General features: G+C 45.5%; 2 protein-coding genes across 2 annotated transcripts; both read left to right on the plus strand.

The window, feature by feature from the left end:
* Positions 1-27790: 27790 nt before the first annotated feature.
* On the plus strand, positions 27791-60103 carry LOC115476793 (sialic acid-binding Ig-like lectin 5). Its single transcript, XM_030213371.1, has 5 exons — positions 27791-27930; positions 28598-28975; positions 38328-38633; positions 59006-59569; positions 59904-60103. Exons 1-5 carry the CDS (start codon positions 27888-27890, stop codon positions 60101-60103), a joined length of 1491 nt encoding a protein of 496 aa, XP_030069231.1. The 5' UTR covers positions 27791-27887.
* LOC115475895 (ribosome biogenesis protein BRX1 homolog) lies at positions 39211-40173 on the plus strand. Its single transcript, XM_030211961.1, is given in 2 exon segments — positions 39211-39239; positions 39531-40173. Coding segments are annotated over 2 exon segments (672 nt in total).
* Positions 60104-72089: the final 11986 nt, after the last annotated feature.

The raw sequence follows: 72089 nt of genomic DNA on the forward strand, positions 1-72089 counted from the left end.
TATAAAGCACTAAAATGATTCTTTAATCTTTGTTTACAGTGACCTCAGTGGTGCCTCTTGTCTATGAAACTTCTTTAACAAGATAGGTGGTACACACCTCCTCATCGGTTCACCCAATTAGACCAACTTATATTTAATCCTTATTGCAATTTAAAGTGAAAATATTTATTCAATACTCATCTTAAACTATGTCGGACTGGGGACACTGCGTCTGATATGCATGTTTCATCTCCCTGGGCTGTATCAAGGACCATCCCCCAAAGCCGTCTCTTGCGCCAGCTCAGCATATATTTCTAGGAAAATCCCTCCTTATCATGAACAGGTCATTGCTTCTCTCCCAGATAAGACTGAGAAACTATAACACCAGCTGTAGCCTGGAAGCTGGGCTTATGTGAAGGTGTTCCAGGGAATGAACTGCCTTGAACCAAAGTTGAGAGAGCCCTATCCATCGCACCTGACCATACAGCAATCAAGTGTGAAGGCATACCTTCCTGATCCCACATCTTCACTGTCAGAGAAAAGAAAAACTCCACCATTACCACTGCTGTGAACAAAAACATCTGTGGAATATTTAAGAAGTCCCATCTACCTAGAGGTCAACTTTAAGAGATGGATGAAAAATTTGGTGTAGACACAAAGATCTGCAGACAGGTGCAGGACTAAATCCTGATGGACTCTTGTTACAAAGGAATGAAAGGAACCAATTTCCTCCTGAAACTTATATTAACAGTAGGAGGTATTGCCTTACTTTGGTTTTGTGCTATACTACCTAATTATTCATTGGTAGATTGACAGCCAGATTTCCCACTGGCAGAACTTAATTTCATGCTTAACCACTTGTCTTAGTTTTTCTATCTGTACTTTGGGCTGTAGACAAAGGTAGGAATTTCTATTCAGCTTATTTTCAAAAGAGAAGGCCATCCATCTTCCGACAGAGGATGGGACGACTTCCCTGTGAGAAAAGGCTAAAGTGACTAGGGCTCTTCAGCTTGGAGAAAAGGCGGCTGAGGGAAGATATGATAGAGGTCTATAAAATAATGAGTGGAGTTGAATGGGTAGATCTGAAGCGTCTGTTCACGTTTTCCAAAAATACTAGGACTAGGGAGCATGCGATGAAGCTACAATGTAGTAAATTTAAAACGAATCGGAGAAAATTTTTCTTCACTCAACGTGTAATTAAACTCTGGAATTCGTTGCCAGAGAATATGGTAAAGGCAGTTAGCTTAGTGGAGTTTTAAAAAGATTTGGACAGCTTCCTAAAGGAAAAGTCCATAGACCGTTATTAAATGGACTTGGGGAAAATCCACTATTTCTGGGGATAAGCAGTATAAAATGTTTTGTACATTTTGGGGATCTTGCCAGGTATTTGTGACCTGGATTGGCCACTGTTGGAAACAGGATGCTGGGCTCAAAGGACCTTTGGTCTTTCCCAGTATGGCAATACTTATGTACTTATGTATGTACTTATGACACAAATCGGGAGATGGCCGGCCATCTCTCAAGGCTGGCGACATCGGCATAATCAAAAGCCGATTTTGGCTGGCCTCAACTGCAGTCTGTTGCGGAACCGGCCAAACTTCAAGGGGGCGTGTCAGCAGGGTACAGAAGGCGAGATGGGGGCGTGGTACGAGATGGCCAGCTTCGCCCGATAATGGAACAAAGAAAGCTGGCCCTGACGAGCATTTGGCCGACTTTACTTGGTCCCTTGTTTTTCAGGTCCAAGTCCCAAAAACGTGCCCACACTGACCAGATAACCACCGAAGGGAATCAGGAATCACCTCCCCTGACTCCCCCAGTGGTCACTAACCCCCTCCCACCCTCAAAAAAACAACTTTAAAAACTTTTTTTGCCAGCCTCAAAGGTCATACCCAGCTCCCTGACAGCAGTATGCAGGTCCCTGGAGCAGTTTTTAGTGGGTACAGTGCACTTCAGGCAGGTGGACCCAGGCCCATCCCCCCCTAGCTGTTACACTTGTGGTGCTAAATGGGAGCCCTCCAACCCCCCCCAAACCCACTGTATCCACATATAGGTGCCCCCCCTTCACCCATAAGGGCTATGGTAATGGTGTAGAGTTGTGGGGAGTGGGTTTTGGGGGGGATTTGGGGGGCTCAGCACCCAAGGTAAGGGGGCTATGCACCTGGGAGCTATTTTAATTTTTTTTTTTTTAATTTTTAGAAGTGCCCCCTAGGGTGCCCGGTTGGTGTCCTGGCATTTCAGGGGGACCAGTGCACTACAAATGCTGGCTCCTCCCACGACCAAATGCCTTGGATTTGGCCGGGTTTGAGATGGCTGGCCTCGGTTTCCATTATCGGCAAAAACCGAGGCCGGCCATCTCAAACCCGGCCATCTCTGACATTTGGCCGGCCCCAACCATATTATCGAGACGAAAGATGGCCGGCCATCTTGTTAGAAAATACGGTTGGCCCAGCCCCTTTGCGGTGCCGTCCTCGGAGATGGGCGCCCTTAGAGATGGCCGGCCCTGTTCGAAAATGCCCCTCTATGTATGTTAAACTGAATTTTTCATTGCTAGCAATAGCAGAAAAAATTTGCTCTGCTTCTGTTGTTAAGTGAAAGGAAGATATTTGTCCGGTAGGTTTAATGGGTCAAATTATTGGATTTATGGTTTGGATTCTACTTCATAAGAGTTGTGTGCCATTTAACTAGGTAAATGAGATATCTGAGAAAATTGTCCTCCAGTAACCTATTGCATTGCCTTGACTGGAACTGCTCTATGCTGCTCCAGAAAGTGCCACCCTAGGCAAGCATCTGGTCAAGTCTAACTTTGCTTGTGTGATTTGCTTTTTACCATATATGAGATAAGATTTATAGATCTCTCATGCTAGGACCATTGCCTGATTGATAAGCTTCTTTTTAAGAGACATCACTACTCTTGTTTGAAAAGTTGAACATCTTATCCCAAGTCAATTGAATTTAACAATGCTCCCCCATGAGACCTATGTTGCATAAATAGGGAATTATACACAAAAATGATTACCCCCCCCAAGCCCCATACTAATTCTTGCTATGCAGGCATATCTTTATGAATACACATTTCTTGTATGTTAGGATTAAAAAGGAAGTAAAGCTTCAGAACATCAGTAAGTTTAGGTTACTAGAATTTTCTTCTTTTTTTTTTTTGAGATGACAGGCCTGCAATGTATGGGATTGCTAAGATTGTATGAACAAGTACCCCAAATTCAAGATTGTAACAAGACAACCAAGCAGTCAATGCCAACCTCAAATATGTCTTGTAACCAAACAAGCATAGGCACCCTTTTACAAAGCCGCTGTATCAGCATTGCTGCGTGGCTTTGTAAAAGGGGCCTTAGTAAGCCTCTTTGATCATCAAAAATCTCCATTTTTAAACTTTTTGTAATAACGAATTATACTACTACAATCCTCATTTTTTGTAAAAGGGAAAGGGGATGGGACTTGATATATGGCCTTTCTGTGGTTAAAATCAAAGTGGTTTATTTTGTACCTGGGGCACTGGAGGGCTAAGTGACTTACCCAGAATCACAAGGAGCTGCAGTGGGTATTGAACCCAATCTCCCAGGCTGCTGCACTAACCACTAGGCTACTCCTCCACTCATGATTTTCAAAACATACATCACAACAGCCTATATTTTCAAAGGCACAGCTGATTTATAAAACCAGTACTTATCTTTCTTCACTAGCTGGGACCCATTTCACCAATTTTCTGGCTTTGTCAGGGGTCTAAATTTTAATTTGAAGCTGTAATATAAAATAACATGGAATGAGCTTATATTTTAAATAAAAAGTCTTCTACATACTATTTCTCAATATTCAGCTTCTAGCAGGCTATAAGATGAAAATGATGCCGCTGACTCTCTCTAGATGCCAATACATGCACTATAGCTTCCTAATGATCTTTAAATGCCAGCATCAAACTGACATCATTCATACAGCCAACACTATGCATTATAACACTACTGTGTGTTCTAAATATTTAGCAAACCAATTCATACTACTCAAAAAGCTTACTTCCCAGAAACACATTTCAGTCTATTTGATTATTCAATCCATATGGTTTAAACATCTTTAACCTGTTAATCCAACGCACTTCTTTTTCTTATAGTCATTTCCATGTGTATTTTAACACATGGACATTATATGACTTATACAACGTGTTCTGTTTTATAATACTAAATTGTTGCAGCTTGAATATTCTACCATTAATTAGATTTTCAAATTCTTTAATCTGTAATGTGACCTCACAAATATTACATGATGTGCATTGAAAATGTCCAGTTGGTAATGCAGGCTGGTTTGCAGGCTGAAAATCCTTGGGCAGGGAGGTCCCTAAAGTACTGAAGCAGGCTGAAATTCCTGGGGTGAGAGGAGTCCCAAAAGTATTGAATTCACTGTGAAGCTGATGCAGGGGAACACCCTTGGGTAGAAGGAGTCCCTAAAATATTGAACTCTCCTGAAGGTAAAGAGGATAGAAGGTAGAAACTGCTGCTTGGTGACTGAACTGTGATGATGAACTGAAAGAACTGTTTGTCTTGGGAATTGAATTACTGTTTATTGTGCACTGGATAGAGAGCCCAGACTGAAGCCTGTAAGCCTGTATTGAATCCTGGTATGTGCTATGCTGCTGTTGGAACTGTGTACTAGAAACCTGCATGGGATAAAAGTCCTTAAGATTGAAGTTACTGGTGGACATCTATTTCTTCATTGAACCGGGAGCCTGTGGCTGGAGGAGATTGTTCTATCCTTGGCTGCACAAGAGAGGTACCTGGTTACAATACCCAACATTCTATTTACTTTCCTAGCCACACCAGCACACTGAGCAGAAGGTTTCAGTGTATTATTGATGACGACATCCAGATCCCTTTCTTGGTCCGTAACTCCTAACGTGGAACCTTGCATGACGTAGCTATAATTCAGGTTCTTTTTTCCCACATGCATCACCTTGCTCTTGCTCACATTAAATGTCATCTGCCATTTAGCCACCCACTCTCCCAGTCTCGTAAGGTCCTTCTGTAATTTTTCATAATCCTGTCGCGAGTTAACGACTTTGAATAACTTTCCTGCTTATTTTCGAAAGGAGAAAAACGCCCATGTTCAGGAGATGGGCGTCCATTTCCCGTGGGCGGCCAAATCGGTATAATCGAAAGCTGATTTTGGTCGTCTTCAACTGCACTCCGTCGTGGGAACAAATAAAGTTGACGGGAGTGTGTCGGAGGCGTGGTGAAGGCGGGACTGGGGCGTGGTTATCGACCGAGCAGAGATGGGCGCGCTCGGCCGATAATGGAAAAAAGAAAGGCGTTTTTAGCGAGAATTTAGGACCCTTTTTTGGACCCTTTTTTCTCATGAACAGGTCTCAAAAAAGTGCCCTAAATGACTAGATGACCACCGGAGGGAATCGGGAATCACCTCCCCTGACTCCCCCAGTGGTCACTAACCCCCTCCCACCAAAAAAAACCACTTGCAAAAACCTTATTTCCCAGCCTCTATGCCACCCTCAAATTCCGTACCCACCTCCATGACAGCAGAATGTGTTCGATCCTCTCATAGCCATTCCCTGGGTCAGATGTGGCTCTCGGGTGCACATCAGCATTGCATTGTGGTGGGTGTAGGGTATTGGGCTCCGTGATTTCACTAGCTTGTGTTACAGTCTCACGATGTTGGTAGTTGGTAGGCTCTTCTCCCATGGTGCTTTTCCCTCTGCTTACTGGGTCAGAGTGTGCCCTGTTTTGTTTCCAGTAGTCCATGAGGTAGTGGCCATTTTTATAAGTCCGTTGTAGATCCCTTTCGTGTGTTAGCCATGTTACAGAACTTAGTTCTTACCTTGAATGTTGCTGAAAGAGGGCATTGTACACCATTCTGCCAGCTCTGAGCTACTGCTAATCTTAGTACCAGGGAGACTCGTTGCCAGTGGGGCACAATCTCTGATCTGCAGTTAACTGTGAGTAAACACGGTTATTGAAATAAAGGACGTTTTCAGCGAGATTAGTCTTACGGTGTGAACTGCTGTGCCAAGGTTATACAGCAGCAACAAGTCCTGTCCCTGGAGCAGTTTTAGTGGGTAATGTGGTGCACTTCAGGCAGGCGGACCCAGGCCCATCCTCCCCTATCTATACCAGTTGTGGTGGTAAATGGGAGCCCTCTAAACCCCCCCAAAATAACCCACTGTACCCACATGTAGGTGCCCCCTTCACCCATAAGTGCTATGGTAATGGTGTTGAGTTGTGGGGAGTGGGTTTTGGGGGGGGATTTGAGGGTCTCAGCACCCAAGGTAAAGGAGCTATGCACCTGGGAGGTAATTTAATGTTTTTTCCTATTTTTTAAAAGTGCCCCCTAGGGTGCCCGGGTGGTGTCCTGGCATGTGAGGGGGACCAGTGCACTATGAATCCTGGCCCCTCCCACGACCCAAAGCCTTGGATTTGGTAGTTTTTGAGCTGGGATGCTTCGGTTTCAATTATCGCTGAAAAACGAAAACTCCCAGCTCAAACAAACGCCCACATCTCAAAAACGCCCACATCCAATGCATTTGCCTGGCACAAACCGTTTTTGCGAAACTAAAGATAAACGTCTATCTTTTTCGAAAATACGATTCGGCCCACCCCTTCACGGACCCGTTCTCGGAGATGGACGTTCTTACACATGGGCATTTGCGTTCGATTATGCCCCTCCATGTGTCATCCGCTTGAAATACCATTTCCGACACCGGTATCCCACCCAAATCTTCCTTGGTGAAGACCGAAGCAAAGAATTCATTCAATCTCTCCGCTACGTCTTTATCTTCCTTGATTGCCCCTTTTACTCCTTGGTCATCCAGCGGCCGTTTCTTTTGCCGGCTTCCTGCTTTTAATTTACCGAAAAAATGTTTTACTATGTTTTTTTGCCTCTAATGCTATCTTTTTTTCGTAATCTCAATTCAAAGAATCTAAAATCCTCTGAAGGTTTATAGCTGTCATATACCTCAATATTAATTGAATTACTTTTCGCAAGTAATTTTATTTTAATTGTTTTTAGAGATAAATTCTTATTAAAATAAAAAACTCTCACAGCTGTTATCTGTAAGTAGTATATTAACAGGGTATTAGAGTTTTTTTTCTCTCGGACAGCTCCTATAATAATCAATGCTAGGCTGTCAAATTAATCAGCTGTTTAAATATATATTTTCTCAAGCAATGAGGTACTTTGCTTGATTAAATTTAAAATAATTTTGATACCATTTAATTTAAATTCAAGAGACTCACAAAAATTCTCAAACTCTCCACTCAAAGCCAAAATTAACACGCAAGGCTTCTTTAATTATTTTATTTAAGCCCAAACACTCTTTCACTCTTACTTAAAAATTAATCAACACTTTAATCTGTTTTAAACACATTTTTAAAACTTTCCTGAACGGAGACCACTAACATAGGTCCGTTCGGTAACTCACTCACCTCCCAACTGACTAACGCGAACATTTAGAACCCTAACCATGTCACAGCTGCCTTGAGCTCACCCACAAGCCTCTACACTAAATACAACTTCCAATAACCACAATAAAAATACATATTTATACATGTTAACATTTTAGCATACATATTTTTCAAATACATATATATCTCCATACCTTTTTATTACTGTGTGGATTTATTTTCAATTTTTTCCTCTGCACGTGACCGCTGCACGGCTCTGCCACGAGCTGGCATCTGGCTCGTGCTGTCAGCTGTGTCTCCTCTGCACCGGCGTATGCACAGTGCACGAAACCTCCGGTCCCACCCGACACCATATAAATAAATAAAAATAAAAATCAAGGAGCCCACCGGAGCTCTCTTCTGTCTTTCTCCGGTCCCACGTTGGCCTCGTATCCACTTCGGAACTGGCTCTTCACCTTAAAATGAGCCGGTTCCTTTAGGCCCTGGGATCCCCTTCCCAGAAGCCTGCGCGGCTGTCAGACGTCATTATTGACGTCAGACGCCAATGCAGCACTCCCAGGGCTTTCCCTGGACATCCCCCGCCTTACTGCTGCGGATCAGCTCTGGCCCCGTTGAAGAAAGAAAAACAAACAAACCCCGGCCCTCTGCAGCAGCGGCTCTCTAACCCCGTTGCTGCTGCAGCCAGAGCACTCTCTCCCTCCTGGAACTGGCCGTGGACGCTGCAACCCAGATGCCCATCCTCACAGCAAAGCCGGCTGCACATGTCAGAGCTCTCTCAGCCTGTCACTGACGCCGCAGCCCGCAATCTCCGCTCAGCCCCCGCACCAGCACCGCTGGAAGAACTGCGCTGTTACATAGTAAATGACGGCAGATAAAGACCTGTACGGTCCATCCAGTCTGCCCAACAAGATAAAATCATTTTACATGGTGTGTGATACTTTATATGTATACCCGAGTTTGATTTGTCCTTGCCTTTCTCAGGGCACAGACCGTAGAAGTCGGCCCTGTACTATTCTTGTACTGAAGCTAACATCGAAGCCCCTTAAAATTTACACTCCAGCCCATCCCTATTTATTCAGTCACGATCAGGGCGTAGACCGTAGAGGTCTGCCCAGTTCCCATTTTGTTTCCAATTACCGGCGTCGCCACCCAATCTCCACTAAGATTCCACAGAACCATTCCTTCTAAACAGGATTCCTTTGTGTTTATTCCACGCATGTTTGAATTCCATTACCGTTTTCATCTCCACCACCTCCTTCGGGAGGGCATTCCACATATCCACCATCCTCTCCATGAAAAAATACTTCCTGACATTAGTCCTGAGCAGTGCTTTTTTTGTAGAAAAAAGGTGCCGGTACTCATTATGGGTGGGGTCACCACATATGGCTCCACCCCTATGATAGCCACACCCACATTAGCCACACCCCTTATACCAGCTATGGCGCATATAAACAGACATCATTGAAAACATTATACTAGTATAGGAGAACAAAATAACGTGATTTTTTTCATTATAAATAATTTCTGTAAGCTGTTCATCTCCAGTATACCCAGTGCAAAATAAGACAGCAGATGTAAGTTCTCAAATTGGACATATTTCAAACACTAAAATGAAAATAAAATGATTTTTTTCTATCTTTGTTGTCTGGTGACTTTGTTTTTCTTTCCATATTGGTCCCAGTCTCTGATTCTGCTGCTCTCTATCTGTTCCCTTAACTTCGTTTCCAGGGCTTCCTTTCCATTTATTTCTTTACTTTCCGCATTTTTTCTTCATTTCTTGTCCTACATCCGTAAGTAAAAGCTGTCCACTGGATCCAGCTTCTGCCTATTTTCTTCATACATGTGCAGTTTTTCTCCTCTATTCCTTTTCCCTCATCTCATCTCATTCCTCACTCTTCCCTTCCCACCATCCATGTGTCCCGTCCCGGGCTCTTACCTGGCGGCCCGCAGGAGGGGGCGAGGACCAACGGAGGCCGCGGGATCCGGGGCGGCGAGGACGAGCCGCCGACGGGGCCGGCGCTGCCGCGGGCCGCTCCGAGGCCGGCGATCCGCGGGAGCAAGCGCCGGCCTCGGAGAAGGAGATACGCCAGCCAAGATGGCGGCGCCGGCGTCGTCGTCCTCGTTGGAGCGAACCAGCGAGCCAGCACCGCCTACTCGCGCCGGATTGGCGCAGCAACGAGGAGACCCCGCCCGCCGGGCAGGCGGGCCAATCCAGGCCTCCTTTCCCTGCCTGGGCCAGGGGGATTGGCTCCAGCTGCTGGAAGGGGAAGGACGGGCGGGGGATTTAAACCACGAAACGGAAGGGGTCCAGTGCTTCCGTTTCATTCGTCAGAAGCCCACACAGTGGATCAGAGACTGTGTCTTCCTAAGCTAGCCGTCCTTGCTAGCCACCTTCCGAGACTGTGTCTTCCTAAGCTAGCCGTCCTTGCTAGCCACCTCCAGAGACTGTGTCTTCTTCAGCTAGCCGTCCTTGCTAGCCACCTCCAGAGACTGTGTCTTCTTCAGCTAGCGGTCCTTGCCAGCCACCTCCAGAGACTGTGTCTTCTTCAGCTAGCCGTCCTTGCTAGCCACCTTCCGAGACTGTGTCTTCCTAAGCTAGCCGTCCTTGCTAGCCACCTCCAGAGACTGTGTCTTCTTCAGCTAGCCGTCCTTGCTAGCCACCTCCAGAGACTGTGTCTTCTGCAGCTAGCCGTCCTTGCTAGCCACCTTCCGAGACTGTGTCTTCCTAAGCTAGCCGTCCTTGCTAGCCACCTTCAGAGACTGTGTCTTTTTAAGCTAGCCGTCCTCGCTAGCCACCCTCAGAGACTGTGTCTTCTTCAGCTAGCCGTCCTTGCTAGCCACCTCCAGAGACTGTGTCTTCTTCAGCTAGCCGTCCTTGCTAGTCACCTTCGGAGTCTGTGTCCTCTCCAGGCTATCCGCCCTTGCTAGCCACCTTCGGAGTCCGCTTCCTCTTCCAGCTAGCCCTCCCTGCTAGCCCCTTGCAGAGACTGTGTCCTTTTCTGCGCTAGCCGCCCTTGCTAGCTGCCCTCTAGAGACTGAGTTGCTGACTACCAGCCAAGCCGACCGTCACCCCGCGGTTCCAGCAGTCCTGCTGACCGCCTGCAGCTGAGGGCTCAACCCTCGGTGAACGGCGGTCGCCGCGGGTGAAGATTCAGGGTGCGCGGCGGTCCTCGGAGGTCTTACCAGGCCTCCGGGAACCTAAGGGCTCACCAACAACCACCACAGGACACCATGTCCAGCATTTCTTCTCTCTCCCTTCCCTCCCCTCCATCCATGTCCTGCAACTCTCTTCTCTCCCCTGCCCCCCCCCTCTAGGCATCCATCCCCTCTCTCCCTGAGCCCTGCCCTCCCATCCTTGCTCCTCTGTCCCCTGCCCCTTCCATTCATCCCTATCCAGCAATTCCCCTCTCTCCCTACTATTTACTACTACTATTTAACATTTCTAAAGCGCTACCAGGGTTGCGCAGTGCTGTACAATTAACAAAGAAGGACAGTCCCTGCTCAAAGGAGCCTACAATCTAAAGGACAAAAAGTGCAGTCAATCAAGATTGAAGCAGTCTAGATTTCCTGGATAGAGGTAGCTTTTCTTTTTTTTTAAGAGTAACAGTAGGATTTGAACTAGCCACCCCTGCATTACAAAACCAGTGATGTAACCACTTGGCCACAGCTCCACTTATGGTTAGGTGCTGAAAGCGACATTGAAGAGGTGGGCTTTGAGCAAGGATTTGAAGACGGGTAGGGAGGGGGCTTGGCATATGGGCTCAGGGAGTTTATTCCAAGCATAGGGTGAGACGAGGCAGAAAGGGCGGAGTCTGGAGTTGGCGGTGGTGGAGAAGGGTACTGAGAGGAGGGCACTTTGAGGAGAGAGTTAAGGGTGGCGAAGAGACGACGAGGGTTGGAGCCGAGAGAATTAGTCAATTGGGTGTAATAGTCCTGTTTGGCAAGGAATAGGGAGGACTGGAAGGAGGATAGCATGAATTTGCCAGAGGCGTTCAGCAGATCAGGCGCAGGAGCGAAGGTATCGGATGCAAGGGGTCAGCCAGGGCTGGGGATTAGTACGCCTTGTAGGATGGGAGATGGATGGTGCAAGGGTGTCCAGAGCAGAGGAGAGAGTGGCATTGTAAGTAGAGACAGCCTTGTCGACAGACTTGGAGGACATGATGGACGGGAGGAGATTAGAGATACTAGAGGATAAGGTGGGAGGGTCGACAGCCTGGAGAAGCTTCCTGATTTGTTCATTCTCAGTGTCCCGCCCTCGAGGGCGGGACACTGAGAATGAACGAATAAGGAAGCTTCTGCTAGAGACGTCGGGACTCGGGAGGGGAGCGCTTCCAGTGACGCTGCTGCCCATGCGGTCGGACTCAGACGGAGGTCAGGTAAATTTAAAATAAAAGAAAAAGGATCCTTGGGGGGAGAAGAGGGCGCCAGGGCGGGCAGATGTGGCGGTAACCATGGCGCGGTGCAGGGCAAAAAAAAAGGTGCCGGTACGCCGTACCGTTGCGTACCAGCACAAAAAAAAGCACTGGTCCTGAGTCTGACCCCCTTCAACCTCAATTCATGTCCTCTAGTTCTACCGCCTTCCTGTCTCTGGAAAAGGTTTGTTTGTGGATTAATACCTTTCAAATATTTGAATGTCTGTATCATATCATCTACTGGTGATTCAGCTGACCTTATTTAGGTTTATAGTTTCAGGTGACGCCTCACGAAGCCCCCGGCTACACAATTTGAAAGCTCACAGGGGCTGGGCTGCTTCATCATAGGCAGTCACCTATATAAATTTTTCTTTAATAGTTTTCTTTTCTTTTACTTATTGCTAGTCCTTTACTTGTAAATTTTCATTCTACAAAACACTTAGCTTAAATCAAGACGCTGAATTTTGACCACGACCAACAGTGGCCAGCGTTTCGTTATCTGCCTCAGGGTCACGTGGTCTGCGTCGATCTATAAAGAAAGAAATGTAGTGAAAACTCCAAACTTTACAATTTAACACTCCTCCTAACTAGCAAACATTTTTCTTTTTTTATTTATTAAAAATACCTTAGCTCCAAGAAACCTCAACTTCAACGAGCCAGTAAAAGAAAAAATGGCCGCTATGGCTTAAATATATAATTACGTCAGACGCCAGGCTAAGACTTGGCCAATCAGCTCGTAGACAGACACTCCCACAACCAAAAAGACTTGTAGTCTTCTTTCATTTAAAGGGACCAGATCTTTATAACTAAAAGAAATGTCCCCATTCGATTTTTCCATTAAGACCCGCTGGAGCCAATGAATTCAAACGATATATCCATTTCTGCTCGCACTGGAACAGAATCCGCTTTCTGTTGGCTCTAATCCTTGCTGGGGAAACCTCTATCTGTTGCAAAACAAAACACTGTAATTCTGAAAAAGAATGTTGCATTCTTTCACAATGATAAGCAAATGGAGTAGCAACTTTGTTGGTATTGAGCACACTACGATGTTCTATCAGACGAACATACAGTGTACGCGAGGTCTGCCCTACATAGAGCTTATGACAGGGGCAGATCAGACAATACACTACATAGTCTGATTTACAGTTAGTATTCACCTTCAAAACAAACCTGTGTGAGGTGACCGGATGTGTAAACTCTTTGATTTCCAACATGACATTACACATACAGCATCCCCCACAACTTTTATGTCCTTCAAAGGAGGGGATTAGAGATTTGTGTGTCCGTAATAAAGAGGGGCATAAAAGTTCTTTCAGGTTCTGTGACCTGCTGTATGCAAAGCGAATCTTCTGATTTGTAAAAGTTGGTAAAGTCTGTATTATACTCCAATGGTCCCTAAGTATTTTAGTTATCCTGTAAACATCATTGCTATACCGCAGGACACAAGTAGTCACTCCATCTCCTTCACAAGATGTCTCAGTCTTTTCTTTAGGTTGTAGTAATAACTCACGATGGTTATATTTGGCCCTACGGTATGCATGTTTAACAATCTTCTTAGGGTAACCCCTATCATATAAACGTTTGCTTAAAGTTCTTGCTTGTTCACGAAAGTCTGCTATCTCAGAGCATAACCGACGATATCGCAGCATCTGAGAAAATGGTAAACTATTTTTCAAACTTCTGGGATGACAGCTTTCATACTGCAAAAAACTGTTGACATCCGTCTCTTTTCGATATACTGTGGTCTCAAAAGAAGAGATCTTCTTCTTAACTTGAACATCCAAAAAACTGATCTTTTGAGTATCATGATGACTCGTAAATTTGATAGTGGGATGACACTGATTTAAAAACTGCAAAAATTGTTCTAGAGTTTGCAAGTCAGCCTCCCAAACAAAAAATATGTCATCTATAAATCTGTACCATAATTTGATATAGTTCCAATAGGGACAGGTGTAAACAAACTTCTCCTCAAAAAGAGGAGGTCTTATATTAGAGGTTCCTCTGGGGAGGTCTTATATTAGAGATTCAACTCACTTTATGTCCATTTTAAGCACATGGGACTCTCCATCGGACAATTGTTTGCTGGTAACTATAGATGTTGTTGCACTCTATACATCTATTCCTCAAGATGAGGCTCTTGAAGTGATTGAAATAACATTGCTTGATAAATATGGAGAGGCGCTTATTTCATTTATTTTGAAATTAGCCTCGTTGGCTTTGAAGAATAATTACTTTCAATTTGACAAAAAAATTTTTCAACAGGTTTCGGGGGTAGCTATGGGTGCTACCCTAGCGCCCTCGGTAGCCAATCTTTTTATGTCTCTTTTTGAGGAGAAGTTTGTTTACACCTGTCCCTATTGGAACTATATCAAATTATGGTACAGATTTATAGATGACATATTTTTTGTTTGGGAGGCTGACTTGCAAACTCTAGAACAATTTTTGCAGTTTTTAAATCAGTGTCATCCCACTATCAAATTTACGAGTCATCATGATACTCAAAAGATCAGTTTTTTGGATGTTCAAGTTAAGAAGAAGACTTTGCAAGGTGTGTACAGTCACGCCGCACTCGGTCAGGCAGCCGGACAACCCCTAGCTTCACCTGGGAAGCGACCACCATTCCCCAGGGATTGAGCCCCCAGGTGCAGGTGGCCACCAGGACTTCGGGAACCAGACGGGGTTGGGCCGCCCAGACCAGGCTAGAAGCAAGGCAGGCGAAAACTCAAAGGCTGAGCCGGTACAGTCCAGGGATCAGGGCAGGCAGCAATCAGCAAGTACCAGGTTCAGTCCAAGGGTCAGGGCAGGTAGCAAAGCAACAAATACCAGGTTCAGTCCAAGGGTCAGGGCAGGCAGCAAAGCAACGAATACCAGGTTCAGTCCAAGGGTCAGGGCAGGCAGCAAAGCAACAAATACCAGGTTCAGTACAAGGGTCAGGGCAGGCAACGAAGTAACGAATACCAGGTTCAGTCCAAGGGTCACGTAACGATAGGCAAGTAAAGCAATGGAGCACACAAGATGAGCACCAAATCTCTTTAAGCATAGAAGCCGAAGCAAGGTGTGCAGGGAACTGCCAGCCTTAAGTAGTCCCCGCATCAGCAGTAACCACGAGCAGTTGCAGAGAACGCTCCAGATTGGTGCCTGTAAGGGAAAAGGTGGAACCTCGGGAAAGGCACCCAATCCCGTGCAACCAAGCCGTGCGAACTACCCGCATGGCTTCCGGAATGCCGCCAGACCATATGGCCGGCCTGGCCGGCTACTGCACGATGGCCGTCCAATCAATCGCCTGGACCCGTGCCCACGGCCGGAGCGACATAGCCGGCCATCGGAACCGGACCCCACAAGACTGCCTCCGACAGCCCTCATGGCTGGCTATCACCGCCGGGACGAGGCTCGGTGGCGAATTGGCCATGCGGACCGCGATTCAGGTGAGGGACATAACAGTATCCCCCCCGGAAGCTCCCTCCTTCGCCCCAGCCCGGGTTTTGTAGGATGAAGGGAATGGAACTCACGGATCAGGTCTGGGGCATGCATGTTCGCCGCTGGCTCCCAAGAGTTGTCCTCCGGGCCAAAATGCTTCCAAGCGAGGAGATAGAACAGCCTCCCTCCACGCAGTTTGGAGTCCAGGATTCGATCCACCTCATACTCCTGATCGGGATCGCTCTCGGGTACGGCCACTCTCCTGGGTTCTGGGTGCCACTTGGACTTACGGAAAGGCTTAAGGAGAGTCACATGAAAAGCGTTATGCACTCGGAGCTGATTGGGTAGATGTAGTCAGTAAGTCACCACCCCTATCCTGGAGCACACTGTGAAGGGTCCAGTGAAACGTGGCACGAATTTCAGGGACGGGAGCCGGAGTCTCAAGTACCGTGTACTCAACCACACCTTCTCCCCTAGCAGGAACGTGGGAGCTGACTGTTATTGTATGCGAACTCAGCCCATGGTAATAAAGTAGTCCAGTCATCCTGACGTTGGTTGGTATATGCCAGTAGAAAGGCCTTCAAGGTCTGGTTTACCCGCTCCACCATGCCATTGGTCTGTGGATGGTATGCTGACGAGAACAGCGTGGTTACCCCAAAGGCAGAGCACAAAGCTCTCCAAAAGCGAGAGGTAAACTGCGATCCCCGGTCGCTGATGATCCTCTGGGGCAGTCCATGAAGCCGGAAGATGTGTGTGATGAAGTTGGCTGCAAGGGTGGCCGCAGTGGGCAAAGACCTCATAGGAACAAAATGGGCCATTCTGGAGAACCGGTCAATTACCACCCATATGACCGTGTTGCCCTGAGAAGGAGGCAGGTCTGTGATGAAGTCCATGGACAGGTCCTGCCAGGGTTGCTGAGGTACGGGCATGGGCTGCATCAATCCCCAGGCTTGTGGTGTGAAGTCTTGCTGCAGGCACACATCGGACAAGTGGAGACATACTGAAGGACATCCTGCGCCATCCGGGGCCACCAATGGGACTGAGAGATCAGGTGTAGGGTCTTATGGAACCCAAAGTGGCCAGCAAACTCAGAAGCATGTCCCCAATGCAGCACCTTCCTTCGGAGATGGACAGGAACGGCCCTCTTACAGGATGCACTGGCCCTGGGAATGCAGGGAATACAGGCCAGATTCAACAGCGGATAGGGTTCCTCCTGATCCTTGGGAGCCTCAAAGCTTCGGGACAAAGCATCCGCCTGGATATTCTTCTCTGCCGGCCTGAAGATCAGACGGAAGTCAAACCTGGCAAAAAACAGAGACCACCGGGCCTGGCAAGGGTTCAGTCTGGTGGCGTTTTGTAGATAGAGGAGGTTCTTGTGATCTGTTATCACTGTGACTGGATGCGCTGCTCCCTCCAATAACTAGCGCCACTCCTGGAAAGCCAGCTTGAGAGCCAAGAGTTCCCGGTCCCCCACCATGTAGTTCCGCTCCGCCAGGGTGAACTTGTGAGAGAAAAAGAAGCAGGGATGCTTCTTACCGGACGTAAGAGTCTGAGAGAGTACTGCCCCTGCTCCCAGAGAGGAGGCGTCCACCTCCACCAGGAAAGGCTTGGTCGGGTCCGGGCTGCGGAGTACCGGGGCCATGAGAAAAGTATCCTTCAAGGTGGAGAAAGCGGCGAAGGCCTCTGGGGTCCAGTTTTTCATTTCAGCCCCTTTCCTAGTGAGGGCCATCAGGGGAGCCATGATCAGAGAGTAGTCTTGGATAAATTGCCTGTAGTAATTGGCAAACCCCAGGAATCTCTGTAAAGCCCCCAGACCCTGGGGTACCGACCAGTTGCGAATCGCCTTCAGCTTATCTGGGTCCATCTGCAGTCCAGTGGATGAGACAATGTATCCCAGGAAAGGAAGCCTCTGGTGGAAAGACACTTCTCTAACTTGGCGTACAGATGGTGCTCCTGGAGTCGCTGTAGCACAGTGCGGACGTGGGTGATGTGTTGCGACAGAGAGGGCAAAAAAACCAGGATGTCGTCCAGGTACACTATGACGGAAAGGTATAACAGGTCCTGGAAGATGTAATTCACGAAATTCTGGAACACTGCAGGGGCATTGCAGAGACCGAATGGCATCACCAGGTATTCAAAATGCCCCTTGTGGGTATTAAATGCCATCTTCCACTCGTCACCCTCTCTAATCCACACCAGGTTATAGGCTCCTCGCAAGTCCAACTTGGTGAAAATCTTGGCCCCTTGTAACCGGTCAAACAACTCTGGGATGAGTGGGAGCGGGTACCAGTTCTTAATGGTGATCTTGTTTAGGCCCCGGTAGTCAATGCAGGGGTGAAGAGACCCGTCCTTCTTGGACACAAAGAAGAAACCGGCCCCTGCTAGTGAGGTGTAGGGCCGAATAAACCCTTTAAGTAGGTTCTCATGGATGTAGGTTCGCTTGTCCCGAGATTCCTCCCGGGACAAGGTGTAAAGGCGGATTGGCTCCTGGAAGTAGGTCAATTGCACAGTTGAAAGTCCGAAGGGGAGGAAGCGTATCCGCCGCCTGTGTGCTGAATACGTCCCAGAAGTCTTGGTATTCTTCAGGCAGCCCGAGTGCTCTCCCCTGCGGAGTCTGAAGCTGGGCGGAGCAGACGGGAATGGGCGGCTTGACCTGCCGGAGACAGTGCTGGAAGCAACGGGAACCCCATTGCCCGATCTCCCCGGTGGACCAATCAATAATCGGGGCGTGGAGACGTAGCCAGGGATCACTGGGTGAATGGCTCGGGTGAGCACCAGGAGCTGGATGTCTTCTTGGTGTAACGCCCCTACTCGCATACACAGGGGCGAAGTGATCCGGGTGATAGACCGGGGAAGCCTGTCTCCCTGGATGGAAGTGACCCGGAGGACCGGTTGACAAGGCACCGTAGAGCCCCCCAACCGGGACAGGAAGTCAGCATCAATGAAATTTCCCCCCCGCCCCGGAGTCCAGCAATGCCATCATCTGAGCCTGGAATCCCTTTCCTTGAAGAAGTATGGGGACCAATAGCAGATTGTCGGGAAGGGATGATAGCCGGCCCAGAGCCATTCCCTTCACGGGGCTCGGGCCGGAGCGTTTCCCGACTTTCTTGGTTTGTTTGGACAGGTATCAGTAAAATGGCCCGGCTGTCCACAATACAGACATAGGTGATTCCTACGGCGATGGGCCCTTTCCTCTCTGGAAAGTCGATGTCGCCCCATTACCATGGGTTCCTCCTCATTTCCAGCCGAACCCTCCTCACTGACCCTGGGCGCCTCGGACCGGCGGGGTGGCCCCGAGGACCTCAGATCCGCCCATTGGGCGGTTCTCTCCTGGGTTTGCTCCTGGAATCTGATATTGATTCGTGTACAGATTGAGATGAGGGCATCTAGAGTAGTAGGAATCTCCCTTCCGGCCAGCTCATCATTGACTGTTTAGTCCTTGCCAGAAGATGGCGGTCAAGGCCTCCTGGTTCCACCGAAGCTCGGACGTGAGGGTGCGGAACCACACCGCGTAGGCCCCGACAGACCCAGCCCCCTGCTGAATTCGTAACAGTTCTCCAGCAGCTGATGAGGGCCGGCCAGGTACGTTGAACACCAAATGAAACTGCCGCAGGAACTCCTCCAAGTTCAATAGCACCGGATCTCACTGCTCCCACAGAGGAGAAGCCCAGGCCAGGGCGGGGCCGGTGAGCAGCGATATAATATACGTGGCCTTCACCCTTTCTGACAGGAAGGCCTCGGGTTGAAGTTCAAAAAGAATTTGGCACTGGTTCAAGAACCCCCGACATGCCGAAGGGGTCCCGTCGAAACGGGGTGGCAGTGGAAGCCGCAGATGCGGTGCTGGAGCCTCCGCCTGTGGGCCTGGAGGAGAGGTAGCAAGTTGTTGCCGGATCGCTGGCAACTGGTTGCAGACATCCTGAAGGACGCTAGATAGGTGACTCAGTTGAGCCTGCTGCTGCTGTAAGACCTGGGCCAAGTCAGGAAGCTCGGACTTGCCCGGCGAGCTCATGGCTTCGGCTTCCTGTTATGGTCCTGTTGTGACTTGGGCAGTGAGCTCTTGTGCCCCGACTGAGCATGGTGTGTAGAGTCGCGCCACGCTCGGTCAGGCAGCTGGACAACCCCTAGCTTCACCTGGGAAGCGCCCACCGTTCCCCAGGAGTTGAGCCCCCAGGTGCAGGTGGCCACCAGGACTTCGGGAACCGGACGGGGTTGGACCGCCCAGACCAGGCTAGAAGCAAGGCAGGCGAAAACTCAAAGGGTGAGCCAGTACAGTCCAGGGATCAGGGCAGGCAGCAAGCAACAAATACCAGGTTCAGTCCAAGGGTCAGGGCACGCAGCAAAGCAACGAATACCAGGTTCAGTCCAAGGGTCAGGGCAGGCAGCAAAGCAACAAATACCAGGTTCAGTACAAGGGTCAGGGCAGGCAGCAAAGCAACGAATACCAGGTTCAGTCCAAGGGTCAGGTAATGGTAGGCAAGTAAAGCAATGGAGCACACGAGATGAGCACCAAACCTCTATAAGCATAGAAGCCGAAGCAAGGTGTGCAGGGAACTGCCGGCCTTAAGTAGTCCCCGCATCAGCAGTAACCACGAGCAGCTGCAGAGAACGCTCCAGATTGGTGCCTGTAAGGGAAAAGGTGGAGCCTCGGGAAAGGCGCCCAATCCTGTGCAACCAAGCCATGCGAGCTACCCATACCGGAAGTCATCCAATCAATCAGCTGGACCCGTGCCCACGGCTGAAGCGACATAGCTGGCCATCGGAACTGGACCCCACAAGACTGCCGCCGACAGCCCGCATGGCCGGCTATCGCTGCCGGGATGAGGCTCAGCGGCGAATTGGCCGTGTGGACCGCGATTCAGGTGAGGGACGTAACAGTTCCCTCGGCAGCCAACCATGGTCCTTCTCCAGGATTTTCCTCCGTGAACACCGAAAAGAAATAATTGTTTAGTACGTTCGCTTTATCTTCATCACTCTCCACATAGCTATTCTCATTAATTTTGAGTCTCGCAATTCCATTCCTATCTCTTCTCCTTTCTTCAATATATCTGAAAAAAGTCTTGTTACCTCTCTTTACATCTTTAGCCATTTTTTCTTCCGCTCGCGCTTTCGCTGGCCATATTTCCCTCTTCGCGTCTTTCAGTTTAATCCGATATTCTTTTCCGTGATCCTCTCATTGCGTTCTTTTGTATTTCTTGAACAAAGCCTCTTTTGATCTTATTTTTTCAGCTACTTTGTTTGGAGAACCATATAGGCTTCCTGCTTCTCTTGTTTTTGTTTACTTTCCTCACAAAAAGATCAATCGCCATATTTATAGCAGCCTTTAGCTTGGACCACTGTTTTTCCACTTCTCCTACACCTTCCCAAGCCAACAGCTCCTTCTTCAGGTATTCCCCCATTTTATCAAAATTAGTATGTCTAAAATCCAGTACTTTGAGTTTTGTGTGTCCGCACTCCGCCTTTGCCCTTATATCAAACCATACAGTTGATGATCACTATTACATAGGTGGGCACCCACCCAGATATCGGAAACACTACCTCCATTAGTGAGCACTAGGTCCAGCATTGACCTTTCCCTCGTGGGTTCCGTCACCATTTGTCTGAGCAAGGCACTTTGACAGGCACAATCTCCCTACTTCTTTCCGATTCCGCAGATGGGACGTTCCAATGCACGTCAGACAAATTGAAATCTCCCAACAGTAGCACCTCCCCTTTCATACCAATCTTTTGAATATCTTCTATCAGATCCTTGTCTAACTTCTCCGTTTGCACAGGAGGTCTGTAGATAACTCCTGTGTGGATACAGGCTCCGTCTTCTCTTTCTAGGACGATCCATAAAGCTTCTTCTTTTCCCCAGGTTCCCCGCATTTCAGCCGCTCTGATATTCTCTCTCACATACAGAGCCACTCCTCCACCTCTTCGGCCCTCTCTATCCTTCCTAGAAAGATTATAGCCCGGTACAGTCACATCCCATTCATGAGAATCGTTGAACCACTTCTCCGTAATAGCAACAATATCCACGTTTTCTTCAAACATCAGGGCTTGCAAGTCTTGAACCTTTTTACTTAGACTACGAGCATTTGTGCACATAGCTTTCCATGTGCTTAGTGAGTTTGGGTGGTTTTTTATATTTACATGAACTTTCCCTCTGCCTTCATGTTTATTCTGGGGGTGACTTTCCGAAATCCCCTGTTTCCCTTTTGTCACCCCTACCCTCTAGTTTAAATGTCTAGAAACATACTGTCTGAATTTCTCCCCAAGGATCCTTTTTCCCATCACATAAAGATGTAGCTCATCATTACAGTACAGCCTGTTATTTTTCCACGTATTACCCCATTCTCCTATGTATCTAAAACCTTCTTCTTTACACCAAGACTTAAGCCACTTATTGAATTCCTCTGTTTTGCGTAGTCTTTCCTCTTCCCTCCCCAAAGTAGGAATTACTTCAGAAAAAGCCACAGTCCGAGCCAAAGATTTCAGGCCCAGATGCACTAAACTTTAACAAACCTTTTACAACCCTTTAACGAACAAGTTTTAAACCATGACATGCATTAAAGGCCTTTTTCTGACGTAGGTAGCAGCTAACGAAAACGGAATGCAGATGAGCAATTCGTGTACAAACCCCATTGTAACAAGATGCACTAACATTGTCCGATTGCCTTAACGCAGGAAAAATGCAGGAAATCTAACAGAGGTCTGTACCTCTCGTTAGAGCTGCCCAGCTGCCAAAATGTAATGAAAAAAAAAATCGGGAGGGAGGGGGAAAAAACGGGCGTCAGGAGCGTCCTTTATTGACGCCCAAGGTCCCTGCTGCTCCCCGCTCCCCCTGTATTTAAAAAAAAAAGGGGGGGAAGGATCGGGATGGGGCAAAGGCGCTCGTCAGGAGCGTCCTTTATGAGCGTCCTTGCCTTCCCCCCACTGCCTGAGGTCGCCGCTGCAGTCTCCGATGTCCCTCCTCCCTCCTGGGCCCGGCGGGACGTCGGAGACTGCAGAGGAGACGATCAGCTGTTCTTCCCCGTGCAGCGCCCTCACACAGAGGTGAGAGACGCTGCACGGCCCGGTAACAAGGAAGGGGCACCGGTGGAGGGGGGAACGGCAGCCACAACTTTAGGGAGGGCGACAAGGGCAGGGCACGGGGCGGAGAATAGCGGGAGGCGGAACTGAGAAGAGAGGAAGGGAGGGGCGAGCCGGGGCAGCTTAAACTTTGGATTTTTGGCAAGCGGGGAGCAGCGGCGACCTCGGGCAGTGGGGGGGAGGCAAGGACGCTCATAAAGGACGCTCCTGACAAGCGCCTTTGCTCCATCTCGAAACACACGTGTTTTGGGTTTTTTTTGTTTTGTTTTTGTTTTGACGTTTTGGGACATGCGCAGAGCAGCCAGCATAATGCTTGGCTGCTCTGCGCATGCCTTACAGGCCGATTACGGATGTTTTTACCGAAGGGTTAGTGAATGCAAGTGAGCTGCAACGAACAGCTCATTTGCATTCCCTATCCTTCGTGCATTCTTCGTTTTTTTACATTCGGTAACTTCTTTAACGTTTTAGATTTTTTTACGTACTGTTGATGCATCTGGGCCTCAGTCCCTCCCCAAATTTCTGGAACGCACTATGTGCTGTAAACTTGCTATTGTTGGCCAGGTCATTTGTCCCCAGGTGAATTACAGCATCAGCGTTAGTAGCCTCGCCCTGTTCTCGGATCACTTTCAGTATTTGGTCTGTACATCTTGTAGCTGAAGATCCTGGAAGACATTTCACTACATTGTAACCCCTGAACTGTGCTCCTAAGTTAATGCCTCTGATAATGGAGTCTCCGAGCAGTAATAATTTTCTGCTTTTCACAATTCTTTCATTAGTTGGGGGATGATTCTGGGGTTGTGCTATTTTCATTGCCTCTGGTTGTACCACAGTACTTCTATTTTCGCTATCATAATGATGCAACGCTGCAAAAGAATTTGACAGAGGCAAAGCATGGAAGGGCGAGTGTTTCTGTGTCACAGATCTTAGGGCCAGATGCACTAAACTTAACAAGCCATTAATGAGCAAGTAGTAAACCGTGGCATGCACTAAAGGCTTCTCCAAGCCATTTTCTGATCACGGTAGCAGCTAACGAAAACGGAATGCAGATGATCCAAAGGCTATTGCAAGGCTATTATAATGAGTTGCACTACTGTTTTCCGATCCCCTTACCGTGGAAAACCTAACGGGAGGTCTACCTCTCGTTGGGGCAAAGGAAAGAATCGGAAGAAAAAGAAGTGTCGTCAGGGACGTCCTTCACCTGTTAAAAAAAACCCCACTCCAAAGACATTCTTTTTGGACGTCCTTTATAGCTCAGGAGGGGGACAGCAGCAGGAGAGCCCTAACACAGCACTCATCTCATGTACACACACACACAGAAGGGGGAGGGGGCGCTTCATCACAGTCATAAAACAGGGGGGGGGGGTTTGTGGTCGCTCTGCACTACTGCTGGATCAGTGTTGGAGGGTTTTCTGCTATGGACCTCCGGGGGTGCTCGTCAGGGACGTCCTTGTTAAGCACTTTAGAAGGACGTCAGGACCGGCTTTTTTTCAAGGGTGCTCGATTATGCCCCTCCTCCAGGTCTCTCTCAGCCAATCACAGCACGTTTAGCTGACACCAGTGACAGCTAAACGCGCTGTGATTGGCTGAGAGAGACCTGGCGGAGGGAGCTGTGCCTTCTTCTTGGATCCCGGACTAGAGCGATCTCTCCCGTTACAGCAGCTGCTGACAGGCTGAAAGTTCTGGGCAGCCGACTGGATCACACATGGAGGGAGGGAGGGAGGGAGCGAGCCAGGACACCGGGGGCAGGAGGAAGGGAGGGATCAAGTGAGAGAAAGAGACTGTCACAGACAGGGAGGGAGCAGAGCAAGGAGTAGACACAGAGATGCACTGCAGGAAACCAGAGATGGTGCTGGGGGGCAGCTAAGCCCTTGTGCAGTGGGATCGGACGTGCTACTTTTTTTTTTAGTGAAGGACGTCCATAAAGGACGTCCTTGGCATGCGCAGAGCAGCCAGCATAATGCTTGGCTGCTCTGCGCTTGCTCGACTGGTCGACTGGCCGACTGTTTACCGATGGAATAGAGAATGCAAGTGAGCTACAATGAGCAGCTCATTTGTATTCCTTTTCCTTGATGCATGCCCATTCCTTACCGATTCGCTAAGGGAATCGGTAAGGGAAGGGCTTTAACTATTTTTTAGTGCATCTCCCCCTTAGTCTACCAGAGCCTACTGTGACTCATCTATTCCTCTGATGTTTCATTCTCTGAGACAGTGGTGCTTGTAAATTAGCTGGGAAATGAGTAATCCTGGACGCTTCTTTAATTGTAGTTAATTCCTTCTTGAGTTTGTTGATCTCTTCTTTCAAGGCTGATATTTGGAGACAGATAGGACAAGCTCTAAGACTCCAGATAGTTTGCCTTAGGATTAAAGCAGAACATATATTGCACTGAATGAAGGTCATAATGATGTGATTCACAAGTGTGAAAAGGTGAACTATGAGAGGGAATAACAAGAATTAGGATTGACCAATTAAGTGTAATGAAGATACTTGTCCCTTGATTGCCCTATATAAAGGGAGTTTACCTAGGGGTGGGTGGGACTAGGCCACAGGTAACCTCAGTTACCAACAGTGGCGTTCCTAGGGGTGCTGACACCCGGGGCGGATCGCCGATGCGCCCCGCCCCCCCCCCCCCCCCCCGTGCAGCGCGACCCACCCCAGCGAAAGAACCCCCTCACCCCCGGGTGCACGCCGCTGGGGGGGGGTGCCGCGAGCCGGTCAGCGTCGTTTGTTTCCATGCTCCCTCTGCCCCGGAACAGGAAGTAACCTGTTCCGGGGCAGAGGGAGCATGGAAATGAACGACGCTGACCAGCGCATGGCACCCCCCCCAGCGGCGTGCACCCAGGGCGGACCGCCCCCACCGCCCCCCCTTGGTACGCCACTGGTTACCAATCAAACCAAGTCTGAAAATGCCCAGCGCAGCTCCCAGCTCACAAGGTAAACTTAGGTTCTACTACCCAGCTCAAAACAAAATTGCCCCTCCTCCAGAGTTATGAGTCACCAGATGCTATGTAACCAAATTGATTGAATTAAGTCTCTGGCAGTGTAGATTCAACACACAATTCTAATGAAAACAGACACCAGATTCAATGTCACCAGATTAAGTCACAGGTTTAAAATACTTGACACAGGTTAAAACACAGTTCCAATGAAAACACCTTTAAGACAATTCCAGCATAAAAAGATGAAATCACTAGCACAGATATTCAAAACACAATTCTCTAAAATCCCTTTAAGACAATACCAGCATAAAAATATAAAATCACAGTGCAATATAGGCAATAGGATAGAGACAGATAAGGAACTTATAGAGGTCAGACCCTCTGCAAGTGAAAGGACAGGGTTTTTTTTTTTTTTTGGGGGGGGTGTTAATAGGATAGAATAAAAAGGGGGTGAAATAGAATAAAGGAGTCAATAGTTTATCAGGAAGATATTAAGAGACTAGTAAAAAAGGTCCGTTTCTCACACAAATGAAACGGGCGCTAGCAAGGTTATCCTCCGAGTTCCTGCTTGGCCCCCTCCCTCCCCCCTCTCATCCAAGTTCCAGGCCCCCTCCCTCTCCTCTGTTCCAGGCCCCCCTCTCCTCTGAGTTCCAGGCCTCCCTCCCTCCCTCTCCTCCGAGTTCCAGGCCCCCCTCTGTCTCCTCTGAGTTCCAGGCCCCCCTCCATAGGCGCCCGGTATCAGAGGCTTAGGCAGCCACAGCAGGATGGATCAGCTGTTTCTATAGAAATGCTAAATAGTAGTAGTAGTAGTTCTCTGGCGAGTCCTGCTGCTCTGGGGGGTTTAAATAGCAGCAGGCTGCAGCTGCAGTGAAAGCCTCTAGCCTTTTGTAACCAGTTGTAATTTGATTACCTGCTGGGAGAGCAGAGCAGGGGGGGTTGGCTGGACTTGTCTTGGGTTGCCATGGAGATATTTAACTAGGCTGAATTCCTGCACATGAGCACTTCATACCAAAGAGAGTTACACTGACCCCTGGTCCCGCCCTTGCGGAAACAGGAAATGAGGGCGGGACCAGAGCTGAGAGAGAAGGGAAGGCAGGCTGAAGCGCCGTGCCTGCTCGCCTTTCACTGCTGCTGCCGGACCCCAAGGTAAGAACTTTTAAATTCTGGGTGGCACACAGGAAGGCGAGGAGCAGGCAAAGGACTGGGAGAAGAGGGCGGCCAGCGCAGGTCGGGCTAGCACTCAGAGGAGAGAGAGGGAGGGGGGCCTGGAACTTGGAGGAGGGGGGCCTGGAACTTGGAGGAGAGGTGGGGAGGGAGAGGGCGATTCTCTCCTCCCCTCGATTTGTACCTGAACGTTCTCTGGCTGGCTGGCGCTGGCTTCCCTTCCCTCTCACTATTATGCCCTCTGATGTCGTTACGTTTTGATGCGAGGGTGGGGCAATGAGTGGTTATGGATGTTACGAACCCAGGCATCCAGACGTAGAACGTTGGTGGTGCAAATTATTATATAGGATATTAAGAGCAGGACACAGGTAACCTCAGTTACCAATCAAACCAAGTCTGAAAATGCCCAGCGCAGCTCCCAGCTCACAAGGTAAACTTGTTCCTGCACCACCAAGGTACAAAACTTTTATTTAACCCTTTAAAGGGTTACAATAATATCTTGCTGGGGGTTACCTGGGACAGTTTTGAAGAAAGCCTATAAAAGAGCAAGATATCATAATCAGAGCTGTTATGGAGAAAGATAGAAAAGAAGTTGTTTCAATTGTGTTGAGATTTTCATCAAGGGGATCAGATGTGGTGAAGGTTTTTAGAAGTAGTGAAAAAAAAACCAGCACAAAGGGCTTTCAATAGTGGAACACGTGCTTTATTAAAGACCTGACATGGCCGTGTTTCAGCGTAACTTTGCCTGCATCAGGGGTCAGTCTACAACACAGAGAGTAAAAATGTACATTGCTGTGCTTCAGATAAGACAAATGTCTATAAAAACACAATGAATAATGATAAAATACCAATAAAACATAAGATAACACTTGTCACTTCAAAAATGTTTATGATTATTAGAAAACATTGGGGATAGTAAAAATGCATTTTGTTTTTCAACAGTCTGATTTGAGATTTGCTTTCTGAGATCCAAGCAGTTTTTCATATGAAGGATACTGAGCAAACTCCTTTATTGGGTCCAGGGAGGGGTAATTTCCAATGGGGTTTAGCACCTGCAATTATTTTGAAAAGTTGGCGCCCTTCCCCAGTCCCCTCCTTATTTCACTGATATTGACTCTGCCCACTCTCACAGACCCTACAGAAACCCATGGCCTGCCTCCTCCTTCCTCACAAGCTTCCTGTTACCAAGGGAACCAAAGCCAAGGGCGGGGCCCAGCAGCTCTGGTGCTGGTCAGCCCCACAGCTGAATCTTCTTTTTTTAGAGTTTGGACCGGGGCGGTTTTGACTCTGCTTCCTTCGTTTACTGGTGGCCCTGTCCACGGGATCTGGGTTTAGGAGAGGTAACTGGCCCAAGGAGGTTTAATGACACCTCCTTGAGTTAACTGACTGATAAACAGTCACTCTCGATGTCCTTGGAGCTGAGATACATCCGCCCTCAGATTCTCCTTTTAACAGATTCACTGCACGGAAGGTCAGTTTCTTGCCGAACATGCCGAGGGCAGCCCTGTTTCTACTGATGGTGATATGGAAAGGTAGGTGTGAGACTGACACACTGTGGCAGTAGTAAGTGAAAGATACTCAGTGGAGCTGATAATAGTACAAAGAAAAAAGGAGGGGGGGGGGGGAAAGGGAATGGGACTTAATATACTGCCTTTCTGTGGTTTTTGGAACTACATTCAAAGTGGCTTACATATTATATACAGGTACTTATTTGTACCTGGGGCAATGGAAGGTTAAGTGACTTGCCCAGAGTCACAAGGAGCTAGCTGTAGTAGGAATTGAACCCAGCTCCCAAGGATCAAAGTCCACCACACTAACCACTAGGCTACTCCACTCCTGCTGCAGAGCTGGTTTTCACTCTTTTGTGTTTATGGAAAGAAAAGGGTCCGGGTAAAACACAGATCTCAAAGACTAGTAATGGCAAAACACTGGCATTAAGGTGGTAAGGAAAAGATCCGTAAGATCTGCGGGGTCCTTAGAATCAGTGTTTTACCCGAACCTGAAAGAAAACGCCAACGCTTGTGGCTTGGTCGAGAACAGTCAAAGATCAGGGCTACAGACACCTCTTGAGGGTCATCCTTAAGGGATTATCTCCACCTGAAAGAAAGCAGTGTATTTAGAAGAGTTTATAATGCTTTAATCCCCTTTGTTAAAACTGGAATTCGGTTTGAAATGCTGTACGTTTATCTGTTCCTGCAGGTTTCCTCGCCCAATTAGAGCAGTCAGAGTATCACTTAGCTAGCAATGCAGTAGAAACACAGAGAGGATTGTGTACCCTCATCCACTGTCGGTTCACTTTCCCAATACATAATAGCTTGGGAGACAACCCAAAGGCATTTTGGAGCAGGGAAGATCACTCTCCTATATATCACCCTCCTGTGGTAAGTAGCGATCCAGATGATCATGTGCATCCTGATACCATACATCGTTTCAAGTTCCTGGGAGACTTAAGGAAACGCGAGTGCAACTTCAGGATCGATGACGCCACCTATACTGATGCGGGAGCATTCGTGTTTAACATCCAGGGAGACTTTTTTTATAGCTACATATTGTACCCAGTAAGAGTGCAGGTAAATGGTAAGTATTTTATGCTTTTGTGACTTTTCAAAACAATCAGTGGTATTTCTGTCAGAAGAAACAGACAGATGACATTTATGTTGTGTATACAGTGCTGTGAAGAAATCCCCCCCCCCCCTTCTGATTTCCCCTGTTATTGCATATATGACACACTGAATGGTTTCTTGGTCTTTATTCAAAATGAAATATTAAACAAAGAGAACCTAAGTAAACACATAACAGTTATTTTTCATTTATTTAAGGAAGAAAGTTATCCAACACCCATATCACAGTTGTGAAAAAGTAACTGTCCCCTAAACTTAACAACCTTTAGCAACAATAATTGAAAACAAAAGCTTCCTTTAATTTGATATCAGTTTTTCATGTGGCTGTTGAGGAATCGCCCACTCTTTCCAGAACTGCATTAAACACATTTCTAGGTTTACATATTTATTTATTTATTTATATGTATTTTTATTGGTTGCATTTGTATCCCACATTTCCCCACCTCTTTGCAGCCTATCTTTTTTCTTCTATTTGTATCTTTGCTGTCCCAACCACTTTCTCAGCTTCTCCTAACTTTAACAGATATTGCTGCCAATTTTCCTCTTTCTGCAATCTTGTAGTTTTTAAAGGGTAACCTCCTTTTCCTCTTTTTCTTCAAAAACTTTTTTTCTCATCTCTTCTGGAATTTCCTTTGATTGTGGCACAGTGTTCTTGTAGAAATTTTTTGGAGACTACTTCACTGTTATGGTAAGGTTTGTGGAATGTACATACATTTTGAAAAATAAAATTTGTTGTACCACAACAGATTAGTGAAACTGTTCTTTTTTTTTTTTTTATTACATCTACATATTATTTTTCTTGTTAACAAAGAGGGAAGACTGGGAGAGAAGTTTCTCTCCTTCCAAGTCCTTCTGAAGATTGATAACCCAAATGCTTACATTTATACCCTTAGTCAAATATGAGGTTATTGATCCATCTACACAGAATTTCATAGCATCAGCAAAATATCTTTTTAGAATGCTGAAGTTAATCTAAACAAATATGCTAAAAGTCTAAAGTATAAGGGCATAGTACAATGGAAAAAGCCTACTCCATAGTATTTCTCAACTACATTTAATAATAGACTAATATTTATAATTTGTTCTCTACAGAGTATCATTTTCTTTTCCAAAAGAAGACATCTATCACAAATACTAGTCAGTTTCAGACCTTCTTTAACCTCAGTAGTGTACCTCACCTGCATTTGTCAAAATTAATTGATTTTGACAGATGAAACGCCCACGTCTGGGTTTTCAGCCAATCAGAAGCATGGACATCCCAAGCATGGACACCTACTCCCTGTCCCTTTGATGACATCATCACCCAAGCTGTGCCCACTCCTGCCCCTTGGATGATGTCACTGGATATGATGTCTCAACCCCGCCCAAATCACACCCCCTTGCTTAGCCATGCCCCTTGCCTTGCCTTATTTGCATAGCCCTTCCCTTTTGAATAGCCTCACCCTTTTTGGTGATGTCGCAGGAAGTGATACCATAGCCATGTCCCCTTTCCCAAGATGGTGGGCGCTACTGTATGCGTCACATCACTTCCTGTTTCCACTACTAGCCACCATCTTGGATGGGGTCATGTGATGGGAAGTGATGTAAAAAAAACCCGACACCGTCTTGGCAGAATTTATTTGCGCATTCTCAGCTTAACCTTTGTTTTCTCACAGGAAAGAAAATAGACACTATGGGTTTTTTTCTTATATTTTTTTTCTTTCAAAAGGATACCTTGTGCTTACTTTTAAAGCTGTTTTTATTGAATGACAGCTGTTTTAGGTTTTAAAACAATAGACCGACCATCCTTCTCTTCTTTGTTTTAAAGAGCACACATAGACAAAAACTGCTTAGAGATTAGCTTACTTAAGAAGATCCATGCATGGGCTGTGCCTGCTAGAGCTGCCCCCCCCCCCCCCACACACACCTCTTGTTTTCAAGAGATAACTGTGTGAGATCATACCCCACAGCACACACATGCTCACACGCACAGCTGTGTAATCAGCAGCCAAAGCAACTGCAGTGAGACAGAAAAAAATGCAGGGTCTATAGCCTGCTGTTTGTGATTCCATGTGCCCCAATGAAAGTAGAGTTTAATTTTATTTCTAATTAACTTCAATATATTCTATCATCTTTATAACGCCAGGCTTCCCAAGGCAGATAACAACAACAGTTAAGATGAACCCATCAGGAAACAGGATATCCTCTCTGAAATTTGGCCATCTGTATTGTATAGAACAGTGTAGAAAAATAAGCACAAAATACATTGTTTATAACTGCTTTTGCCAGCAGCTATAATAATTTTTAAGCAGTTTTAGTGACATTCAATTTTGATTTCATGATATTTATATCTAGATATGGGAAGCTGTCAAGCAAAAAAAAATCTTTTGTCCTCTACCTTTTAAAGCACTGCCTATCCAACTGATAAATGGCCTGCAGTACATAAGTACATAAGTACATAAGTAATGCCATACTGGGAAAAGACCAAGGGTCCATCGAGCCCAGCATCCTGTCCACGACAGCGGCCAATCCAGGCCAAGGGCACCTGGCAAGCTTCCCAAACGTACAAACATTCTATACATGTTATTCCTGGAATTTTGGATTTTTCCAAGTCCGTTTAGTAGCGGTTTATGGACTTGTCCTTTAGGAAACCGTCCAACCCCTTTTTAAACTCTGCTAAGCTAACCGCCTTCACCACTTTCTCCGGCAACGAATTCCAGAGTTTAATTACACGTTGGGTGAAGAAAAATTTTCTCCGATTTGTAGACACGTGTTTTGGCCGTGTGCAGAATCATTTTATAGCACACCTGTAAAAAATGCCTTTTTTAAAATTTTTGCCAAAAATGGGCATTCGGCAAAATGAAAATTGCCATGTGTCTATTTTGGGTCTGAGACCTTACCGCCAGCCATTGACCTAGCAGTAAAGTCTCATATGGTAACCGGGCGGTAATTACTACTACTACTACTACTATTTAGCATTTCTATAGCGCTACAAGGCATACGCAGCGCTGCACAACATAGAAGAAAGACAGTCCCTGCTCAAAGAGCTTACAATCTAATAGACAAAAAATAAATAAAGTAAGCAAATCAAATAATTAATGTGAACGGGAAGGAAGAGAGGAGGGTAGGTGGAGGCGAGTGGTTACAAGTGGTTACGAGTCAAAAGCAATGTGGGTGGGCTTTCAGTCTAGATTTAAAGGTGGCCAAGGATGGGGCAAGACGTAGGGGCTCAGGAAGTTTATTCCAGGCGTAGGGTGCAGCGAGACAGAAGGCGCGAAGTCTGGAGTTGGCAGTAGTGGAGAAGGGAACAGATAAGAAGGATTTATCCATGGAGCGGAGTGCACGGGAAGGGGTGTAGGGAAGGATGAGTGTGGAGAGATACTGGGGAGCAGCAGAGTGAATACATTTATAGGTTAGTAGAAGAAGTTTGAACAGGATGCGAAAACGGATAGGGAGCCAGTGAAGGGTCTTGAGGAGAGGGGTAGTATGAGTAAAGCGACCCTGGCGGAAGATGAGACGGGCAGCAGAGTTTTGAACCGACTGGAGAGGGGAGAGGTGACTAAGTGGGAGGCCAGCAAGAAGCAGATTACAGTAGTCTAAACGAGAGGTGACAAGGGTGTGGATGAGGGTTTTGGTAGAGTGCTCGGAAAGAAAGGGGCGGATTTTACGGATGTTGTAAAGAAAGAAACGACAGGTCTTGGCGGTCTGCTGGATATGAGCAGAGAAGGAGAGAGAAGAGTCAAAGATGACCCCAAGGTTTCGAGCTGAGGAGACAGGGAGAATGAGAGAGCCATCAACAGAAATAGAAAATGGGGGGAGCGGGGAGGTGGGTTTTGGGGGGGAAAATGAGAAGCTCGGTTTTGGTCATATTTAATTTCAGGTGGCGTTGAGACATCCAGGCAGCAATGTCAGACAAGCACGCTGAAACTTTGGTAATGACCTATACGCGTCAAATGCCACTTGCCGCATGTCCAATACATGCGTCCGAAAATAAAAATTATTTTTCGGATGTGCGTATCAGACGCACGCCAAAAATGAAATTACTGCAAGAGCCACGCGGTAGCCGAGCGGTAACTCCATTTTGGCGCATCTTGGGCACGCATAGACGCTTACGCAGCTTAGTAAAAGTGGTTGGGCTTTACTCCTGAAATAACATCTGTTGAATTAGCTATGGCACCATCTCATATCAGTAGGTGATACCTTCTTTTTGTTCACTAGACTTGTGTCAAGTCTCACTTCAACTGGACAACATTGAGAACAAGGAGAGTGTGTCTCTTGAAGTGAGTAAAAATAAGGAACAGACAAAAGAGTCCAGGCAGGATGGATATACACACAATTCCTTAAAACTACATCCATTTAAAATACATATTTTCTTCAACTGGTCTATCTTTATTTTAAATTTCGCAAGCTTAGTATAAAAATTCTAGCAGTATATACAAGACAATACTTAATACTAAAGAAAGGAAGAAATTCCTGATGCAATAAGAGGAGTAAGTAGCAAGCTAGGAAAGTCCTTAGTTTCAAGAAAAACAGAAACTATAAAGCTTTACTGTGTAGTCTCTTAAAAACAAACAAACAAAAAAAACTTTGTTGCAGTTGTAGGCAGGCAATCCCAGTGCCAAATGAGTCTGCTGCAATCTTTCAGTTCCCTCTGGTAGCTGATGAGGAGAAGGTGCTGATACTATAAAATATATGGATCCATATTAGGCCTTCTTTGCAAGTCACTTATCCCTCTATTGCCCAGGTCCAAAAAAAATCCCACCTTAGACTATGAGCCTACTAGGGAAAGAAAGAGTACCTGTAAACCACAGAAAGGTGGTATATCAAATTCTCTTCCTTTCTAATATTTTGTTTGAAGATCAGAAACTATTTAGTATGACATACGTAAAGGGTTTAAAAAAAATTAAAGTTAGATGTGGCCCCTTCCTGGGCTTACCTGGGCTCCGGGGTGGTCCTGGAGGTCTCTTGGCCATTCTGGGGCTGCTCCGGGGTCCATTGGATCTTTGGGGCTCTTTTTGCTGTGCCCCATCTTTTTTTTGGGACCCCTTTCAAGTCCGATGGTCTTTGGGCCGTTTTTTGGCCCATTTGACTGGCTTTTCATTGGTGGCCAGTGTTTTCCAGCTGGCTCGGGCATGCTGCAGCATTTTTGGGACCTGTTTTGGGACCGGAGCAAGCCCAGGGGCGGCAGGCGCGAGTGGCGCCCTGCCTTGAAACTGGAGGAGAAGGGCAGGAAGAAAAGCGGCTGGCTCTGGTCAGCCCATGTGCGCTGGATCAGGCCCAGGAGCTCCGGTAGGCTGCAAAGTGAAGCCAGGGCCTTGATTTTTTAGGTTCCCCGGCAGGCTTTCGCGGCCTGCTGCAACGGAGGAGTCGGTGGCGCCGAAGAAGTTCATGGACCCCAGGTTGGACGTCCAGGGATTAAGGTAAGAGGCCCTAGGGCCTTACCTTAATTTAATTTAGTTTAATATTGGAGTTACATAAGTACATAAGTACATAAGTAGTGCCATACTGGGAAAGACCAAAGGTCCATCTAGCCCAGCATCCTGTCACCGACAGTGGCCAATCCAGGTCAAGGGCACCTGGCACGCTCCCCAAACGTAAAAACATTCCAGACAAGTTGTACCTAAAAAATGAGGAATTTTTCCAGTCCATTTAATAGCGGTCTATGGACTTGTCCTTTAGGAATCTATCTAACCCCTTTTTAAACTCCGTCAAGCTAACCGCCTGTACCACGTTCTCCGGCAATGAATTCCAGAGTCTAATTACACGTTGCATGAAGAAAAATTTTCTCCGATTCGTTTTAAATTTACCACACTGTAGCTTCAACTCATGCCCTCTAGTCCTAGTATTTTTGGATAGCGTGAACAGTCGCTTCACATCCACCCGATCCATTCCACTCATTATTTTATACACTTCTATCATATCTCCCCTCAGCCGTCTCTTCTCCAAGCTGAAAAGCCCTAGCCTTCTCAGCCTCTCTTCATAGGAAAGTCGTCCCATCCCCACTATCATTTTCGTCGCCCTTCGCTGTACCTTTTCCAATTCTACTATATCTTTTTTGAGATACGGAGACCAGTACTGAACACAATACTCCAGGTGCGGTCGCACCATGGAGCGATACAACGGCATTATAACATCCGCACACCTGGACTCCATACCCTTCTTAATAACACCCAACATTCTATTCGCTTTCCTAGCCGCAGCAGCACACTGAGCAGAAGGTTTCAGCGTATCATCGACGACGACACCCAGATCCCTTTCTTGATCCGTAACTCCTAACGCGGAACCTTGCAAGACGTAGCTATAATTCGGGTTCCTCTTACCCACATGCATCACTTTGCACTTGTCAACATTGAACTTCATCTGCCACTTGCACGCCCATTCTCCCAGTCTCGCAAGGTCCTCCTGTAATCGTTCACATTCCTCCTGCGACTTGACGACCCTGAATAATTTTGTGTCATCGGCGAATTTAATTACCTCACTAGTTATTCCCATCTCTAGGTCATTTATAAATACATTAAAAAGCAACGGACCCAGCACAGACCCCTGCGGGACCCCACTAACTACCCTCCTCCACTGAGAATACTGGCCACGCAATCCTACTCTCTGCTTCCTATCTTTCAACCAGTTCTTAATCCATAATAATACCCTACCTCCGATTCCATGACTCTGCAATTTCTTCAGGAGTCTTTCGTGCGGCACTTTGTCAAACGCCTTCTGAAAATCCAGATATACAATATCAACCGGCTCCCCATTGTCCACATGTTTGCTTACCCACGTTATTTTTCGGGCCTTCCCTGAACAGTTTAAAATTTTGATTTTTATGGTCGGGGGGTCCAGAGGGTCCCTTAAGGTGGGCTAGACCCTTAAAAAGTTTTTAATATGTATTATTAGTAGTTTTTTGGGGAAATTTGGGTGCGGAGCGCCTTGTGCTGCTCTGGTTGCATATTTTTTAATTCCGATGATGGCGTATGTGAGTGCATATTTTGTTTAACAGGTGTGGAAATTTTGGTTAAGTTTCATTGAACTTTAATGGTGTTTTTGAGTCAAAATAGCTTGGATTTGGTCATTTCTGAGATGGGTTTCCTCAGTTTCCATTATCGCCAAAAACTGGGGACGACCATCTCTAAGATCGACCTAAATTTCATGATTTGGGCGTCCCCGACCATATTATCGAAATGAAAGATGGACATCCATCTTGTTTCGATAATACGGGTTGCCCCGCCCCTTTAAGGCCGTCCTTAGAGATGGGTGCCCTTAGAGATGAGCACCCCCGTTCGATTATCCCCCTCTCTGTCACCTACGAACCTTAATGCAATATAACTCTGTATTTCTCATTCCAGAAATGGCGATCACCATTACAGATCAATGTAGGCCCAGGACGGTGATGTGGCAGGTTGTGTGCTGTGGTAGCTGTGATGCTTGAGAGGGAGAGTGGCTAAGTTACTTTGAAATTTGGGTGAATAAGGACCAATAGTTGATATTAAAAAGTAAATACCTGTGAAAGCATGTGTTAATGTAGTTCAGAATAAATTTGCTTTAATTGTCATGAAAGGATACTGAGTGGATTATGAGAGTGTGAAGACTGATGTGGGATTGTGAATAAAGAAAAATAATTTAGTTCACTCCCAGCCGAGAGCAAGCCTGTACTGGCACGCTGGGGAAAGTTAAGCTTGTGAGGATGAGCTGAATCCGTGTGTGTGTGTGTGTGTGTAAAGACTGAGGCCTGGTTCCTTTAGAACAGGGATACAGTTAAAAAATAGGTGACTGCCAGGGAATAATTAATTATTTTTTATTTATCTATAGTTAATTGGCCACAGTGAAATCTCTGATCCAGAGTAAGGAATATTTGGTAAAATAGTCAAGGCAGATAGGGTATTTTTCCTATTCAGTTTTATTAAAGACAGGGAACAAGCTGGAAAGACACACTTTGAACAGAGTCCAGAGGATTGAGTCCAGAAGATAAACTTTGGGCCCCCACGCAAGCAAGGTTTGAAGAAATGGACGCAGATAAGTGACTATAACATCATCTGCACACCTAACAAAAAAAATTATACCTATGATTAGAATTCTGATAGTATTGAAAGAATAAGTATGTGCTTATCTGAACTGGTTAAAAATCTTGGAAGTTTATTACCTGAAAGAGATAAGAGTAACCACAAAGAATCAATTCTTTTGAAAATGGAGAAAAAGAATAATTAAAACTTGACAACTTAAAAAGGTTAAATATTTAGAAAATAGACACTTATCTGATTTACATATGTGTTTCTGAGTAAGTGGTGTTGACGAGTCAGATTGTCTTGAAGAGAGAATTGTTTGGTTCTGTTAGTTTAAAAAAAGAAAACTTGACTTGTTATTAGAAAGCATTCTATTTCTAGTTCATTGCACTTCAACTATAGCACTTTTCACTGCATTTTATATAGTTATCAAATTGATTGGTGCAATAAAGCTATTTACTGAAACTTTGTGCTTTGCATATTAATTGAAGCTGTAAAGGGTCCAGGGAAAACTGTTCACCACATTAAACATTTTTTTTCTGTGTCACCCCTCAGTGGTTGGATAAACCGGCAACAAACCATGACTTGAAAAATTATTTTCATAGTAATTACATCTTACCGTCACTGGGTGCGCTACACATATATGCATTAATATGGGAAATCAGAAGGAGGAGAGTGGGGTAACATTTACACACCACTGCACTTGCCCTTGGTATCAGTGCTGTAGCCCAACAATGAGATTATTTTGGGGGGGCATTAGGCATTGACCACCCCATTTCCTCTTCCTCTCCTTGCATTCCCTTTCCTCATCCCTCTCTCTCCCTGTTCCCTATCAAAATTAAAAATAATTTAGCTGACAGGAATCCCCAAGCCCCACCAACTGAAGAAATCTAGAGCCCACCCCAAGTCAACTGTGCAGTGTAGTGAAGAAGTCAACAGTCAGCAGCAGCATTCTGAGCTGCTGATGAATGCACTGCAAGCATGTTTAATTCTGGTGGGCTAGCACTGCTCAATGCTGATCTCACAATACCAGCATCTGGAAGTGCTCCTGTGAGAACTAAATGTACTCGCACTACTGGCATCAGTGGCTTGAAATGCTGCCACTGACTGCCGTGCTTCTCAGCTGACTCAGGCTCTGGATTTCTTTGGATGGCAAAGCTTGGCAATCAACAGTTCACCCAACAGCTTGGCAGGGCCTAAGACAAAAGTGGAGAGGCCCAGGCCCAGTCAGGTCCTATGGAACTATGCCCCTGCTTGGCATGGCTTATGGTTGATGTGTGTGTTAATTGCAAGAGGCCTGGGTTTTGGCATTTTCTATTTGTCTGCCTTGTTTAGATCTCAACGAGAAGCCCTTGATCCAACATCCTTCAGAACTAATTGCAGGGGCTGAAGTGACAATTATCTGCACGGCTCCGGGGAGGTGTAGAGGAACCCCTCCCAACATCATTTGGAAAGGAACTTTAAAAACAGATAACATCACAGAGATCATAACAATTGTAAATGGAGATCTGGAAGTTACTTACTCATCCAGCATCACCTTTACCCCATCTATAATGCATCATGATCAAACACTGATATGTCAGGTGTTTTATCCAGCTGTGGATTTGGATGTGCTGAAAGAGATCACCTTAAATGTGATTGGTAAGTAGCTTGGTTCTGTGGGGAAAATACTGTGCACTAAAAAGGATTGTAACAGAATAATTTTTTTGCATGCCAATTGTTTATTAAGATGAATGATAGTTGTATAATATGTGCTGCATAATGGCTGTCTCTTTATATCTGGAGTAGACCAAAGCTCATAGAACTCACCTGAAAGTGCTGCTGCTGCTGCTGATAGACTTCAAGCTGAGCATAGTACTTTCCTATTGTTTGTACAATATGAGCTGCTGATTATCTAGCAAGCTAAATTTCAGATTGTCGCTTTAATTTTTAAAGTCTTTACAAAATTTTGTTCCTATGTGTTTTAGATTTATTATAAGTTTAGCTTGCTCATTAAGTTCAGTGGATAAGTGTTTGGTGACAGTTCCTCTACGTAAATGGTAATGGCAATGTTGCTTATATAAGTCTGGTCCTCCAAAGCTGCCCTGGAATATTTTGATGAGATTTAAAACAAAACGGGGTCAAATTTCTACCAGAGATGCATCTTCTTCTATAATCTGATAGTTCCGGAACCAGATTCTGTTATCCACGACAGTGAAGGTGAACACATGGTCTACAAATGGCTGGCTCTTCGGATGATATTGTGGAGTAGAAAAGATTGCAAAGCATAATGTGGCTGTTCATCAAAGGTTGAATCAAAGGAGAGAAGAGGCCTGGATCCTCTCAGACAGTTTCCTGTCATTTTCAGCTCAGCCACTGTGTGAATATTCTGCACTAGGAACTTAGCTGACGGGCCTTGGGGACAATTTGCAAGCCACATATAAAAATCATGCTTTTTCTTGGCTTCAAAATAAATACATTTGTTGCAGTTTTTAATCTCACAAACCTCATTGATCACAAATAGCTTGTCCTTACGGAACATTTTAGTGTCTGCTTTAGAGTGTGGCATCAGTGTTCTCAAGTCGTGCTTTCCTCCAGAGGAATCAGTTTTCGAACAAGACATTTAATGCACGACTTGAGAACACTGATGCCACACTCTAAAGCAGACACTAAAATGTTCCGTAAGGACAAGCTATTTGTGATCAATGAGGTTTGTGAGATTAAAAACTGCAACAAATGTATTTATTTTGAAGCCAAGAAAAAGCAGGATCTTTATATGTGACTTGCAAATTGTCCCCAAGGCCCGTCAGCTAAGTTCCTAGTGCAGAATATTCACACATTGGCTGAGCTGAAAATGACAGGAAACTGTATGAGAGGATCCAGGCCTCTTCTCTCCTTTGATTCGACCTTTGATGAACAGCAACATTATGCTTTGCTGAAAGAACTCTTTATACAGATCTTTTCTACTCCACAATATCATCCGAAGAGCCAGCCATCTGTAGACCATGTGTTCACCTTCACTATCGTGGATAACAGAATCTGGTTCCGGAACTATCAGATTATAGAAGAAGATGCATCTCTGGTAGAAATTGGACCCTGTTTTGTTTTAAATCTCATCAAAATATTCCAGGGCAGCTTTGGAGGACCAACCCTATATGAAAATGCACATTACCAGTCTCCAAACGTGCTTCGGCTTATATAAGTCTGCCAACTCCCATATATTGGTTCATAGATTTTAGAAAAAATCTACATAAAATACAGACCTAATAAAAACATTTTTTTAAACAATTAGGCTTTTAGCTTTTTACAAAATAACAAACAGGAAGGGCTCATTCTAAGTTTAACAGGAAAACAACACCAGGCTAAAACTGCTTGGTAGGGAAACAAAACTGATAAAGATTTTGTATATTTAACTCTGGCAAAAGATGGAAAATAAATAAGACAAGACTTTCTAGCTCATGAAGAAAAAGACAATGGAAAAGAACATAGAGAATAGATATTCCAGACATGTACCTGTAAACATCTTACAAACCTAACAAGATAATTTAAAATAATACGAGCCTTAATGGGCAACCAATGAAGTTTTATCAAAGTGGCCATAACATGATCTGACCTCTTTGTCCCAAAATCATCTTAGCCACATGTTCTGTATCACTCTTAATCTGCCAATCAGCTTAGCCGAGAGAAGACAATATACAGCATTCCAGTAATCTAATTTAGAAAAAACTACTAAGAACATAAGGGGCCCTTTTACTAAGCCGTGGTAGGGCTAGTGCGCAGGTAGCATGTGCCAAATCAACACCACCACCGGGACAGTGTGGGTACCCGGCGGTAATTCTAAAGTTACCACACGCTAATCCTGCAGTAGAAAATAATTTTTTATTTTCTACCACCGGGAGGGGGAGCATTTCCAGCGGTAAGTGGCAGCATGGCCATATTACCTCATGGTTAGAGCATAAGCCCTTTCCAACAAGTAAATAGGTGCATGCTACTTTTCATATTAGCGCACAGCCATTTACTGTCCCATTAGAAAAAGACCTTTTTCCCAGCTGCGGTAAAAAAAAAATGACCCAGCGCACACCAATTTAAAGTGTCCAAAGCAGACCACTTTTTACCAAAGCTTAGTAAAATGACCCCTCAGTGTTGCCATACTGGGACAGACCAAAGGTTCCTCAAGCCCAGTATCCTATTTCTAACACAAGTGCCTGACAAGATCCTAGAACAGTAAAACAGATTTTATGCTAGAAATAAGCAGTGGATTTTCCCATGTCCATCTTAATAATATCTTAAGGACTTTTTTTTTAGGAAATTAGCCAAACCTTTTTTAAAAACCCTGCTAAGCTAACTGCTTTTACCACATTCTCTGGCAATGAATTCCAGAATTTAATTACACGTTGAGTGAAGAAATATTTTCTCTGGTTTGTTTTAAATTTACTACTTAGTAGGTTCATTGCATGCCTCCTAGTCCTAGTATTTTTGGTAAGCTTAAACAAGTGATTTATGTCTATCAGTTCCACTCCACTCAGTATTTTATAGACCTTAATTATATCTAATCTAATCTGAGACTTGTAGACCGCACTAGTCCCAGTGAAAGGTTCAAGGTGGTTAACAAATTAAGGGGACCCTTTTACAAAGGTGCGGTAGGCTCTACACGTGTGCAGCTTGCATCAAAATGAGACTACTGGCAGGCTAGCACATCTCCATGACGGTAATTTCGGATTTGGCACATGACCATACCACTAGGATTTATTTCCCACTGCATGTGGCATTTCCGGTATTAATCGGCAGTTGACTACTACCAGGGGCGTAGCTACGGGTGGGCCTGGCTGGGCCCAGGCCCACCCAATTTCAGCCCAGGCCCGCCCAGCGCCAGTGCCAGCCCCAGCTCCCATTGCTGGCCACTGCTGCTTTTCCTGTTGAGCAGCAGGGCCGGTGCTACAAAAGCTAACGCTAAGGACGAAAAATGTTTTAAAAAAAAAAGCGTGGCACCGGCAGGCACTGTCTAGGCAGCCTTGAGGCATTGGCTGCTGGCTCGCAGGCTCCTCCCGTCTCCTACATCACTGCCCCTGGAGCGACGCAGGGGCAGTAACATAAGAGACGGGAGGAGCCTGCAGAGCTAGCAGCCACTGCCTCAAGGCTGCCTAGACAGTGCCTGCCGGTGCCGCACTTTTTTTTTTTAAAACATTTTTCGTCCTTAGCGTTAGCTTTTGTAGCGCCGGCCCTGCTGCTCAACAGGAAAAGCAGCAGTGGCCGGCAATGGGAGCTGGGGCTGGCGCTGGCATGCAGGGCGGGCCTCGAGGAAAAGAGAAAAGAGGGAAAACATGGAAGGATGGGGAGAGAAAGAGGGAAAACAGATGGAAGGATGGGGAGAGAAAGAGGGAAAACAGATGGAAGGATGGGGAGAGAAAGAGGGAAAACAGATGGAAGGATGGGAAGAGAGACACTGGATGGAAGGATGGGGAGAGAAAGGGGAGATGGATGAAAGGATGCAGAGAGAAAGGGGAGAGACTGGAAGGATGTGGAGAGAGAAGGGACACCGAACAGAAAAGGGTAGTGAGATAGAGAGACATTGGTTAGAAGGAGGGAGAGAGAGACATTAGATGGAAGGATCAGGAGAGAGCAGTGGTGTGCTGGAGCAGGCTCTCACAGGCTCGCAAGAGCCGGTTGTTAAGTTTTTAAGAATCTTGGGAGCCGGTTGTTAAAGTAGGGCCCTCCATGGCTACTTTAACAACTGGCTCCCAAAATGTGGGCTTGGGCCCCCTGCTGAATTCTCTTTTACTTTGCTGGTGGGGATGCTGAGCCCTGCCAGCCAAGTAAATAGACTACTGCTGCTCCCCGCTCCTTGTTTCCAGCTCTGGGCAGCAGGCTGGGACTTCTCCAGCATGTGTGAGAAGTTTCAGCATGCTGCTCAGAGCAAGATGTTGGGAGTGGTGGCAGTCCATTTATTGGCTGCCAGCAAAGGTATGCCTAGTGTGCCCGCACGAAAGGAGGAAGGAGAGAGAGGCAAGTGTTGCTCCCCCCCCCCCCCCCCCCGGCCCTTCCAACTGCAGAGCTGGCTATGTCCGGAGAAAGAGCCTGTTGTTAAAAATTTACCAGCACACCCCTGGGAGAGAGGGTAGATGGATGGCAGGATGGGGAGAGAAAGAGGGAAGACGCTGGATGGAAGGGTATGGAGAAAGAGGTGACACTGGACGGAAGGATGCAGAAAGAAAGAGGTGACACTGGACGGAAGGATGCAGAAAGAAAGAGGGGAGAATACTGGAAGGATGGGGAGAGAGAGGGGAGACTGGAAGGATGGGGAGAGAAAGAGGAGAGCTGTTGGATGGAAAAGGGGAGTAGTGAAAGACTGGAGAATAAGAGGAAGGGGCATGGGGAGAACAAGGGTGAGAAAAAGATGAAAAGCCATAAGTAGATGAAGGAAATTAAAGAATGGATAGTAAGAATGAATTAAATCAGGACAGAGGGAGAGAGAGGCAGAAAAATATTGAAGAAAGCAAAGAAAAAGGAGAGAAAAATGACAAATGGCCAGGAAAACCTGGCAGAAGAGTTAAGCGAAAACGAAGGAAAGCAGACTAGAGACTGGGAGCGACACAATGAGAAAAAGTAAATGGCCATACAAGAAAGGTAAAGAAAATAATTTTATTTTTAATTTAGGATAAAGTAATATGGTACCTGTGTTAATGAAGTTTCAGAGACCAATACTTCCTTCCTTAGGTCAGGCGAGGATACCGTAACAGCATTATACTGACCTGAGGCAGGAGGTTTTGGCCTCTGAAAGCTCACTGAAAAGGGTGTTAGGCTATTAAATAAATTTTCTGAAATCTGATGCACTGAAAAGCAGCACTTTACCCTGTGTGACAAATGCATCTGATTAGCGTGACTAAATTTTGCTGGGGGAGGGGGGTAGAGAGAAAATTTTGTGCCCACCCACTTTGGGTTCAGGCCCATCCAAAATTGGCAGTCTGGCTACGCCACTGACTACTACTACTACTTATTACTTCTATAGCACTACAAGGCATACGCAGCGCTGTACATCATACACGAAAAGACAGTCCCTGCTCAAAGAGCTCACAATCTAAATAAGACAGGTAAACAGACAGAACAACTAAGAGGTAAGGGACATATGTTATAAACAGCCCCCAGATAACCTGAGAACCTATACCAAAAAGGACTTACAAAATCAGATTGGTGAAGCAAGTCTTAATTAATTTATTGTTAAAAATAAGAAATACACTCTTGCAAGAATGGGTGTCTCTGAAAGCAAGCTGGCACACCCTTCCTTAATGTTTACAGGTTATATATCCTTTACATTAGGTGTCAGCCCTTAAGTTTCTCATTGGATATTGATCACATTTACCCCCCCCCCCCCCCCCCCACTGTATCATTGCTAAAATTTTCCATCGACCAAGCCTGATCCTCTATCCATTGTTCCTTTTACAGTTTATCTTGCAGATGTTCAATCATGGTCTCATGCCTGGCTACACTTCCATCCCAGCTCCAAGGCCTGTCCTTGAAGCTCTCCTGCTTCTCTATGTCTCAGCAGTTTGGGCTTCTTACACCCCCCCCCCCCCCTTCTTTCTCTCTCCTGTCTCAGCTTCTTATCAATTTGCACACATCTCTTTAGAGAAACACAATTCCTTTTGTTAATCATTTTAGAAAGCTATAATATGGTCTGTTGGAAAGGGCCTACACAAGTATAGTTCTACTTTCATCCCTAAAGATTTCCTTTCTACCAGGGCATAACTATATATTCTATTTTTGCAATTAAGTTGAATGAAAAAGCAATATCTTTACACATTTCTCAAATCATACACCAACCTTTCACTGCATGTGTAGTGCGTGAGCCCTTACCCTAGACCAATGGGTGGCGTTAAGGGCTCAGGTCATAAAATAGGCGCGCGCTGGTTTCAATTTTACTGCAGGCCCTTTTCCTGGCCCATTGAAAAAAGAGTCCTTTTCCCCAAACACGATAAAAATTGGCCCAATGTGCACCAAAAACACGCGCCCATGCTACCACAGGCCATGTTTTGCCACGGCTTAGTAAAAGGACCCCTAAGAAAACTCAGAACAACATGAAGATCTACAAAATAAGAATTTTTAAAAAAAACACCTTAAAATTTATCAAATAAAAATGTTTTCAGTTTGTTATGCAATAACATATACTTTGCTTCTGATCGAATATATAGAGGAAGCACATTCCAAATCTATATAACTTGAAAGGAAAACATAGCTTTAAAATAACGCTTTAGTCGACCACCATTACATGCAAGTAATTTTAATAAAAAATTATCCCGCAACCGAGAAGACGAAAGAAAAATATTTGAAAAAGATAAAACAAACAATTCAGAAGTACTCCCATACAAAACATGGAAAATCATACATACAGCCTTAAAGACAATACGCGCCCTTAAAGGAAGCCAATGAAGCCTTTTCACATTAGATATTCTGTCATATTTTTTCAAACGAAAGACCAAATGTACAGTTGTGTTCTGTATCATCTGTAATTTATGCAAAATTTTGGCCCTCAGTCCAACATAGAGAGAATTACTCCTCAACTTTCCTCTTCTCCAAGTTCAAGAGCCCTAGCAACTTTAGCCTTTCCTCATAGGGAAGTCACCCCATCCCCTTTATCATTTTCGTCATCCTTCTCTATACCTTTTCTAATTCCGCTATATCTTTTTGGTGACCAGAATTGCACACAGTATTCGAGATGCGGTCATACAATGGAGCCATACAAAGGCATTATAACATTCTCATTTTTGTATTCCATTCTTTTCTTAATAATTCTTAACGTTCTATTTGCTTTCTTGGCCGCTGCTGCACATTGAGCAGAGGGTTTCAACATATCATCAAATTGACACCTGAATCCTTTTCCTGGGCGGTGACTCCTAATGTGGAATCTTGCATCACTTAGCTATAGTTTGGTTTCCTCTTTCCCACATGCACCACTTTTCAGTAATCTGCCATTTGGATGCACAATTTTCCAGTCTCTTAAGATCCTTGTGCAATTTTTCACAGTCCTCTTGTGGTTTAACAACTTTGAATAACTTTGTGTCATCAGCAAATTTAATTACCTTACTAGTTATTCCCACTTCTAGATCATTTATAAATATATTAAAAAGCAACGGTCCTAGCACAGACCCTGGGAAACCCCACTACCCTTCTCCATTTGAGAATACTGATCATTTAACCCTACTCTTTTAACCAGTCTCTGGGCTGGCCCAAGGCAAGATGCAGCCTGAGGCAGAGCTAACATGCCACCTTCTGGGCCGAGATGCATCCCCTCCTTTGCGGCATTTTATCTCACAGTGACATTCGAAACACAGCAGCGGCAGCGATTCCCATACGCTGCCCTGCCACCACCGGCACCTGCCTCTTCCCTTTACTGTGGCTGCCTGAGCCTCTGACGAAACAGGATTTTACATCAGAGAGGCGCTCGCAGTAAAGGGAAGAGGCAGGTGCCACCAGCGGCAGGGCAGCATATGGGAATTGCTGCCAGGTTTCTAGTGTCACCTTGTGCTAAAATGGTGAGAAAGGGGAGATGTTGCCCCTCCAAGGTGCCGCTCCTGATGAGTGCCGCCTGTGACCCCTGCCTTAGGTGGTCTAATGGTCCTACTGCCAGTTCTTAATCCACAATAAGACATACCTCCTATCTCATGACTTTATAATTTTCTCAGGAGTCTTTCATAAGGCACTTTGTCAAATGCCTTTTGAAAATCCAGATACACAATATCGACTGTCTCACCTTTATCCACATATTTATTCACCCCTTCAAAGAAATGTAATAGATTGATGAGGCAAGATTTCCCTTCACTAAATCCATGTTGTCTTTGTCTCAATCCATGCTTATATATATACTCTATAATTTTGTTCTTTATGATAGTTTCTACCATTTTGCCTAACACCAACATCAGGCTCACAGGCCTATAATTTCCCAGTTCATCTGTCATCTACTATGTTACTATGTTATCTCTGGAACCCTTTAAAAAAAAAAAAATTGGTGTCACATTGGCCAACCCTCCAACCTTCTGTACCATGCATGATTTTAAAGATAAATTACATGTTACTAACAATAGCTCTGCAAGTTCATTTTTCAATTCTGTCAGTACTCTGGGATGCAAATCTTCTGGTCCAGGTGATTTGCTACTGTTCAATTTGTCAAATTGCCCCATTACATCTTCCAGGTTTGATGTAGTTTCTCTGACTCATCAGCACTGAAACCATTACTGGAATTGGTATCGCTCCCACATCATCCTCAGTGAAAACTGAAGCAAACAATTCATTTAATCTCTCTTCTATGGCCTTGTGTTCCCTGAGTGTCCTTTTTACCTCTTGGTCATCTAACTGTCCAACTGATTCTTTTACCAGCTTCTTGCTTCTAATATATCTAAAAAAGGTTTTATTATGTGTCTTTGCCTCCAACACAGACTTTCTTTTCAAAGTCTCTCCTTGCTTTCCTTATCAGTGCTTTGCATTTGAGTTAACATTCCTTTTGCTGTTTCCTATTATTTTCAGACAGAGGCAGAGCCTTCTTCCATTTGCTGAAGGATTTTCTTTTAACTGTAATAGCTTCTTTCCCCTCACTTTTTTTTAACCATGCCGGCTGTCATTGGCCTTCTTCCTCCTTTTTTAATACATGGATTATATCTGGTATGGGCTTCCAGGATGGTATTTTTGAACAGCATTCACCCCAAAAGTAAATGTTTGACATTTGCAGCTGGTCCTCTTTCTCATAGTCTCATAGAGGCATATTTTCAAAGCACTTTGGGAGGCTAAGTTCCATAGGTTTCTATGGAACTTTGGAAGGCTAAGTGCTTTGAAAATGAGCACAATAGTCTCCTTTTGAAAGTTAAATGGTAAAATTTTGGATTTCCTGTGTGTACTTCTCTACTACTACTTAACATTTCTAGAGCACTACTAGGGTTACGCAGCGCTGTACAATTTAACAAAGAAGGACGGTCCCTGCTCAGATGAGCTTACAATCTAAAGGACAAAATGTCAAGTTGGTGTAGTCTAGATTTCCGAGTATAGGTGTGGTGGTTAGGTGCCGAAGGTGACATTGAAGAGGTGGGCTTTGAGCAGTGATTTGAAGATGGGCAGGGAGGGGGCTTGGCGTATGGGCTCAGGGAGTTTGTTCCACGCATGAGGTGAGGCGAGGCAGAAAGGGCGGAGCCTGGAGTTGGGGGTGGTGGAGAAGGGTACTGAAAGGAGGGATTTGTCTTGAGAGCAGAGGTTATGGGTAGGAACGTAAGGGGAGATGAGGGTAGAGAGGTAAGGAGGGGCTGCAGATCGAGTGCATTTGTAGGTTAGTAGGAGAAGCTTGAACTGTATGCGGTACCTGATCGAAAGCCAGTGAAGTGACTTGAGGAGAGGGGTGATATGAGTATATCGGTCCAGGTGGAAGATAAGACGTGCAGCCGAGTTCTGAATGGACTGAAGGGGGGATAGATGGCTAAGTGGGAGGCCAGTGAGGAGTAGGTTGCAGTAGTCAAGGCGAGAGGTAATGAGAGAGTGGATGAGAGTTCGGGTGGTGTGTTCAGAGAGGAAAGGGCGAATTTTGCTAATGTTATAGAGGAAGAAGCGACAGGTCTTGGCTATCTGCTGGATATGTGCAGAGAAGGAGAGGGAGGAGTCGAAGATGACACCGAGGTTGCGGGTAGATGAGACGGGGACGATGAGGGTGTTATCAACTGAAATAGAGAGTGGAGGGAGAGGAGAAGTGGGTTTGTGTGGGAAGACAAAAAGTTCGGTCTTGGCCATGTTCAGTTTCAGGTGGCGATTGGACATCCATGCAGCAATGTCGGATAAGCAGGCCAATTCTTTGGCCTGGGTTTCCGCAGTGATGTCTGGTGTGGAGAGATAAAGCTGGGTGTCGTCGACATATAAGTACATAAGTAATGCCATACTGGGAAAAGACCAAGGGTCCATCGAGCCCAGCATCCTGTCCACGACAGCAGCCAATCCAGGCCAAGGGCACCTGGCAAGCTTCCCAAACGTACAAACATTCTATACATGTTATTCCTGGAATTTTGGAGTTTTCCAAGTCCGTTTAGTAGCGGTTTATGGACTTGTCCTTTAGGAAACCGTCCAACCCCTTTTTAAACTCTGCTAAGCTAACCGCCTTCACCACTTTCTCCGGCAACGAATTCCAGAGTTTAATTACACGTTGGGTGAAGAAAAATTTTCTCCGATTTGTTTTAAATTTACTACACTGTAGTTTCATCGCATGCCCCCTAGTCCTAGTATTTTTGGAAAGCGTGAACAGACGCTTCACATCCACCTGTTCCACTCCACTCATTATTTTATATACCTCTATCATGTCTCCCCTCAGCCGTCTCTTCTCCAAGCTGTATAGCCCTAGCCTCCTTAGTCTTTCTTCATAGGGAAGTCGTCCCATCCCCGCTATCATTTTAGTCGCCCTTCGCTGCACCTTTTCCAATTCTACTATATCTTTCCTAAGATGCGGCGACCAGAATTGAACACAATACTCAAGGTGCGGTCGCACCATGGAGCGATACAACGGCTTTATAACATCCTCACACCTGTTTTCCATACCCTTCCTGATAATACCCAACATTCTATTCGCTCTCTTAGCCGCAGCAGCACACTGAGCAGAAGGTTTCAGTGTGTTATCGACGACGACACCCAGATCCCTTTCTTGGTCCGTAACTCCTAACGTGGAACCTTGCATGACGTAGCTATAATTCGGGTTCTTTTTTCCCACATGCGTCACCTTGCACTTGCTCACATTAAACATCATCTGCCATTTAGCCGCCCAGTCTCCCAGTCTCGTAAGGTCCTCTTGTAATTTTTCACAATCCTGTCGCGATTTAACGACTTTGAATAACTTTGTGTCATCAGCAAATTTAATTACCTCGCTAGTTACTCCCATCTCTAAATCATTTATAAATATATTAAAAAGAGATGGTAGTGGAAGTCATGAGATGAAATCAGGGAGCCCAGGGAAGAGGTGTAGATTGAAAAAAGGAGGGGTCCAAGGACAGATCCCTGGGGGACTCCAACAGAGAGCGGGATAGGGGAGAAGGACGAACCATGAGAGTGTACTCTGAAGGTACGATGGGAGAGATAAGAGGAGAACCAGGAGAGGACAGAGCCCTGGAATCCAAAGGAGGACAGAGTGTCAAGAAGTAAGTTATGATTGACAGTGTCAAAGGCGGCGGATAGGTCGAGGAGGATGAGGATGGAATTGGTATCGCTCCCACATCGTCCTCAGTGAAAACTGAAGCAAACAATTCATTTAATCTCTCTTCTATGGCCTTGTGTTCCCTGAGTGTCCTTTTTACCTCTTGGTCATCTAACTGTCCAACTGATTCTTTTACCAGCTTCTTGCTTCTAATATATCTAAAAAAGGTTTTATTATGTGTCTTTGCCTCCAACACAGACTTTCTTTTCAAAGTCTCTCCTTGCTTTCCTTATCAGTGCTTTGCATTTGAGTTAACATTCCTTTTGCTGTTTCCTATTATTTTCAGACAGAGGCAGAGCCTTCTTCCATTTGCTGAAGGATTTTCTTTTAACTGTAATAGCTTCTTTCCCCTCACTTTTTTTTTAACCATGCCGGCTGTAATTGGCCTTCTTCCTCCTTTTTTAATACATGGATTATATCTGGTATGGGCTTCCAGGATGGTATTTTTGAACAGCATTCACCCCAAAAGTAAATGTTTGACATTTGCAGCTGGTCCTCTTTCTCATAGTCTCATAGTCTCCTTTTGAAAGTTAAATGGTAAAATTTTGGATTTCCTGTGTGTACTTCTCTACTACTACTACTACTTAACATTTCTAGAGCGCTACTAGGGTTACGCAGCGCTGTACAATTTAACAAAGAAGGACGGTCCCTGCTCAGATGAGCTTACAATCTAAAGGACAAAATGTCAAGTTGGTGTAGTCTAGATTCTGAGTATAGGTGTGGTGGTTAGGTGCCGAAGGTGACATTGAAGAGGTGGGCTTTGAGCAGTGATTTGAAGATGGGCAGGGAGGGGGCTTGGCGTATGGGCTCAGGGAGTTTGTTCCACGCATAAGGTGAGGCGAGGCAGAAAGGGCGGAGCCTGGAGTTGGGGGTGGTGGAGAAGGGTACTGAAAGGAGGGATTTGTCTTGAGAGCAGAGGTTATGGGTAGGAACGTAAGGGGAGATGAGGGTAGAGAGGTAAGGAGGGGCTGCAGATCGAGTGCATTTGTAGGTTAGTAGGAGAAGCTTGAACTGTATGCGGTACCTGATCGAAAGCCAGTGAAGTGACTTGAGGAGAGGGGTGATATGAGTATATCGGTCCAGGTGGAAGATAAGACGTGCAGCCGAGTTCTGAATGGACTGAAGGGGGGATAGATGGCTAAGTGGGAGGCCAGTGAGGAGTAGGTTGCAGTAGTCAAGGCGAGAGGTAATGAGAGAGTGGATGAGAGTTTGGGTGGTGTGTTCAGAGAGGAAAGGGCGAATTTTGCTAATGAAGAAGCAACAGGTCTTGGCTATCTGCTGGATATGTGCAGAGAAGGAGAGGGAGGAGTCGAAGATGACACCGAGGTTGCGGGTAGATGAGACGGGTACGATGAGGGTGTTATCAACTGAAATAGAGAGTGGAGGGAGAGGAGAAGTGGGTTTGTGTGGGAAGACAAAAAGTTCGGTCTTGGCCATGTTCAGTTTCAGGTGGCGATTGGACATCCATGCAGCAATGTCGGATAAGCAGGCCAATTCTTTGGCCTGGGTTTCTGCAGTGATGTCTGGTGTGGAGAGATAAAGCTGGGTGTCGTCGGCATAGAGATGGTAGTGGAAGTCATGAGATGAAATCAGGGAGCCCAGGGAAGAGGTGTAGATTGAAAAAAGGAGGGGTCCAAGGACAGATCCCTGGGGGACTCCGACAGAGAGCGGGATAGGGGAGAAGGACGAACCATGAGAGTGTACTCTGAAGGTACGATGGGAGAGATAAGAGGAGAACCAGGAGAGGACAGAGCCCTGGAATCCAAAGGAGGACAGAGTGTCGAGAAGTAAGTTATGATTGACAGTGTCAAAGGCGGTGGATAGGTCGAGGAGGATGAGGATGGAGTAGTGACCTTTGGATTTGGCAAGGAGTAGGTCATTGCAGACTTTAGATAGTGCCGTTTCTGTCGAGTGCAGGGGGCGAAAGCCGGATCGAAGCGGATCGAGGATGGCATGAGAGGAGAGAAAATCGAGGCAACGGCTGTGGACGGCGCGTTCAAGTATCTTGGAGAGGAAAGGTAGGAGGGAAATGGGGCGGTAGTTGGAGGGACAGGTAGGGTCAAGTGATGGCTTTTTGAGAAGGGGTGTGACTACGGCATGCTTGAAGGTGTCCGGGACAGTTGCAGTGGAAAGAGAGAGGTTAAGGATATGACAGATAGGGGAGGGTGATAGTGGGAGAGATGGGGAGGGTGATAGTGGGAGAGATGGTGTTAAGTAAGTTGGTGGGGATGGGGTCTGAGGAACAGGTGGTGCATTTTGAGGAGGAGAGGAGATGGGCAGTTTCCTCTTCGGTGATAGCAGGAAAAGAGGAGAAAGAGGCCTGGGTTGGTTGGTTGAGGGAGTGGGTTATGGGATGAAGAGGAGGGGAGGGTTTGGTGGTGAATTCAAGGTTGATCTTCTGGACCTTGTCACGGAAGTAGTCAGCCAGTGATTGAGGAGAGAGTGAAGGGAGGGGGGTGGGAGCGGAGGGCACTTTGAGGAGGGAATTGAGGGTGGCGAAGAGACGACAAGGGTTAGAGCTGATGGAATTGGTCAATTGGGTGTAATAGTCCTGTTTGGAGAGGAATAAGGAGGACTGGAAGGAGGATAACATGAATTTGTAGTGAATGAAATCAGTATGGGTGCGAGATTTCCTCCATAGGCGTTCAGCCGATCGGGTGCAGGAGTGAAGGTATCGGGTGCCAGGGGTCAGCCAGGGCTGGGGATTAGTACGCCTTGTGGGGCGGGAGACAGATGGTGCAAGGGTGTCTAGAGCAGAGGAGAGAGTGGCATTGTAAGTGGAGACAGCCTTGTCGACAGACTCTGAGGACATGATGGAAGGGAGGCGATCAGCGATAATAGAGGATAAGGTGGGGGGGTCAACAGCCAGGAGATTCCTGGAAGTGGTGGTTAGAGTTGGGCGGGACTGAGGGGGAGGGTGATGAAGTGTGAATGTGATCAGGTGATGGTCAGAGATAGGAAGAACTGATGTACAGAAATTGGAGGGTGAGCAGGTAGAACAAGATCAAGACAGTGACCAGATTGGTGAGTAGGGGTGGTGGTGGAGCTCACTTGGAGGTTGAAGGAGGAGGTTAGAGTGAGGAATTGAGAAGCGTATGAGTTGGATGAGTTATCAGTGTGTATGTTGAAGACACCAAGAATGAGGGATGGGGATGAGGGCTCAAGAAAAACGGAGAGCCAGGCATCGAAGTCGGTAAGGAAGGAAGGGAGGGACTTATCAGGGGGGCGGTAAATGACTGCAACTCTGAGTGGCAGCGGGTGGAATAGACGGATGGTGTGAACTTCAAAGGATGAGAAGCAGTGAGACTGAGGTAGGTGGAGAGGTTGAAAACTGCAGGAGGGCGAAAGTAGTAGCCCGACACCACCACCGCGGCCTGCTGGGCAGGGCGAATGGGAGAAGAGAGAGCCTCTGTGGCATAGGGCAGCGATTGAGGCAGAGTCATCAGGGGTGAGCCAGGTTTCAGTTAGGGCGAGCAGTTGAAGGGAATGGGAGATGAAGAGATCGTGGGTGAAGGGAAGTTTGTTGCAGACTGAGTGGGCGTTCCACAGGGCGCACGAGAAGGAGAGGGAGGAGGGGGGGAGGAGGGGAATGGAGATGAGATTGGAGATATTGTGGGAACATTTGCATAGATGAGACGAGGACAGGTGTGGGGGACCTGGGTTGGGATTGATGTCTCCCGCGGATAGCAGGAGAAGGAGTAAGAGAGAGCGGAGAAGGATGGGGGAGGTGGGATGACGAAGGCGACGAAGACGGGATGCGCATAAGAGGAATGGGGAAGGGTTCATGGCGGGAAGGAAGTGTTGAAGGTTGAGAGCTAGGAAGGAGGAGGAGGTCAGTAGGGATGGTGAGGTGGTGGGGGACAGGGGTAGGTAGGGTATTGCAGTGGTGAGTGGGATGGGAGAAGACATGGCTGGGCAGTGAGTTCGTGTGGGGAAAGATTAGGGAGGGATAGGGCAAGGAATAGAATGTGAGTGGGGGCCATAAGTGATAACTGAGGTGTTTACGGGGCAGGTAGCTGGACTGGGAGACAGGCAGGTTGAGGTGAGCAGTCGGGGAGGAGAGTGATGAACTGGCAGGAAGATGGACTGGGAGACAGGCAGGCAGGTGAGCAGTTGGGCAGGAGAGTGATGAGCTGGTAGGAAGATGGACAGGAGAGTGATGAGCTGGTAGGGAGATGGACTGGGGCAGGTAGGTTCCAGGGTGGGCAGTCAGTCAGTTGGGAGGGTGAAGGGCTGGCAAAGTGGCAGGTTGTTGATGGGCAGGTGATTGGCTAGCATGCATGCAGGAACAGGTGATTGGGTAGCAGGCAGGCAGGTCGATTGGCTAGTAGTTCGGTACAGTAGCAGGACTGGAACAATCTGGAGTGGTTTGGAGCAGAAGACAGCAGAGCTGGATCAGGAGGGTGGAAGAAGCTGGATCAGGTGGGCTGGAATAAGCTGGATCAGGCGGGCTGGAGCAAGCTGGAGCAGGCGGGCTGGAGCAAGCAGGGAGAAGCCGGATCAGACAGACTGGGACAAGCTGTAGCAGAAGGACTGGAGCAAGCAGGGAGAAGCTGGATCAGGCGGGCTGGAACACGCTTGGTCAGGCGGACTGGAACAAACTGGAGCAGATGGGCTGGAGCAAGCAGGGAGAAGCTGGATCGGGCGGACTGGAACAAGCTAGAGCAGATGGACTGGAACAAGCAGGGAGACGCTGGATCAGGCAGACTGGAGCAAGCTGGAGCAGATGGATTTGAACGAGCGGGAGAGCTGGCTCAGGCGGACTGGAACAGGCAGAGAGAAGCTGGATCAGGCGGACTGGAACAAGCTGGAACAGGCGGACTGGAACAAGCAGGAAGAGGCTGGATCAGGCGGGCTGGAACATGTTGGAGCAGATGGACTGGAACAAGCAGGGAGAAACTGGGTCAAGTGGACTGGAATACTTTGGAACAGATGGATTGGAACAGGCAGGTGGATTGGGGCAGGCTGATGGGTTGGAGCAGGCTGCTGGTGCAGATGGAATAGAGCAGGCAGGGAAATACTGGGTTGGCAGACTGGAAGAGGCTGGTGCTGCTGGACTCTGCCACATCACGGTCTTTGACCCTGTCCCCGTCGGCCTGGTCGTACAGGTCGCTGGATCAGCAGGCTGGAACAGACCGGGGCTGATGGACTCTGCCTGTTCTCGGTTCTGGTCCCGCCCCCGACAGTCCAGTCGCACCCTGAATCCACCACAGTCGTCCCGGTCCATGTGGTCTGCAACCGCAATCAGTGCCCAAGCCGTTTCGGCCAGGGAGTGCAGCAGCAGCGCACAGGCCCTTGGGCACGACCAGTGCGGTAGACTACAGCCCGCCCGACCTCTCCACGCAGAGACCCTGAGCCCGGGTTCCCCCGGAGTGCACGAGCCAAGGCAGAGAGGCCGTGGGAGCCCTGGGCAGCCAGACGACGAAGGGGACGGGCCGCAGCCACGCGGCAGGCAGGCAGACAGTCGCGATCGGCCCGGGCCGCTCACCCGCATTGGAGACCAGAGAAGCCGTCGCAGTCGGTATCGCGCGTTCAAGCGTAACCGAGTGTGCGGTGCCTCCTTCCTCCTTTCCTCGATCAGTGCGGCAGGGATTCGATCCGGTGGGCGCTTGCCTTGTTCCCAGGGCCTCTACGAGGTAGCAGGTAGCCGCGATCAGCCCCAGATCCGTTCGCCTTCGCTTCAAGGCCGTCGCAGTCGACTCCAGGTTCTCTAATTGGGTTCGGAGAGGCCTCGGTTCCGTCAGGACCAACGTAGGATGGCCCAGGATGGTGCAGGTAGGTCCGTATCTCCGGGACCGAGCTCTTCACAGAGCTCCCTACCTGGCGGCCATCTTATTTAGCAGTATACTCCAGAGATTATATCAAATCTGATCATGTTATGATCACTGTTATGAAGAGGCCCAATACCATTACCTTCTGCATCAGATCATGCACTCCAGTAAGGCAGTGATTTTCAATATTTTAATTTTCAAGTTTATTAAAATTTCTATCCCGCCCAATAGCAAGCCAATCGGGCGGCATACAATCTAAAAACAGAGAAAAGCAAGAGAAACTGATGTGTTGAACTAACATGAAACAAAAGGGCTCAGGCTGGAACTACAATAAAGATGGGAAAGATGGGTAAAGAGGAAAGAACAAAATATAGGGAAATCTGAGTTCCAGGTATCTGTAACCCAGTCAAAAGAGGAATTAGATATAAGCATCTTGGCACACTGACAAAGCACTAAAATTGTCAAGACACACCATCAGTTTTTTAAGTGTCTGAAGCCTGATATCTGCTGAAAAATAAGACTGACAAACTATCTGAAAGGATTCTTTTAAGAAGCAGCACTCCAATTATTATCCTACTGCCTGAACAAAGTTTGAAAACTGCTTTTTCCTCAAAGAGAGAACAAATTCTTCTGAGACCATGTAATTTATAAAGTGGCTTTAATAACTGTGTCAATATGAGACTTTAAGGATAAAGTCATATTCAAATAGACACAAAGAGGCTCATTTTAAGCACTTAGACTTATAAAATTTTATGTTACTATTGGGCTTATTTTCAAAAAAGAAAAACATCCAAAAAGTGACATAAGTCTGCATTTGGACCTTTATCTCACAGAAACGTCCAAATCAGTATTTTTGAAACCTCTTTTTAGTCGTTTTTCTCGGAAGTCCGTGAGAAGGACCTCTAAATCTCAAGGGGACGTGTTCAAGGCAGGACTTGGGCGTTGCTAAGACTTGGACGTCTTTCAGCCATCTTTCAGCCATAATGGAACAAAACAAAAATGCCCAGAACTAAAAATTTAGACGTTTTGAGCTACACCTATTTTTATAAAGTATATAGCTGTAGTGGGATTTGAACCCACTTCCCCAGGATCAAAGTCTGCTGCACTAACCACTAGGCTACTTCTCTACTCTACCACTGGAGGGAATCGAGGATCACCTCCCCCAGTGGTCACTATCCCCCTCCCACCCCAAAAAATGTGATTAAAAATATTACTTGATAGCCTCAGATGTTATACTCAGGTCCATTAGAATAACATGCAGGTCTCTGGATAGTCTAGTAGTGGTGAAGTGCACTGCAGACAGGTGGACCCAGGCTTCTACCTCCCCCTACTTGTTACACTTGTGGAGGAAACTGTGAGCCCTCCAAAACCCACCAGAAACCCACTGAATCCACATATTGGTGCTCCCTTTTTCCGTAAGGGCTATGGTAGTGGTGTACAGTTGGGGGTAGTGGGTTTTGGGTGGGTTTTGGAGGACTCAGCAGACAAGGTAAGGGAGCAATGGTGAGATGTGTACCTGGGAGTATTTTATGAAGTCCACTGCAGTGCCCCCAAGGATGCCCTATAGATGAAAAGGAGGTCTCATTACATATATCTAAATACCAGAGTTCTATTTTTCCATACTTCATAGCAAGAGTGGACATTCCCTAATTACCTGTCCCGGTGCAACTGAAGCTTTTACCTCCTCAGTGCATGTAAATGGTTTCATCCCTGTGTGGATTCTCTGATGCCGTGTGAAGCTTTTTTCCAACCAAAGCTTTTACCACACTCAGGATATGTAAATGGTTTCACTCCTGTGTGTATTCTCTGGTGCATTGTGAGGTTTACCTTCTGATCAAAGCTTTTACCAGATGCTATACATGCAAATGGTTTCTGTCCCGTGTGGACTTTCTGATGCACTTTGAGATTTACATTACAACCAAAGCTTTTACCACAGTTATAACATGTGAATGGTTTCATTCTATTGTGGCTTTTCTTGTGTATTTTGTACGTTTTGCATTTGGATGTTTTTTGTTTGAAACTGGAGCAAAAAATAAAACATCAAAACCACAAAATGTTTTTTCCAGCAGCATTTTCAAAAGGAAAAGACAGGCAAGTTTTTTTGTAGAAAATTACCTTTCCTTTTCTGATTTTGGACGTTTTACAAAAAAACGTCCAAATTCAGACTTAGACGTCATATCCAAAAATGCCCCTTGTGCATTTGACTTGCCCAAAGTCACAAGGAGCTGCAGTGGGAATTGAGCCCATGTTGCTAGGATCAAAGCCCACTGCACTAACCATTAAGCCACTCCTCCTCTATTTTTGGACATTTTTCATTTGGATGCTTTTTATTTGAAAATGGACCAAAAAATAAAATGTCCATATCATTAAAAAGTCCAAAAAACAAAACGTCTATAATATTTTCGAAAACAAAAGATAGACGTCTATCTTTTTCGAAAATGACCTTCATTCCTGTTCAGAATTCAAATTCTGATTTAGACGTTCTATCGAAAATGCCCTTCTATGTAAGTCCAAATGCTTTGAAAATATGCCTCCAAGTATATTTAGAGACGATGTCAACTTTTAATGTAGACCCATCAAGATCGACTCACAGAAATGCAAACCTGCCTTTTCTGTTGCAGCTCCAGTGATTTGAAGTGAATTATCCTGTGGTATTCAATAGGAGGAGAATATCCTCATCTTTATTAAAAGGGTTAAATATAATATTTTAACCAAGTATTTAGACATGAGGAATTTAATCTGAGTTATTTACATGCAATTAGATTGTGTATTATATGAAATACTTTTTGGATGGGATGTGTTTATTTTTTTTGTCATTTTTAATTGGTATCGTTTTAATTTTTTTTAATATTCAAATTGTTTTTTGTGATTCATTGAAAACACAGTGGATTAGCGGGATATAAGGACTGTAAAATACAAACAATAATAATCTAGTAATTTGATATATAGCAGAAAGGCTACGAATAGCAGATGTGGTTTAAATTTAAGATAATTGGTTTCAAAAATGAAAAGCCTCAGAATTCTCTTTGATTATATTGTCCTGATGTTCTTTATTTCAGACCCTGCTACAACTACTACTACTACTACCCGCAGCCCTATCACTGCTGCTCTTATCCACAAAATGATTGCCACTACTATTGACTGCAACACTGAGGACACTACCACTAACCCTACCTCTAGATTTAGCATTAGACCTAGACCTAGCCCTAGCCCTAGCCCTGAAGTCAAGCCTGACCCTGAAGATTATATTAACCCAGAAGACTTTCCTGATCCTGAAGACTATCTTGACCCTGAAACTCAGCCCAAGCCTGAGAAGCCTGACCCTGAAGATCAGTTCAAGCCTGAATATTGGCCTAAGTATGGAGACTGGCTGAAGTCAAACTGTAAAGAGGAATATAAAGCGATTACCTGTACCTGTTGGATCCGATCCAATCCTCCTCCAGTGTTACGGTGGATGATTAATGAGGAGATTGTCACTGGGAATTTCAGTAACCTTACCATGCAGATGTTTTCCAGCACTTACGGACACAAAGCAAAAGGCACATTAATCCTTCATGATATCAAGGCCAGCACTGTTTTTATCCATTGCCTAAACGCAAATAAAGAGGACACGTCCACGAATTGTAATGAGCTTTACATCAATTATTTAATTAAAAGTGTTATACATGATTATTGTTCATACCATACTTAATGCAGAAAACCTGATGCAGGAAGGGGAGGAGTTCTTTATAACGGGAGGGCAGACCTAGATTAGAAAAGCTCCCAGTCTGGAGAAATTGTGCAGTGTCTGAAAATAGCAAGCACACACACTTCCATCCATTTTAGCAGAGGTTTTGGCCAAAGCGTTATGCCAAGGAAAGTAAAAGTGTCAGGTACTCTCAGGAAGTTGGGATATGGGGCCTGTGGTACTGAGGAACTGGGATATTAACTATCCTTTCTTTTTTTTTTTTCTTGCAGGGTTAGATGAGTTCGAGTTTGAAATTTTCATTTTGATTATCTGTGGGAGTATCATTTTCATAGCCCTCACTCTCCTGTGTGCGTTCTTCTGTGGAAAGAGAAGCAAGAGAAGAGAGAAAGGTAAGAGAACAAGAGCAGAGAAAGGATGGGGGTTAGGGAATGAGGAAGTAGGACATATCATGAACAGGCACAACTTTTAGGGTGAGTCACTGTATCTTACCTCTCCGTGCCTCAATTCTAATCTTGCTCTGCCACAGACTGACTCTGTTTCAATTTGGCAAGTTGGTCTTCCTCAGTGGCTCTGTGATTTAGTTTAACAATGTCTCTGTGATTTAGTTTAACAACAGATGTTGTTCTTTATCTAACAGTTCTGGTAAATTTATTGATTTATACAAATGTATTTAGAGAGAGATAGTATTCATCAGTATGATCATGTATAATTTCAAACATCTAATTTAGACATTTTCAAATTTTACAAATTTTAAATACCACTGTGGCGTTAATGTACAGGAGGTAAGCCTCTTTCAAATGAAGGAAAACTCTGGAATGAGAGGGCATAGGATGAAATTAAGATGTTATAGGCTCAAGAGTAATCTAAGGAAATACTTTTTCATGGAGAGGGTGGTGGATGAGTGGAATCACCTGTTGGTGGAGGTGGTGGAGACGAGAATTGTGTCTGAATTTAAGAAACCATGGGGCAGGCATGTAGAATCTGTTAGGGAAAAGAGTAATATTTTCTTACTGTGTTGTGTCAATCCAGTACTTTAACTATTTTTAACATGATCTTCACAAACATAATACTATATTAACATTATGCACTCCTAAAAACACTCTACACCGTAGAGGAAGAATGTTCATAAGAAAAAAAATAAAGGATCTGTAGCTTGTATATAGCCTCAGCAGAAATTTATCACAAAACTATCCAGATAATATCTTCAACACAGATTATTTACTTATCTTGACGTTTTAAGTCCTCGACTAAAAGTGGAATACAAACCTTTGGAAGAAGGACTTCTTATAACGTCAAGATAAGTAAATAATCTGTATCAAAAATATTATCTGGATAGCTTTGTAATAAATTTCTGATAAGGCTATATACAAGCTACAGTTCCTTTATTTTTTTCTTATAAACATGGTGTAGGGTGTTTTTAGGAGTGCATAAGGTTAATATAGTATTATGTTTGTGAAGATTATATTAAAAATATTTAATAAAGTATAGGACTGATACAACACAGTTAATTTAAGAAAATATTACACAACTGTAATAGCTGTATTGGAATTTTATTAATACCCAGTATTGTATATTTATTAGGGAAAGGAGGAGATAGTGATTGTTGTGGATGGGCCATGTGGGTCTTACCTGCCATCATGTTTCTATGTTTCTGTGTATTCAGTGATGCCATGTATTATTCTGAATAGCCAAATCAGATGTTTCAAGTTATACCAGTTATCTGTGCAGCCCACATGGACATATATTTTTGGGAGCTGATATCCAGCTTGCTGACTGCAGCCAGTGTTATGCCCAGAAATTAAATGCTGGGCCTTGTCCAGACTCCAACGTTGAAATCCAGGTTTATGGAGCTGGTGAAACCCTAGCCAGTTAAGTTTGCTAGTCAGCTCTTAACTGGCTATGCTGAACTGCATTAAGATAGAACCAATTTTATGCAGTCCTATTTATGCAGTTATCTTGGTTGGTTAAGAGCTGATATCAGCAAGCAACTGGCCAAGTGCTGACTCTGCCCACAGAGTTCCCCCAAAATAGCTGGTTTGAGTTGTTTGCTAACCAGGCATTTTCAGCGGCATTAACCGGTTAAGTTAGTGCTGCTTGTCCAGTTAGCCCTGGACAAGCGATTTAATCGGCCAGGAACCATTTCTGGCTGGTTAAATTGTTTTGTATATCATCCCTTTGAGGGGTCTATAGAATGCTGCTATGTCCCCTTAAGAACATTTCTTCACAGTGCATGCTGAAGTTGTCCAGAAAACGTGGAGAAAACTGATCCAGGCCCTCCTGGAAGGACAGTAGCAAGTTCAGAGTGAGCAGCAAAAGCAACAACAGCAGCAAATGTTCATGCAAGCCCAGTGTGAACAGCAACAGAAGCAGCAACAGCAGCAGCAGCAAATGTATAGAACCTTACTTTGTACAGCAGCAGCAGCAAAATCTGGTACAGAATTTGATAGAGTTGCAACAGGGCGCTCTGAGCCAGGGAGCCTGGCACACCCAACACCCAGGCTACAAGCCATTGCTCCATTCCCAGTACTTGAAAAATGGTACCAGAAGATGACCTGGACTATTTTGTAACAAATTCTGAGAGGACCCTTGCTCAGCGGGTTGGCTAGAAGCATCATAGACTGCCTATTTAGGAAGCCTTCTAATTGGTAGTAGCCAGACTACCTCTCAGGATGTCAACTCCACTGGGATGGTCACCTACGTAGAGGTGAAGGCCACCATTCTGGACAGAGCAGGCTGCACACCAGAAGCCTACTGGCAATGATTTCAGAAGAGGTCTCTACAAGTAAAAGAGAATTCCTGAAGTTTCTTTTACAGGCCACTAAGATGCAGACAGCAGTCCAGCAGAGAGGAGTGGTATCCAGTCTTTTGCACTGAGTGTCACATATATGATTATCTCCCAGTTAGTGAGAGGCTATATGTGTGTGCTCGATGCAAAGAGCTCCTAGCTGTTGGAGAACAAGTCGATTCTCTTGAGGCTAGAGTAGCAGACTTGGAGGAGCTGAGGGATACAGAGAGGTACATGAGGCCTACAGGGACCTCCAGTCTGGCAGCCTCTGTGCCACCTTGGAGGAGGGAGGTCTCCTAAAAGGAGAGCAACACCCTAGAGAAGTTGAAAGTAATCCTGTAGCCAGGATGCATTATCCTCTTGCACTGAGAATGTGTCTCCAGGCGCTTATGCCCAGGAGGGCAGAAGTTAGGATGGCTGTTGTAGTTGGTGATTCGATTATTAGTCATGTAAATAGCTGGGTAGCTGGTGGATGTAAGGTTTGCCTGGTCACTTGACTGCCTGGTGCAAAAGTGGCAGACCTCACGCATCACCTAGATAGGATTTTAGATAGTGCTGGGGAGGAGTCGACTGTCTTGGCACATATGGGTACCAGTGACATATTGGTACCAAATCCTTCAGGGTAGCATTTTCAGAAATGCTCCCCATTCCACGTGCAAGACTCAAGAGGCAGGCAGAGCTTCGAATTCTCAGAGCTTGGTTCACATAGGAGCCAATTTTTCAAAATTATTGGGGGTGCTAAGCCCAGTGGAAATAACCCTTCCTTGGACACATACAAGGAATTTTCTCAATATTGGGGGTGCTCAAGCACCCACAGAGTCGGCTCCTTGATGCGGGCATGAGGGATTTAGATTTGTTAGGAACTGGGCAACATTCTAGGGTAGAGAGAGCCTGTTCCAAAAGGAGGGGCTCCGCCTTAACTGGGAGGGAACCAGGTTGCTGGCATCAACATTTAAAAAGGAGATAGAGCAGCTTTTAAACTAGAAATTGGGGGAAGGCCGATAGTCACTCAAAAGTGCAAGGTTAGGAACAAGGTATCTTAAAGATATCACCAAAATAGGGAAGGTTTGGCATCCCAGTAGTGAGGTTGCAATTGAAACCTCAGTAGATAAGGTGTCTTTAAATAAAGAGGGAAAGAGGAAGGGAAATGGGACTTGATATACCGCCTTTCTGAGGTTTTGCAACTACATTCAAAGCGGGGACCTCTGCTTTTTAACATATTCATAAATGACCTAGAGATGGGGGTAACTAGTGAGGTAATCAGGTTTGCTGATGACACAAAGTTATTCAAAGTCATCAAATCGCGGGAAGATTGTGAAAAATTACAAGAAGACCTTACGAGACTGGGAGACTGGGCGTCTAAATGGCAGATAACGTTTAATATGAACAAGTGCGAAGTGATGCATGTGGGAAAGATGAACCCAAACTATAATTACGTCATGCAAGGTTCCGCAATAGGAGTCACGGACCGAGAAAGGGATCTAGGTGTCATCGTTGATGATACGTTGAAATCTTCTGCTCAATGTGCTGCTGCGGCTAGGAAAGCAAATAGAATGTTGAGTATTATTAGGAAAGGGATGGAAAACAAAACTGAGGATATTATTCTACCATTGTATTGCTCCATGGTGCGACCGCACCTCGAGTATTGTGTTCAGTTCTGGTCACCACACCTCAAAAAAGATGTGGAGGGGCATAATCGAACGCAAACGCCCATGTGTAAGAACGTCCATCTCCGAGAACGGGTCCGTGAAGGGGTGGGCCGAATCGTATTTTCGAAAAAGATGGACGTTTATCTTTAGTTTCGCAAATACGGTTTGTGCCAGGCAAATGCATTGGATGTGGGCGTTTTTGAGACGTGGGCGTTTGTTTGAGCTGGGCGTTTTCATTTTTCAGCGATAATCGAAACTGAAGCGTCCCAGCTCAAAAACGACCAAATCCAAGGCTTTGGGTTGTGGGAGGGGCCAGGATTCATAGTGCACTGGTCCCCCTCAAATGCCAGGACACCAACCGGGCACCCTAGGGGGCACTTTTAAAAAATAGGAAACAACATTAAATTACCTCCCAGGTGCATAGCTCCTTTACCTTGGGTGCTGAGACCCCCAAATCCCCCCCCGAAACCCCACAACTCTACACCATTACCATAGCACTTAATGGTGAAGGGGGGCACCTACATGTGGGTACAGTGGGTTTTGGGGGGGGGGAGTTAGAGGGCTCTCATTTACCACCACAAGTGTTACAGGTAGGGGGGGATGAGCCTGGGTTCGCCTGCCTGAAGTGCACTGAATTACCCACTAAAAGTGCTCCAGGGACAGGACTTGTTGCTGCTGTATAACCTTGGCACAGCAGTTCACACCATAAGACTAATCTCGCTGAAAACGTCCTTTATTTCAATAACTGCGTTTACTCACAGTTAACTGCAGATCAGAGGTTGTGCCCCACTGGCAACGAGTCTCCCTGGTACTAAGATTAGCAGTAGCTCAGAGCTGGCAGAATGGTGTACAATGCCCTCTTTAAGCAACATTCAAGGTAAGAACTAAGTTCTGTAACGTGGCTAACACATGAAAGGGATCTAAAACGGAGTTACAAAAATGGCCACTACCTTGTGGACTACCAGAAACAAACAAGGCACACTCTGACCCAGAAAGCAGAGGGAAAAGCACCATGGGAGAAGAGCCTACCAACTACCAACATCGTGAGACTGTAACACAAGCTAGTGAAATCACAGAGCCCAATACCCTACACCCACCACAATGCAATGCTGATGTGACCCTGCAGTGCACCCGAGAGCCACATCTGACCCAGGGAAAGGCTGTGAGAGGATCAAACACATTCTGCTGTCATGGAGGTGGGTACGGAATTTGAGGGTGGCATAGAGGCTGGGAAATAAGGTTTTTGCAAGTGGGTTTTTTTTGGTGGGAGGGGATTACTGACCACTGGGGGAGTCAGAGGAGGTGATTCCCGATTCCCTCCGGTGGTCATCTGGTCATTTAGGGCACTTTTTTAGGACCTGTTCGTGAGAAAAAAGGGTCCAAAAATGTCCTAAATTCTCGCTAACAATGCCTTTCTTTTTTCCATTATCTGCCGAGCGCGCCCATCTCTGCTCGGCTGATAACCACGCCCCAGTCCCGCCTTCACCACGCCTCCGACACGCCCCCGTCAACTTTATTCGTTCCCGCGACAGAGTGCAGTTGAAGACGACCAAAATCGGCTTTCGATTATACCGATTTGACCGCCCACGGGAAACGGACGCCCATCTCCCGAACATGGGCGTTTTTCTCCTTTCGAAAATAAGCAGGATAGTGGAACTGGAAAAGGTGCAGAGAAGGGCGACAAAGATGATACAGGGGATGGGACAACTTCCCTATGAGGAAAGGCTGAAGAGGCTGGGGCTCTTCAGCATGGAGAAAAGGCGGCTGAGGGGAGATATGATTGAGGTCTATAAGATAATGAGTGGAATGGAACGGGTCGATGTGGAGCGTCTGTTTATGCTTTCCAAAAATACTAGGACAAGGGGGCATGCGATGAAGCTGCAGTGTAGTAAATTTAAGATGAATCGGAGGAAATATTTCTTCACTCAATGGGTAGTTAGACTCTGGAATTCATTGCCAGGAAAAGTGGTTAAGGCAGTTAACTTAGCGGAGTTTAAAAAGGGGTTGGATGGCTTCCTGGAGGAAAAGGCCATAGAATGTTATTGAATGGATGTGGGAACAATTCACTATTTCTGGGATGGGCAGGACAAATTGTTTGTTCTTTTGGCTGCTGTTGGAGACAGGGTGCTAGGCTTAATGGACCCTTTGTCTGTCCCAGCATGGTGATGCTTATGTCTTAGTCTTATATTCAAGTACTTATTTTATAGCAGGACATATGGAGGGTTAAGTGACTTGCCCAGAGTCACAAGAAGCTACAGTGGGAATTGAACTCAGCTCCCCAGAAAAAGTCCACTGCACTAACCACTAGGCTACTCCTCCACAGATTTTCAAGGTTGTTAATTAACACTGTCAACTGCTGAGCAAGCTGTAGATATGAACAACGTGAAATGTTTGTATGCAAATGCCAGAAGCCTAAGAAATGAGATGGGAGAGTTAGAATATTATTGCACTAAATGAAAAGATAGATATAATGACCTGTGGAAGGAAGATAATCAGTGGGACACTGTCATGCCAGGGTACAAATTATATTGCAGTGACAGAGTGGATTGAGTTGGTGGAGGGGTAGCATTTATGTTAAAGGTGAATCAAATAGAGTGAAAATTCTGCAGGACACAAAACACATCTTAGAATCCCTATGAATAGAAATTCCATGTGTTTAGGGGGAAAAAATAGTGATAGGAGTGTACTACCGCCCACCTGGTCAGGATGAACAGACGGATATAGAAATGTTATCAGAAATTAGGAAGGCTAACAAACTGGGCAATACAATAATAATGAGTGATTTCAATTACACTGATATTGACTGGGTAAATGTAACATCAGTGCATGCTAAGGAGGTAAAATTCCTTGATGAAATCAAGTACTGCTTTATGGAGCAGCTGGTTCAGGAACCAACAAGAGGGGGAAATATTCTAGACCTAGTCCTTAGTGGCTCACATGATCTGGTGCAGGAGGTAATGGTGCTGGGGCTGCTTGATAACAGTGATCATAATATGATCAGATTTGAAATTGGCTCTGAAGTACTCACGGGAAATCCAATACATTAGCATTTAACTTTCAAAAATGAGACTATGATAAAATGAGAAGAACAGTAAAAAAACAAAACAAAACAACTTAGAGGAGCAGCTGCAAAGGTCAAAAATTTGCATCAGGCGTGGATGCTGTTCAAAAATACCATCCTGGAAGCCCAGACCAGATGTATTCCATGTATTAAAAAGGGAGGAAACAACAGCTGGCATGGTTAAAAGTGATGTAAAGGAAAATCCTCCAGAAAATGGAAGAAGGATCTGACTGAAAGTAATAGGAAACAGTATAACAAATGGCAAGTCAAATGCAAAGTGCTGATAAGGAAGGCAAAGAGAGACTTTGAAAAGAAGATGGTGTTGGAGTCAAAAACACAGAAAAATAACTTTTTGAGGTATATTAGAAACAAGAAGCTAGCAAAAGAACCAGTTGGACCGCTAGATGATGAAGGGATAAAAGGGGCAATCAGGGAAGATAAGACCATAGTGGACAGATTAAATTAATTCTTTGCTTTGGTCTTTACAGAGGAAGATGTGGGAGAGATACTGGTGCCAGAAATGGTATTCAATGCTGAAGAGTCAGAGAAACTGAAACAAATCTCTTAATAAATATGGAAGATGTAATGGAGCAATTTGACAAATTGAAGAGTAGCAAATCTCCTGGACTGGATAGTATACATCACAGAGTACTGATAGAATTGAAAAATGAACTTGCAGAGCTATTGCTAGTAATGTGTAATTAATCTTTAAAACCATCTCTGGTACTGGAAGATTGGAGGGTGGCTAATGTAATGCCAATTTTGAAAACGGGTTCCAGAGGTGATCCAGGAAATTATAGCCTAGTAAGCCTGACGTCGGTGCCGGGCAAAATGGTAGAGACTATTGTAAAGAACAAAATTACACAGCATATACATAAGAGTGGATTAATGAGACAAAGCCAACATGGATTTAGTCAATAGAAATCTTGCCTCACAAATCTATTACATTTCTTTGAGAGGGTGAATAAGCATGTGGATAAAGGTGAGCCTGTCGATATTGTGTATCTGGATTTTCAAAAACGCATTTGACAAAGTACCTCATGAAAGACTCCATAGGAAATTGGAGAGTCTTGGGATAGGAGGCAATATCTTATTTTGGATTAAAAACTGGTTAAAAGATAGAAAACAGCGAGTAGGGTTAAATGGTCAGTATTCTCAATGCAGAAAGATAAATAGTGGGGTTCCCCAGGGGTCTATGCTGGGACCGCTTCTTTTTAATCATTTATAAATGATTTAGAGATGGGAATAACTAGTGAGGTAATTAAATTTTCTGATGACACAAAATTATTCAAAGTTGTTAAATCACAAGAGGATTATGAAAAATTGCAAGTGGACCTTACGAGACTGGGAGACTGGGCATCCAAATGGCAGATAACTTTTAAGCACGTGCAAAGTGATACATGTGGGAAAAAGAAACACAAACTATAGTTACATGATGCAAGGTTCCACATTAGAATTCACCGCCCAGGAAAAGGATCTAGGTGTCATTTTTGAAGATACGTTGAAACCTTCTGCTCAATGTGCTGCTGCGGCTAAGAAAGGAAGTAGAATGTTAGGTTTTATTAGGAAAGGAATGGAAAACAAAAATAAGGCTGTTATAATGCCTTTGTATCGCTCCATGGTGCGACCGCACCTTGAATATTGTGTTCAATTCTGGTTGCCGCATCTCAAAAAAGATATTGTTGAATTAGAAAAGGTGCAGAGAAGGGCGACGAAAATGATAAAGGGATTGGGACGACTTCCCTATGAGGAAAGGCTAAAGCGGTTAGGGCTCTTCAGCTTGGAGAAAAGGCGGCTGAGGGGAGATATGATAGAGGTCTATAAAATAATGAGTGGAGTTCAATGGGTAGATGTGAAGCGTCTGTTTACGATTTCCAAAAATACTAAGACTAGGGGGCATTCGATGAAGCTACAATGTAGCAAATTTAAAACGAATCAGAGAAACATTTTCTTCACTCAACGTGAGAAGTTCTGAGAGAAGAGGACATTTCTCTGGTAAGTGAACGCTACTTTGCTTTGTGCTTTGGGAACTTAAAGATTGGGGTTTAAAGGAGGAATTGTAGGTTAGTGTTAGGCAAAAATAAAAATATAAAAAGCAAATTTTAACAACTAATCTCCATAGTCTTTTCCACTAAGTTTTAAAAACTTTGTACCACAGCATTAACAGATAGAATCTAACAGCTACTGCAGGATCAAATTTAGTATTAAGGGCGAATAAATGAGAGAAAAGCAAGCAGGACCTAGTTTAGTATTAAGGGGGGAATAAAAAGAGAGAGAGAGATAGAGAGAAGCAAGCATCATTAACTAGTTGCTATAGTGTACAAACCCTTTTCCCAGAGTTTTAAACTGTACTTTTCTCTAGAAATAGGCATTTTTCCCCATAGTTTTAAACTGAAACCTTTTCTAGAGGTAGAAACTGAACAGCCCAGAACTCCTTTGTTCTAAAAGGCAGTTATTTTCTGTTCCTTGGCTGCTGAAGAGTTAGCTCATCCAGCGACCTCAATTAAGTGATAATTAAGTTGTGGGGAAGTAGAACATTTGCATAGGTTGCTGAATCAGCTTCAAAGAGCCTGTTTAAAAGAGGCCCCTTAAATTCAAAACTATATAAAGAGGAAAGGTCCCACTGAACTTTCTTTCTGAGAAGTTCTGAGAGAAGAGGACATTTCTCTGGTAAGTGAACGCTACTTTGCTTTGTGCTTTCGGAACTTAAAGATTGGGGTTTAAAGGAGGAATTGTAGGTTAGTGTTAGGCAAAAATAAAAATATAAAAAGCAAATTTTAACAACTAATCTCCATAGTCTTTTCCACTAAGTTTTAAAAGCTTTGTACCACAGCATTAACAGATAGAATCTAACAGCCACTGCAGGATCAAATTTAGTATTGCCACCCACCCTCCCCTAGGACAACTCTTCATTTATAGTCAGTTATTTTAATTAGGGTAACAAGCAAGGAGTGCTCTTACAGAGTTTTAAATACATTTCATTACCATCTAAGAAGGAAACACTAAATAAATCACACAACATACTGTATAAACTAAAAGACACTTTATATTAGGCTAATATCCTTAATACTGTAGCAAGTTTTAAATTATTGAAAAAACTCAAAACATTAAGATGGAGTCGGTAGTCCAGCAGCGAGAGGGGTGCTATCCAGCAGGGGCGTATCTGCGTGGGGCCACAGGGGCCTGGGCCCCCGCAGATTTCGCCCTGGCCCCCCTCCCCGCCGTCAACCCTCCCCCGATGCTTACTTTTGCTGGCGGGGGCCCCAACCCCCGCCAGCCGAGGTCCGACCCGCACTCTCCATATTTCGTCTTCCGAAGTTCCTCCGTGGCCATGTGCTTCCAGGAAGTAACGCTGCAGTGCTGATTGGTTGAATCCAGTTCGGCGTCTGAGGCCCCAGAGGACAGCCGAGCACCCCGAATCTTCACCCGCGGCGGCCGCTGTTCACCAAGGGTTGAGCCCTCAGCTGCAGGCGGCCAGCAGGACTGCTGGAACCGCGGGGGTGACGGCTGACCTGGCTGGTAGTCAGTAACGCAGTCTTTAAGGGACAGCTAGCAAGGGCGCCTAGCACTCCGAGAGGGAAAAAGCACTGTCTCAGAATGAAGGCTAGCAGGACGGCTAGCCAAAGGCACAGTCTCTGGAGGATAGCTGGCAAGGGCGGCCAGCAAGTAGCACCGTCTCCGAAGGATAGCTGGCAAGGGCGGCCAGCAAGTAGCACCGTCTCCGAAGGATAGCTGGCAAGGGCGGCCAGCAAGTAGCACCGTCTCCGAAGGATAGCTGGCAAGGGCGGCCAGCAAGTAGCACAGTCTCAGAAGGAGGGCTAGCAGGACGGCTAGCCAAAAGCACAGTCTCTGAAGGAGGGCTAGCAGGACGGCTAGCCAAAGGCACAATCTCTGAAGGAGGGCTAGCAGGACGGCTAGCCAAAAGCACAGTCTCTGAAGGAGGGCTAGCAGGACGGCTAGCCACAAGCACAGTCTCTGAAGGAGGGCTAGCAGGACGGCTAGCCAAAAGCACAGTCTCTGAATAGACCGTCTGAGACTCTAATGCTTTCTCATTCTGTCTCTGAGCCGTGATTTTAACCCCGAGACAGGTTTTTCTTTCTTTTTGTGCTGCAAGTGACAGTTTGATAGACCTTATCGTGCCACACCTTCAAACATACATTACTTGACTTTCCCCTTTAAAAAAACCAGCTTTCTCCTTCTTTGTCCTAGTGTGGTTTCCTGTGATCACATTACAATGCTTCTAGGAAGCCTTAGTCCGGAAACTAAAAATTAACCCTTACTTAACAGAATCAAGCGATATGCTGGTAGTAATGAAATTTAGATTGCCGTTATTTTAAAAAACACAGTAGAAGACATTAGAAATTTTTGCCTTAAAGGAGCTGTCGTATTAAGTGTAGAATTGACAGTTTCAGCTTTCATATGAACACATAATGATTACGGCTGTCTATCTGAGTAAGTAAAGTAATAACGCAGTTAGAATTGTCATACTTTCTCAAACATTAACTCCCTGGTTCCTTACACAATAGTTCCTAAGAACTGCAATACGTTTGATCTGATAAAATCCTATCCTGATTAATTATAACAGCAGAAAGTTTTAATATGAAAAATTAAACTTACAGTTTTTATGTGCTGTATAGTTCTATTTTCAGTAGCCGTAATGTCCAATGCTTGCAGTGAGCAGTAAACTCAAATTAAGCGCAGGAAGCACACTTCCCTTCTGGTTTTTATTCTCCTTTTCCTATAACATCCACGTCAACATTAAATCCTTATAACAATTTTCTGTAAACCTCTTTGATGTTCTGGTTCTCCTTAAACTCTCTACAGGATTACTGCTAAATCATATTAAAAGTTTTACTTCCCAGAAGCAGTCTTTTAACCACAATGTTACCCTCTAGATAAGATTCTCGTATGCTTTGGATCTCCGATACTCTGGTTCTAGTTTCTTGTACTCTATTTTAAT

Source organism: Microcaecilia unicolor, chromosome 8 (genome assembly GCF_901765095.1).
Source record: "Microcaecilia unicolor chromosome 8, aMicUni1.1, whole genome shotgun sequence".
NCBI lineage: Eukaryota > Metazoa > Chordata > Amphibia > Gymnophiona > Siphonopidae > Microcaecilia > Microcaecilia unicolor.

Coding starts and splice junctions, on each gene's coding strand:
- LOC115476793 (XM_030213371.1), top strand. CDS start 27,888: ATGCCGAGGGCAGCCCTGTTTCTACTGATGGTGATATGGAAAG. Junction 27,931..28,597: donor ACTGATGGTGATATGGAAAG/GTAGGTGTGAGA, acceptor CTGTTCCTGCAG/GTTTCCTCGCCCAATTAGAG. Junction 38,634..59,005: donor GATCACCTTAAATGTGATTG/GTAAGTAGCTTG, acceptor TCTTTATTTCAG/ACCCTGCTACAACTACTACT.